The following is a 60,948-nucleotide window of genomic DNA, read 5'->3' on the forward strand; positions in this document are numbered from 1 at the left end:
AAACTGATCAATTTTGAAGTTATGAAATGCCTCTCTAATTTACTACAGTGCAATTTACTGCTAGAGAGCCAACCACTTTTCCAGACAGACACCCTGGGAGTTCATTCTGGTGTGTCATTTCTTTCAAGAAAATTATTTGTTTGGGTTTTATAACAATGCTGCTGGGGAGTAGCTGGGGGAGGTGGTGGAAGTTAGGCAGAAAGATCACAGTGGTTGTAAGGACAGCACTGTTTCTTAACCCCAGCTCTATAACTGAAATAAAAAGAGATTATTCCACTGTGAATGCTGCATACAAGAAATAAATCTGAGAGCAATCTTTTTAAGTCATTTTTGAGATCGTTTCACACAAGCAGTCAGAAACTAGGGGCTAATCCTGACCTCATAGACATGTGTGGGGGAGACATCCAAAATAAGGATGTTTTCTTTCTGCTAAGCACCTGTAACACTCATGAGCTGAATTGGACACACATGTGGAGCACGCTGTGCCACCGAGTCCTGTCCAACTTCTCCAAAATAAAGTAAAAAACCCATAAGTCTCCACCCTATCAGCCACCTGAGCTTCTCCTGCTGTCAAGGGGATGAAGAGCTAGACTCCCATCCAAGACACCATCGGATGAACTATGTATCTATCTCACCAACTAGCCCATAACGCTCGAGGGACAACAGACCCTACCCCCTGTGATACTGATGGACATGAATTATGCATCACCACCATGAGCAGATGGAGACCCAGCTCTTCCCTCCACCACACCCACTTTGGGTAATAGCTTCTTTGCAGCCCCAGAAGAAACTCTGGTTTGAAGAAGCTGCACCCAAAGCTCAGCCAAAGCCGAGCGGTGTCCAACAGCACTGCCTAACCCGGCTCTTCTCAGCCCAAAGCCTGTACACAGGCAGGTAGCTGGTCTGCAGAGAAACAGCCCTTGAAATGTGTGTTTGGGCACCAGCTAAATGAATGATGGCTCTAGGTCAAGATCCACATGGTACGTTTTTGTTTTGATCCATGGAAGACTGGAATTACAGGAAGTCATAAGGCTCCTGACTAAAGCAGCAGCTAGGGTGTTTATTTGATAATGTGCCTTCTTTCAGCTGAAATAATAGCCACATCAATTAAACATGCATCTTCAGAAAATACAAGTTTCCAAAACAAAAGATCTTCTACCTCACTGCTGAGGTTTTCCAGGCTGCCAGGGATTTGATTGCCAAGATCTCAGTAGGAATTGAAAAAAATCAATTATTGACGCTGCGAGCTGGTGCTTACAACAAAGCTGTTCACCTTGCTGGAGATCTGGTGGCAAGAGAAAGTGCTGAACATCTGGATGGGGAACCCGGCTCTGATCACAACACGCCACTTCCAGCAGCTGCTGCCCCAAGAGGCACTACCCAGCCAACGGGGCATGGGGAGGAATTAGGCAGATAGAAGGGAGACTCTCCAAAGCACATGCTTTCGCTTAATAACAGTAAGCTGCTGGCAACGCATTTGGCTCCCAATCATATCTATCCCAGTTGTCTCGTTAAACATTTTGTGTAAGTTTGGAGACTCAGCTTTAGAGTGTGTTACTACTAATTGCCTTAGTCCTCAGCTGTGCAACAAACCTCCCTGAAACACAGTTTTCCACTAGCACCAGACAGGGATTAACTAATTAGTCAAAAAATAAGATTTTCTTGAGACAATATTACATAGATAATTAAAACTGAAAAGCTACATCCAAGAAGGACAACCTTTTTCTTAGCTAAGCTCTGCCTTTTGGCTTGGTTATTCCCCAGTCACGCATTTTCTTTTCCTCTGCCACGCCTGAGGCATAGCAAATCATTAAAACTGGACACGCGTCCAATCAAGTAACAAGATATTATTTACTCTTATCTTCAGGGGTCAGAAAGAAAACTTTCCTACTTCATTTACCTATTAACGAATGACTAATCTGAAACACCAATTACAGAATCCTAGAATTGTTTGGAAAGGAAAAGACCTTTAAGATCATCAAGTCCAACCGTTAGCCCAGCACTGCCAAGGCCACCACTAACCCATGTCCCTCAGCACCACATCTCCATGGTTTTAGTGCTCACGCAGCGGGATACGATGCCTTTTCTGTACCTTTTCATTTAACAAACTCACTCACAGTGTGCAAACTGGCTGTAAAGCAAAAGGAGAAAGGGGACAGAGTCCTCTACCTGGGAGGGCCCCCATATTTTGCCTAACAAGTCCCCAGGTCAATAACCAAGAGAGAGATGTGAGAAGTGAAAAGAAAAGAAGGGGAAAAAAAAGAAAAAAAGGTGTCGAAATTTAGAAAGACACTAAAGGAAGGAAAAGCAGCAGGAGAACTGTTGAAACTGACTCTGAAGCTATCATGCTACCAAGTTTATCCAGGTGTAAGAGCATCAGCTTGCGCAGGAACAGAGCTACAGATGGAGGCATTACAAACACCAGCAACCATCACCACTGCCTGCAGCCACACGACTTTCCCTTTGAACAAGCCTGGAAGTTAAATGCACAATCATCCTTGCTACTCTAGTAAGCAATGAGCTTGGGTTTCAACAGCAACAGAATATGCTTACTTATTTTTACAAAGCACTAAGTAACAGGAAGATCTCTGTAATTGCAAGCAGGAGCAGAACGAAGCGAGGAGATGATGAGACTGGCTGTGGCCATCTCCTCCACACAGGTCAGGGCATGGTCTGGACAGGGTGCTGTGGAGGAGGCAGCAATCCTGTCCTCGGAGAGAGAGGGATGGTTTGGTCAGGCCTGAAGGCATCCCCCCAACGCTGGGAGTAAAAGGAGCAATTAAAAGGTAAGGAGTTATGCTCTGACCTAACAGGGATTACTCAGAAGTGAATGAGAAAATGATTGAGTTGGACCACTAATAAGGATCAGTGAGTCTGTAACCGACCGCAAAGCCTGAAACCCGTGAGCGACCGCTCTCAGCCTCTGAGAGCGTTTGGGATTAGGCACGGCCTCTTCATGCATTCACTCACATTGTTGAGCCGTGAATCCAATTTCACAGAACGCGCTAACTCTTTGAAATGAACTTGCCCGTATTTTCTTTACACCAGCTTCTGCACTGATCCATTTGCAACAGCTTTCATTTTGTTTCCCACATTCATGAGGTTGAGAAATTGGAGCTCGGGAAACATGCTAACCCGATTCAAATGGATCAAGAAATGTCTTCCCAGATAACAGATAAATATCTTTTTCCATCATGGAAATCACGAGCGCACATCCATAAGATAGTGACACATGTCCACAGACAGGTCTGAGCATCAGGCTTCCTTCAAAGGAATACAATCAAAAAGTTCTCCTGGCTCACATCAAACTCACCCTGTCGCTGTATTTGATAATACTTGTTCTTTATGCACAGACAGGAGAAGGGGAAAGAAAGGTATTATCTCATTACTGACACTGATCACAGTTCAGGCACTAAATCCCCATCTAAGGAACATGCATCAAAATATTCATAACTTGATTGCATGAGAAGAACCTATTATCAGTCTGCCGCGTTGAGAGGCATTGTCCTATGACATTCAGAAGACCAGAGCATGCCCTTCAAATTTTACGACCGAGACCAAAATTCACCAGCATTTTATTATGATCTTATTAACGTCATGATATCAGGGGAAGAGTGTGGCAACAAGCAGAATAGAATTGTTATTGTTGTTGTTGTTATTATTATTATTTCAGCTATGTACCCCTAACAAATCAGCTCTATTATGTCCCAGGGCTTTCTCTTTGGCTTTCCTAATCTCATTGCTACTACATAACCTCCAGCTGGCTTTAAATCTGACTGCCATGTGCCAGTTTGCTGTTTAAATCTCCTTGCTTTTTATCGGCTTCATTTTTAAAGTATATAGTTTACATTTGGTTCCCAGTAGCTATAATAAAATGTCCAAGTGAGTTATTCTCATTGTCTCACCACAACATGAGGAAATCCCAAATGATGCAGTTTCTTCCTCACTCACCCTTGAGTTACGGGGGACAGTAAAAGCCAACTTATCCCGGCTACATCAGAAATTTGAGCACTTGAGACTATTTTGTTCTAAATAGATCAGGGACAGCAGGTTGCATGGTTTTGTGTCTATTAAGATCATGGATATTGGACCTTTTTCCACTAGAACAAGGCACAGATTTCTAGCCCGTCCTCTTGGCTGCTACCTCACTGGAGTGACTTCTTGCCCCAAAGCATGGCCAAAACTTCTGACCTGTCCATGCCTGAACGTTGGCACCAACATCTCCTAATCCCTGGCTACAAGCAAGTGAGTAATCCTTCTCCTTCACTTCCTCTCTGGGTAAAAAAAGGAGCAACGACTCTCCTGGTAAGTCACTGTTGGCAAATTATATCTATTTTCCAGCAATTATGGGATAAAACAGATTCATTCAGTAAATCCAACGACTTTCTACATAGATCTTCACATTGAAGCTCTTCAGTTGAGAGCCACCACTTGCTGCCCTTCCAAAGAGGCTCAAATTTGGGAAGCAAACAAGGCCAACCTGCCCCATACTTGACTGACCAGGGCCGAGAGAGGTCAGGTCTGCACAACTTTTGGGGAGCTCCTGGCAGAAGTCCTTCATGGGGGATGTTAAGTAACCTGTGAACTGTGTCACCAAGGAGGAAGATGCTGTAATTTACTCTCTGTCCTCCTTGATGTGAATCCTCTCAGGTGCAGGAAAAGGTGCGCAACCTAAAGCCCCAGAGACCACAGAACAGGTAAAACTGCCTCGACAGCCACGTTCCTTCCCTGTATAATATTTTCAGAGCACTACTCTTAACAGACTCCGTGAAATCTCTGGCACATCTTGAGCGCATACCCCGTGCTTTCACATAGGAAAGGAGTGTTGAGATGTCATTCGTACAGGAGAAAGACATTTGAAGACATCATTTGTGCACCCTCGGTCCCCAGGTGAACCCTGTCACTTTACAGAGTTGTTTGGCAGAAGTTTCAGAGGATGACGTGCTCACGGTTCCCATCACACTGCAAGTCTTGTCTAGCCTGGATTTAGATTAGCACGAGCACACCCTCGAGTCCTGTTCTTCAGGGAAGAGCATCAAACTGCAGCTGTGAACTGGAACCTGCAGACAACGCAGCAGCCTCTGCGGGGCAATGAGTTCCTGAACTTCCTAATCTGAGGAAATCTGATAGTTTGGGGTTTTTTTCTTTTCCCTAGGATTTAATTCTTCATTGCCCCGTGAAGCTGTGCAGCCATTTACACGCATGTCAAACACATGCAGGACAGATGTGAGGACTTGCTGCTGCGGCTGCAAAGCCCCATGACGAATTAAACCACTTAAAAGTTCCCTTGAGTGCTTGCTAATATTCAAGTATCTAACACCTGGGTTTTGTTAAGTTCTCTGGTAGTGTGGCTTTCGAAGCTCTATTACTGCATGCTGGGGTATGATTAAAGTGTTTGGCTTTCCATGGTAACATCACCCATCTATAATCTTGTTTCTTAGCGAGATCTGAGTCAACTGTACGCTACTAATTTCCTTTAATAATAAGTCTTCAGGAATAACTCTGCCCTTTAAACCCCAAATCTGAGGCAACACGTGACTGACAGATATCACGGCTTTCAGCTCATTAAATATTCTGAATGCTCAGCCCTGGGAGAGTTTGTAAAGGAAATAATTATAGGTGTCAGCCTCCTTAGGGCTGTTCTGCCATCACCAAAGGTCTGGCGCAGCTCCGGGGTGACTCTGCCGAGCTGCTCTCCCTCTGTACGGGGGGGCTCACCAAGCTCCCCCCATCTAACTCGAGGTAAATGGAACTCCACCCTCAATTGCACAAAGCAATTAGGCATGCTGTGTTAATTAGTCACAGCAAGGATGATCTTCTAGACAAGGAATGTGCTACTCCTTGTAAATGATGCTGCCACAGAAGTGTTAATTTCCTTTTAAGATTAAGCTATCTGGGTATATATCAGATGCTGCAACGACCCCAAAATACAAATTGCCATGCAAAGATCACCCTCAAAGGCAGGCTGGAATATTTTGCACAGACTCGAGAGCCTTGCAATGCTAGTGAGAAAGTCACAGAGATGCACCGTGTTGTATCAGCTTAGCATTTTTTTTTTTATGGTGTGAAGGCATGTTCAGTACATCACAGCTCTGAGCTGGGTGTAGCCCTTTGGACAGCACTGCAATAAAATTATTTGCAGGAAATTATAGAACTGCAAAGGAAAGGCACATCGCCACTTTGCACGTGCCATAGAGGATGAACTCTCCTGCAGCTTGTCACAAGTTCAGCCCCACTGCTGTGACTGCTGCTCTTCAAGAGACAGCCTGGGCAACAGCAAAGGTATTTGAAAGCCCACCGCCAGCAGAGATGATTTGTGATGATAAATCCCAACCAAACCAAGCGTTTTGCCAACAGCAGTTGGAAGGTATCCGTGGTTTTATTGCACGCACATTCTACATATCCCATTGCTACCCTATGAGCAATAAATATACTCATAGCTCATACCAGTTCCTTACCTCAGATTCAGATAGTGTTACAGCCAGAGAAGACACCTGTGTGGACTGGAAAACACATACTTAATTTTACAGTCTCTCTCCCCTTCTTTAACACAGAATAAGTCAGGTGTTAATGCACAGTTTTGCTGCAAAGCATCTCGTCTGCTCTAGGGTCTCGGGGTCAGCCGTAACTCAGGGTCTCCCAGGGCTCTGCAAATCCTTGAGCTGCTGAGCTCTGAACAACAGGCTCCCTGGAAAGGGAAGCAAGCCAAAGGTAAAAAAAAAAAGTGGGGGGGGGGTGAGAAAGCTGCATTCTTGGGAAAAAAAGACCCTTTAGCACGTTTGCAAAACTAAATCTGTTCACTTGGCAATTGAGCCTTGGGAAAGTTTTAGCTGCTCTGCGCAGAAGGAAGTATTTACATCTTTTAGTGGCAGGATGCAGGTGGTGATATTGTGGAGAAGATTCCAACAGATTGTAGGCATCTCGCAGTTTTATTGCTGCGTTATTGTAAGTAGATCTAGGTACACGACAGCACACCCAAGCCCAGATGGCCGTCGTTAGGCAGTCGGAAATAACCCCTGAAGGCAGCAGCACTCTATTCAGTTCTGGGCCCCGCACTTCAAGAAAGAGGTTGAGGTGTTGGAGCAAGTCCAGAGGAGGGCGACCAAGCTGGGGAAGGGTCTGGAGGGTCTGACCTACGAGGAACGGCTGAGGGAGCTGGGGGTGTTTAGCCTGGAGAAGAGGAGGCTCAGAGGTGACCTTAGTGCAGTCTACAACTACCTGAAGGGAGGTTGTAGCGCAGTGGGAGTCGGCCTCTTCTCCCAGGCAACCAGCGCTAGGACAAGAGGACACAGCCTCAAGCTTCGCCAGGGGAGGTTCAGGTTGGACATTAGGAAGCATTTCTTCTCAGCAAGGGTCATTAGCCATTGGAAGGGGCTGCCCAGGGAGGTGATGGAGTCACCATCTCTGGAGGGGTTTAAGAAAAGCCTGGACATGGCACTTAGTGCCATGGTCTAGTTGCCATGGTGGTGTCAGGGCAATGGTTGGACTCGATGAGCCCAGAGGGCTCTTCCAACCTGACTGATTCTGTGATTCTGTGATCAGGCTGCAGTCCCAGCCCTCGGACCCACGTGGGACCACGCCAGGCTACATCACGTGCAGGGTTAAGATCCCGCTGCTTAGCGAGGGTGCGTGGATCGGTTGCACGGACAAGGAAAGCCTTGTCTTTCGGTCTGGCATCAAATAAAATACATGTCACATCTTGCTGTTAATGAGCACACACATCACTGGCAGGGCTACTGCATAATTTATCACCACAAATACTGTCTTTCTACAGAGTTTTCATAATTCTTTTATCTTTATTTACAAAGTGTTAATCTGCTTGAAAAAATGGAAAGACAAAAGTTCACGTGTAAGCCCTAAAATGTGGTAAAATAATGGAAACTGTATCGGGAGAGGAAAGGATTCAACTACATATTTTCACAATTTTCAAATGCCACATGTTCCTGAAACTCTGAGTTTTGTGGCAGTTGTACTCAGCATGTGGGCTCTGAATCATGCCCTGAGCTGCAGAAGAGGAGGAAGAGGCTTTGCTGTTAGACTGCGATTGAGACACACTTTAGCTGTGATCGCCTAAAGCCAAGTGTTATGTTCCCCACTCTTTGGGTCACTTTGCAGCATTAAAGGCTCAAAAATCTCTTTGGGATTATAAATTCAGTGAGGTAAGGGTTCTCATTTTTCTGTATGACACCTGCATACTTCCACATGCAACTGTAGTATCTGAATATCTATAGCAACTACAATAACTTTGAAAACTTGGCTCTTGGGACAAAAATCTGCTAGAAGCAGGAGGCTTTTGTGCGTATTCAATAGAGCAAAATATTCAAGGGTTTGGCTTTTTTTTCTTTTCTTTTTTTTTTTCTTTCTTTCTTTAAGAGGTTCGATGGTAATAGGTGATACATTACATACATCATTTTTGTAGTGAAGACCTCTACCTGACCAGTGATTTCCACAACAAATGGTAAATGCTTGTATAAAAATCTGTAAATATCCCGCTCACCAAACGGAAAAAATTGTGACGTTCAAATATTCTCACCCAAAAGACATTCTGTAGCAGACAAGAAATGAAACAAGCAGATTATACCCCCAGAGACAGGAGAATATGTTTGGAAAAGCTTTTAAGTATCTCAAGAGCAAAGGGTTATTTGAAAACCAACATGTCAGTCAGACATTTTGACACGAACATGCTGGTTCCATCAACACCTCTATAGTAAATATTTCAAGATAATCTTGTCCTGAAATAGCAAAACTAGCTACTTTGTTTGAATGCCTTCATCACTGTTGGGCTCCTAGCAGCAAACTAAGGCTCAGCACGATCAGGCTGGTGTAATCCTGAGCCTTGGGGAGAACATGGACGGGCTCAGGAGGGTGATGTCGGTCTGGGGGGGTTGCTGGTAGAGCATACACACTCTCAACCCCAGATGGGTGCTTACCCAAGAGCTACCTGCCCATCCCCTGCCGTGAACACCGATGTGGTTCCACCTTCCCAAGAAGGCTTCCCAAATTTGGAGGGGAACGGGGCCAACCCCTTCCCTGAGCCAACAGGGAGTTTTGAGCCATGTTTTGCAGCACCGCGAATTGAAGAGAAAGGATGTTTACTGCCAGAGAAGTGGCGCCTTGTTCCTCCCTTCAGAGTCACCCCACGGCAGCTCCCACCCGTACCCCAACACAGCGAGCTGTCGGCAAAGCTGCAGCCACGAGCCCTGGAGAGAGGGGAGGAAACCACATTTCCCCACTCTCAAACCAGGGCCAAGCAGCCAAACCACTCCCTCATCTTCTGCATTTTCTTCTATTTTCTCACACAGACAGAATGTTTCCCCTGTGCTCCTGGCCCTCAGCGGAGCCTCCTGCAGAAACCGCTGACATTAATCCCAGAAGCAATTCAGAGAGAGGGGGAAAGAGCTCTGTAAACCCAGACAAGAATGAGACCATCTGGCAGAAAGCAGCAAAGCCTGTTAAAAGCCCACTTTGTCCTTCCTGCACCTCTAGCACAAGCTGTCAGCAGCATTTCAATAGGAACAAGTTTCATTTACAGTGCTGCACGCAGTGCTCCGTTTAATTCAGGCTCTTTTTTCCTCCCTTTTAATATTATTTGGTTTATTGTACGGAAGCTGGTGGGATTGCTTACACAGTAAGGTATAATCCAGCTTGAGTAACAGCATCAGAGCCTGGACCTTCATCTGTAAAGCCTCAGCCCTCAATTGCCCAAGCATCTGTTTGCAATTCAATGTAGAGAGGGAATTAAACAACACTCAATGCAACAAGAAACTGGAGAGAAATATGTAGACTCCTTCAATCGTGCTGCGTTCACGGCACCAAACCCTTCCTGCAATAGTCACTCACACTCTTGTCTTGCCTTTTAAATACACCCTGTCTTGGAGAAGTTGTTAGCACCACAGCTTGATCAGCAGGGAGCTCTGGTAGGGCCTTTGCTCGTTACCACTATTAATATCAGGACCTGAGAAGCTTTACATGACCTTAGAATCACAGAATATCTCAAGTTGGAAGGGACCCATAAGGATCCTCGACTCCAACTCCCTGCTCCTCACAGGACTGCCTAAAACATCACCAACCTCACCACGAGGAAGAAGCACAACGTCACTCCTGCATCCAACACCCGATGGAAACCAGAGAGGCCTAAAGCAGCCACAGCACTTTTATGAAATGAATAATATAAATGAATTAAATTAGTTCAGTTCAGTCCAAAACTTCTAAGGATATTCAGCTTATGCAAAGCAGATTCAAATATTTAAGACAAGCACTAGAATAATCATGAATCACCATCCAATATCACTCTAGTGCTGCTGCGGATTCACTACTTCTTAAACATTGTGTCATCTCCAAACTACCCCCAAGTCTCACTGGCATATATTTAATCAGTTAATTGATTAATTAATAATAATTAAACCATCTCTGCTGCTGCTATTTCCACCTCTGGATCCTGTTCTGTGTTCTAAGCCTGGCATTTACAGAGAAATGAAGCGGGAAGTGAACCAGGAGGCATGGTGGGTGCCATGAAGGTCCTTTTCCTTTTCAATAGTTCTGATTAACCTTTGTTAGGAAATCAATCACTGTAATCTTGGGAAAAGAGGTGTGTTAATGACTGCATCAATTTAGTGGGTTTGTTCAGTTTTATATTCTATTGTATTTTTTGCATGAAGCATAAAGAGGAATAGTATTGAGGACTGCCATGCTTCAGAGGTACACCAGAGTCCTTCAAACATCAACAGAGCTCTGCTCTGAGCACTCCCTGTTGGGAGTTACAATCGATTGTAAGAGAAGTTAATTGCTGCTGTAAACATGAAAAGGAATGGCCAGTACAGGGCTGGCTTTGGTCACTCTGGGACTGGGATTCTAAGGACAGGGGATGGGAGGCCCTCTCCTGCTCTCAGCTCTTGCACACTGAATACAGCATCTGTGCATCTCCTACAGCCCTCAGAAGGGTTCACGTGGCCTTTGACGGCTCAATAGCCATTGGAAGACTCACATGGAGCATGTCGAGACTTGAAGAAGAAAGGGTGACACGTGGATACTGCAGAAGATGTACAATTCCCATGGTGATGCTCATTGGTCTGGGGTCACTTTCGGCACTGGGCATGGCCTTTCCTTCAGCCCTGGGGAAGGAAGGAGGACTTCACTGGAGACCCCCTGAGACCAGGGAGCTGTTAGCTGGGGAATTTTTCTGTCTCTCTCAAATGGAGAAATGTTTCTTCCCTGTTCTGAGTCTCTCCCACCTCTTCTCAGAGATGTTCTTGCCCAACATTGCAGTTCTGCAGTTGTCAGCAATTCCCACAAGATGACTGCACATGTGTGTAATTGGAAGGAGAAATGGCTAAGCAAGTAATTAGGCAAGCAAACTATTTACAGATATAAAATAACCACTTTTCAGACACCAAGTTCAACAAAGAAATGAGTATTAGCAGCATGCACGTAATTAATCTATTAACTAGTGTTTTGGTGACGTATTTCTAAATCTGTATGTACTCAAGCACGTAACAATCATTTGTATATTGCTCTGGAAAAGGTTAGATGCTGTCAGGTAGAATTCATCATACTATAATGCCATAATTAGCAACATTTTTTTTTTATATATATTTCTGTTACCACACAGTAACATTTAGGGAGATTAGTGTCTTTTCCAACGTTTTCCTCTTACACAATAATAGAAATGGATGTTGGGTTGAGGAAACAGATTTCTCCTCCCCAGGGTTAGAGAAGATCTCTGTGATTTTGAAGTTGGAGGTTATTTTGCTGAGCCCCACAAGAGCAGAGATTATTTTTATTCATATAAACATATTATTATAGTTCAGGTGGATTAATATATAAGAGCTCATGATGTTAGAGACCTACATTTTTCAGGAGGAAAAAAAATTCAGGCTGGGTATGCGCTGTAAGAAGAACATAAAGGAAAAAACTCCATTTCTTGAGGGTTTTTTAATTAAATTTAGAAGAGTAGGTAAACACTCCTCAGCATCTCTGTCACCTCAGTGCAGGAACTGTGGAGGACCCGCTAACGGGTCAGCAGCCCAGTTCACCTCGTCCTTAATACCAGCGCTTGCCTCGCTGAGCAGAGGGGCTCCCGGAGCCCCTCCAGCCTCATCCCACCCCAGCATCAGAAGCGACCCAGCACCCATGGGTGCAACCAGAGCCCGCTGGCCCAGACACTCAGCTGCATGATGCGGTACAGCCCTATCCCTCCTGTTCCCCGACATGCAAAGCGCAGGCGTGTGCTTTATGGGATCACGCTGTCTCGCCGCGTCAGTTTTTGGCTGAAGGGATCCCAAGGCTCATTTCTGAACTTCTTCTGCACTTGCCCAGCTTTGTGCTGGCTGGGAGGCTGCGTCGCATGGCGCAGTCACACTCCCCCCTGCTGGCTGCTTCTCCAGGAGCAGGGCAGCAGCAGGAAAAACAGGGAAAATTAAATTATTTTAATACCTAAAGTGATGATTACTTTTCTTCTGGGGATTACTTAGAGAAAAGTTGTCCTCAGCAATGACAGTTTCACAGGACCAGCAAGGTAAGCTCGATTGCCACTTAAAATACCTTCCTTTGCCTCACCACTGAATTCTTTCTATAATACAACTTTCATTTAATGTTTTATCTGCTCACCCACCAGCAGAGTCCCAGGCAGGGAGCAAGCAGTGCCCCAGGCAAGCGCCATGGAAGACAGCAGGATCCTCTTGTTCTCACAGCCACCACCCGCCCAGCAGCAGAACGCATCTCGTGTGTGCTGTGATACCCACCATATACACACTGAAATGAGAAGGGATGCATGGAGGGCTTTTCTGGGGTGGGGAAATAAAGAAACTGCCTGGTCCTTTGTCCTGGGTTTCTTTTAAAAATAAACTCCTTCTGCAAATCAGTCCCATGCAAATCACCACCATGTCAACTAGACCATGGCACTAAGTGCCATGTCCAGGCTTTTCTTAAACCCCTCCAGAGATGGTGACTCCACCACCTCCCTGGGCAGCCCCTTCCAATGGCTAATGACCCTTTCTGCCTGTCCCACCAGCTTCAGCCATGAACAGCTGGAGCGTGCAGTATCTAAAGTGTAAACAGCTGCTCCAGGACTTTCCACCACTTACTCAGAGCCAGGATGATACTGGGACTCTCAAATATTTACATTTTACTACTCTCCGGAAGGACCATCTTCATTTGGTTCCAGGTAGGAGAGGAGATCCCAGATGGGCACATTAGCTGACAGTTGTTCCTGCTGCTGAACCTGCAGCGAGCTTTTTGATCAAAGCTAACCACCATCTAAACACCTCATCACAAACCACACAGCCACAGGAAAGTACGTAAGATACTACCACCTCCCGCAGAGTCACCGAACTGTGACGTGTGAGCGCCCCGCAGCCACCTCTATGTAAAGTTACACAAATTAAGCTAAACATAATAACAAAGAGCCCGAAGAAGGTTGCCCCTCAAACTGCCCCAATACTGCTAAGATAACGTGTCACAGAACCTCTTTGTCACTTTGTGGTACAATCCAGCCCAAACCCTCCGTACTCAGACAGGATCAGGAACACTTTCCCTTCTTTATTTATTCAAATGCACAGAATCTTTCCCATAAATGACACTGAAAATGTGACATCACTGCTTGGGAGATTGTGGCTGAATTTCTCCATGAGGCCATTACGCCCTTTACTTCCACCTTCTTTCCCTCCCCAAACAATGCAGACTATAATTCTCCTCTTCTGAACATCTGGCATTCCAGCTGCTGGGATTCACAGTCAGCGTGCATTAAAATTAAAACCTACTCTAGATTAACTGGTAGAATTCATCAGCTGATACTGAAAGGACGATTTTTTTAGGTGTTGAAAACACTTTGCACCTTTATAAAGGATAATCAGCTGTTCCTTGCCCCAGTGACTGCAGCTCCAGAACAGTCACCCTGATACAACTTCATCTGGAAACTTAACAGAACTATTAAGGATAAGCATGAGTTAACCTTGGAAGGTCCATCCTAAAGTGAGCCATCACAGCTTGTTGTAATGCAGGAAACTATGCCATGGAGATACTTCTGAAAGTTTTATTCACTGTCCTCCAGTTGCAGAGGAGCAACAGTTAGTTATGTGGCCAGCATAACCATTTTCCCCCCTGACAAACAGGCAGGGACACAAAGGACCACCACCAGCCATCACAAGTCACCGTGTGACACTGGAAGATGAAAGGCAACAAGGTGCTAACAAAAACATACAACATAATTCCACCACCTTGCAGAGATCGATGTAATGAGTATCAGCTTTGTGATTAACAAATGCAAGAGTCCCCTAATTCATGTAAGCTGAATATTTCAGCATCCTTGGCGCATCTGTGAACCAGAACTTCAATTCTTAACCCCACCACCTTCCTTAAACAGCTTAGTCACACCCATTTCAACACTGTTTACAGAACAGTACAAAGTGATTAAATCTGTTTTCACTTAATCTTTAACAAAACCTCAATGAGTGCACCTCCAAAAGGATAACATGACCTTCGTATTTTCATTTTAATAAAGACAGGAAATTGCCAAGATTAGTGATTTTCAGTGTTAATAACTTAACAAGGCAATAGACCTTGTAATTAAAAATAAGTTTAAGGAGGCTGCTAAATGATTTTGGTAATGATTTAAGGACCAATTACAGAAAAGATGTCATTCTTCCCTTTCTAATTAGCTCTACTGGAAACAGTGAAGCTGAGAAGTTCTGATATTAACCATTTTTTATTACAGTGAGGACATTTATATGGTCTGTAGCAGAAAAGTTTACCAAAAACCAGTATAGGGACTCCTCTTTAAGGGACGCTTGATTGTAAAAGAAAAGGTGCAAGAATGATGTTATTAGTTCTGCTGCTTTGTGGTGGCTGCAATATATGGTCTTGAAGATTACTGCTCTATCAGCCTTACAGGAGGATTTAGCACTCCCACAAAGCGACTCAGCCTTGTAGGAGCACAAAATGCAGCTTCGGTTTGGATTTGGGACAGGAGAGAGAAGCTGTGCAACCACGCAGGTGCTGTGGTGTTAGGGGACCGTGCACACATCACCCCTGAGCCTCCCTGGTGAGTCTGCTCAGGGATTTCCCTCCAAGAAAACAACCTCAAAAAACAACCCAAACCAAAAGAAACCTCAAGTCCTCAGGCCAGCCTGGCCTCTCAGCAAAAAAAACCATTATGCTGAGACTGCCACAACTAGTCGCTCACCTGGACTCTGCAAGGTAAAATACTCTTGTTTGGGCTTAGTTTACAAGACAGCTTAGTAACGGCTTTACAAGAAACCAAATTAAGAGTTTGCTGCTACTGACTGGGGAACGTCCCCATCTTTATCCTAAATATTCCCCTCGCTTGCCTTGAGCCAGCTCTACTCTGGCTGCATGGGAAACCAGCTCAATGCCTCAAAACGACTGAAGATTAACCCAGGAAGAAGACAAACTAAAAAGAGCGAGCAATTGTTTTGCTAGGTCAGGAACTTACCTTCCAGAGCAGGGAAGCGTGGTGTGGTGAGGGGGAGCACGAGCCTCCTCTGGGGGTGCCAGGTGCTCTCAGGAACCCACCCCTATCACCGGTGATACCTGCAGGAGCATCCCACCACCCACCTGCAGCCTTCACCCTCCTGATGACCGCTCAGGCAGGAGAGCTCCGCCTGGGAGGACCCACTCCTTCCCTTTCAGAGCAACACGAGCTGCTGGATCACACCACCCTCCTCCTCCCCAGCCCCCAGCAGCATCGTTACCTCGAGATTTAGGCAGAAAATTGGGGCCCAAGCGAGTACCAGCTGCCAGCCAGGTTTCTTTGCTCAGCATGCCACCTTTTCACGGACAACAAAAGCCAATGAATTCTCACCCTCTGTGGCTCATCCCAGGTTTCCTGAACTGACCGTGACCTGGAAAACCCTTGACCAATGTTTTCTCCACCTTGGCCTGCAGCTCTGCTGCTCCCTATTTAGAAACTAAGCAAAGATTTCCCAAGGCCGAGTTACAGCTGTAAAAGCATCCCCCCTCTCCTTCTAATATTAATAGTAGTCCGTGTTAGAGCCACAGGAATATCCCTTTTCCCTTTCTATTATTTTTGTAGCTTTTAAATTTATTTAAGAGCTATCACATTGTTTATCTCCACGTTGCCAATTAATTTCCCGTAACTGAAACCACCCTGCTCAGATAAACCCTTCTCTATTCACTCTGTATACAACTGAGCAGCAGCCAAGGACAGTTGGCTTAGCTAAATAATACGCACTGCTGCTAAATGAAAATTAAACTATAAATATTTTAAAATACCTGATTTCCTGGATAGTAAAAGTGATATATCGTTTGTTTAAACTATCCCATTCATTATTTCTTTCCTCCTTTCATAAAACCCAACCACTAACAAGAACCAACATAAATAGAGCTTCAACTTTCATCTTGAGAAGTTTAATCAGAAAGCTCTTCAGGAATATTTTATTCCTTTTATCAGAATATTGATGGAAGTCATAATTCACCTTATCATGAGAAAGTTTCCTTTCTTCAGAAAACAAATTCATCAAGACATTTCTTGTTGGTAAGATCTGACATAAATCTGCTTGCTTTTTCCTCTGTTTGATCTCAGCACTTTATGAATTTTTGATTGCCTGCTCTTAATTTTCCACAAGCAAATTCAATTAAAGAAATTAAAAACCAGTAGTTCAATCCTGACTACCTCATCAGCAAATGGTTCTTTTACTGCACAATGGGTGACACATGCCCCACTCCCCTGGTGCTGGTGGAGCCCTTATAAAACCGGATCACAAGGAACATTTCCCTCTTTATTGGTACTGTTAGGACACAACCTATCAACTACCCCAGCCAATTCAGCAAGGCACTGCCCCTCTTCAGGCAACAATCCAAGGGCTATTGCGAATGAAAAGATTTCCTTGAAAAAAAAAAAGTGTCGAAGTCATTGTGTGCATTTCAAATCTTCCATTTGTACAAGGGTGAGGTCCCTTTTTTACAGTACCAAGATGAAAGAATGACACCCAAGGGCGCTGGAGAAGCAATTCAGCACAGTCATTAGCCAGGGCAGGGGTGATAGTTCACTATTTTCTAACTTTGTTTCCGGTACTATCTCGCTACAAGTGAACGTGAGCAAGCACGTGCCACGCTGCAAGGACTGGATGGCAAGATGCCTTTGGCAAGCTGATTATTTTGTGTCCAGTTCTGGGCCCCGCGCTTCAAGAAAGATGTTGAGGTGTTGGAGTGAGTCCAGAGGAGGGCGACCAAGCTGGTGAAGGGTCTGGAGGGTCTGACCTACAAGGAACGGCTGAGGGAGCTGGGGGTGTTTAGCCTGGAGAAGAGGAAGCTCAGAGGTGACCTTAGTGCAGTCTACAACTACCTGAAGGGAGGTTGTAGCGCAGTGGGAGTCGGCCTCTTCTCCCGGGCAACTAGCGATAGGACAAGAGGACACAGCCTCAAGCTTCGCCAGGGGAGGGTCAGGTTGGACATTAGGAAGAGTTTCTTCTCAGAAAGGATCATTAGCCATTGGAAGGGGCTGCCCAGGGAGGTGGTGGAGTCACCATCTCTGGAGGGGTTTAAAAAAAGACTGGACATGGCACTTAGTGCCCTGGTCTAGTTGCCATGGTGGTGTCAGGGCAATGGTTGGACTCGATGAGCCCAGAGGGCTCTTCCAACCTGGTTGATTCTGTGATTTAGCATTCACCTTTTCAGGACACAAATAACAGTGTTAATTGGTACTGCAGCCTCGGTGTTCTGCTGGCACTATGAGCTGAATGCTGGAGCAGCTGGAGCAGATCAGCAGTGGACAGGTTTTAAGAACAGTGATATTCCACAAGCATCACTATCGAAATTAATTTGCTTAGATGCACCCACAAACTTTCTGCTTTGATATGACCAAACCCATCTCTTGGGGCAGCTTGCTACAATCACTGTCAACCTTATGGAGTAAGATTCCCCCAAGTACTTAAAATACATTAGCATCCTAGAAGAGAATCCGTTTAGACAATTTCCCAAATGAAACCCACTGTTTAAAGAACTTCAAGGATTTCACATTCATGTTAACTCCCTGTGAATTCAAAAACATTTGAATAAGCTGCTCTTAGCACCACTACTAAAGAGCCTTAGTAAAAAAAAATAAGTGTATAAATATTTAAAAGAAATTTTTCTTACTTGTGAGATAAAAAGAATGTGCCCACAGCTAAAGCAAGCAAAGAATAACCACTCATCTGAAGTGCTTGGAGTGAAGTACTTGGAGTGAGACAAGGCTGCACCCTGCTAGAGAAAAGACGTGTCTGAGCCATGATTTCATCACCTCAAATATCAGTTACCTAACTCAAAGGATTTCAGTACTGGTACTACTATCAAGAGCAAAAGGCTCAAGATATGATTTTCTCCTCTAAGGTAAGCTCATGCAATAGTATCTTCATAGAAGACATTAAACAGACAATTCACAAGGGAATTTATTAACATTTGCAGTACGGCCAAAGTGAATTGCAGCCCATTAGGCCTAAATACCGGTAGGTGCACCTCTTGAATACTAAATCTGTGGGACGAGTTTCATCACAGCACAGCTAAACATAAGAGCACTTTAAAATGTGATGACTGCAAACCAAACTGCAAAGCAGCAGGTTTAGTAACTGAGTTGACATTAGGCCTTTGACAGTTTTCCCTAAAAATCTCACAAGAAGCAACCTCGTTATTAGCTGTGTGCATTCCTCCTCCAGCAACAGTTATGGGGTTTTAAGAGAGTGGGTTTGTTGGAAAGAACTTTGCTGTTAACGAACTTATTAATTCCTACAGCTTAAAAGATTTAATTTAAGCCTTGCTATCTACCCTACGTACCATTTAACAGATGCACAAAACAAAACTCCATACACTCCCTACACAGAGCGAATTTAATCAGGAGCAGAAAAGATGGGTTTGAACTGGTTGTGCAATTCCAAGCACAAGCAAGCTCTTCATCATAAGGCACTGTCTAAAAGCAGTGAAACAGTTAAGATAAAAACCACAAGCTTATTATTGTCATTTATTTTAAAAACCTTATTCAAAATATTATGTGATACAAGTCCTAATACAATAAAAATTACTGCAAGAAGAGAGTTTGGGGATATTTTGTTTGTGCTTTACTTCTTGTGGTTATTAAAAGAATGCATTTAGCAGTAGGGTTTAGAACTTTTAGCACTTCATTCGTAAGGTAGGGTATCATGCCTTCAGACTCCTCATGCCAACAGCTGTGAAGTTGATTTTTTCAAAAGGTTATGTAACTACTTGAATACCAAGTCATTAATTATGGGGTTCTGATCCACCATTATTTACATATTTATCAGTTTGAAAACTAAATCACAAACAGAATGTACAGAAAACTAAGATTTTATATTTTACAACTCATGAAAACATAAATAATGAAGTACAAAAGACAAGGTAAAAAAAAAACCCACTACTGTACCAGTAACATGATTTACACTAATGCGTAAATGTTTGTCAAAAAATCAGCGTGCGCTGTCCCCAGACTGGCAGCCCCACACACCATTACTGTCACCTGCCTGTTACCTAGGTCAGAATAACAACAAAATAAATTATTCTTACATTCTCAGGCCTCTCCCATTTATAATACAGCAAACCACATCATTTCCCAACTGTCTTAAAATTCAACAGAAAGCTCCAATGTATTGAAAGCCTGTCAACTATCTGTATTTTAGTAAGATTATTCAACAAGGCTTATTTTCCATTCATTAATTAAACAGGTAATGAAATAGTCATAAATACCATTAGAGAAAAAAACTGGACAGTCAAGAAGCTGCACACCTTCACAAAGATCTTGAACATTTTAAAGAAATATACGGTATATGACTTCTGAAATAAAATGGTTTCTACATAATTATTAAAATTATTTACTGCATGAGCACATACAGAAATGATGACATTGCCATGCTGGTTATTCTGCCTAAAACCGGATCAAGTTATGCAACAAGAAAGCAGAACCAAAAAAACACAAGATGAAAGATTTGCAGCATCAGGATTTAAGCACAGAAAAAAAGTAATTATATTTTAAGTTTGCAATATAGTGGGATTTATGAGCCATATAAGTGATTAGCAAAGAGATCATTAATTTGATTTAGTGATGCCAAAGTCATTAATTTATTAGACCTAAAATATTTTATGCTTATTTTTTGTATTACCACTATTAAGACTGCTCCAGACAGAAAGGATGATGCTTAATGAATGGAAAGAGCACTAATTATTCAACTCTGTATCTTTATAGTTGATATAAAACCTGACCAAAGTAGCAAACGGATGTATCATGCCCTTGATCTTGCATGAGATTTAATCTCAAAAACATCCAGGTCAAAGAGAGTACATCTCATTTCGGTACAAGCAGCATATTTAGAATACCTGAATATCATTACATGACTAGGCAGGCAGAGAGTGATAAGTTGAGCAAACTCAAATCACAGTGCTTTCAAAATATATAGTCATTAGTTATTTTCAGGGAAGGCATTGCTTCATTTACATTTTGATCTAAACGATGATATTCCACTGTCCTAGAGCACAGGCCATCCCTCCATCTTCGGCTCTGCACCAATAAGAAGATCTGAAAGAAAAAGCAGCCAACTTACACAATGGAGAAGCATTTTGGTTTTGCCAAGACAGCTTCACAGTCCCACCCCTTGATCCTGGCAATGGCATTACTGTTGCTATATAACATGGCACTCGTAGTCAGCCATTTCCACACTGTCCTGGCCATCAAGTCACTTACTGGCAACCTCAGTTCCAGTTTAGCAAAAACACAGCTTCAACCTGTAACTCTTTCAGTAAAGACATGTGTGTAGCTCCACAAGTACTGCATCTACAGGCTATTAAACTATCCCCAGATGGTGACATTTGTTACTTTATTCATCTTGCCTATTCTGGCATTTCACCCTTGTTAAAAATAATTGTATTACTGGTGCTGTAACAAACACAACAGGAGCAGAAAGGCATCATTTGATAAACTGTTCCTGCATTACAGCTCAGTGCCCCCTTCAGCAGTACCAGCAGAGCAGTTAAAGAGGGTATATGATAAATCAAAGCACTCAAGTGGTCAGATTTTTAAATGTGTATTATCTTCACCCTATTTGGCCTTGTTTCTTACTGACATCATATAAGAATCCACTTTACTAGACAGGGCAATGATACTGGCAAAAGGGGAAATGGTACAGTGTTAAGTGGGCACAGGGAAAGGAAAAGGAGAACCTAAAGCAGAAGTTTTCGGGGTTTTTTTAGCTGTGTTCTTTTCAGAGCCAAATCCTTGACCAAATCAGTGTTCTCTACAAGGATAAACACTAAATTTTCTGCATATCTGAAAACTAACCTATGATTTAATTGCAAATTTGTGCATGCTTCTGTACTGGGTCTGGCTGGGCTGCAGTTAATTTTCTATGCTAGCAATATGTTTTGAAAGAACACTAATCAGGCTACTTTTGAGACACTGAGAATTAGTTTGCACTAAAGAAGCAGTTACATGGAGAAGCCTGAAGTTATTGTTTTCAGGTAAAACTGGACAGATTGTTAAACATTTCCTAAAAGTCTGTGGTTAAGCCCTCAGAATATTTATGATATAAAGGCCACCTTAAAGTGAATACTTATTACAAAACAGCATTCCCATGCCATTTGGGATTGAACCTTCCTTAATCTGCTGCTTATAATCCTGTGCAGAAACATAATTAATTAATCACCTTCACTCCACTTGGCTCAGGTCTCATTTATAGAACTCATGTTGTAAACTGCCACTGTCCATTACTGAACTGATTGATTACTGACGTTATCAATTACCTGATTTTCTAATCTGTTTGATACAAATTCATTTTCATCATGCAGATGAAAATGACAGTAATGATCTGCATATTAGTATCACAACAAGACTAAGTGGTCAAAGATTTCATTCTCCACAAAGCTAAGTTCCTCTCATAAAAAGAGTGTACAAGCAATGCACCTTCACTTTAAATACTAAAGCTGTTTCTCTCGACCTTTCACAGCATACCTACCTTCCTCTTGTTGTGATAGGTGACATAAACAACAGCTACTAAGAAGGCAACTACAACCAGATGAAAAAAGAAATGGCTGTCTTCTTCTTCTTCCAACCCTGTGACAGAAACATCTTTTATCTTCTCATCAAGGGTCTTGATCTCCTCATTGTAATTACTAATGGTGTCAGAGTCATCATCTTCTGGCATCTCTAGAAGGTCTGGGTTGTATCTGGAATTTGACGTCATTTCATAAGGACCATAGTCATCTCCTCCATCTGACTCCATAGTTTCTTTTATGAGGGGTGGTGAACTATTCAGTGTGTCTTTCAAATCTGTTAGAAGATCTTCTTCCTCAATTTTAGTGTCTTCAGAAGCATCAACATCCATTTGAGAGACAGGACTAGCAGTCACCACACCAGAGAGGACGTATGGTGGAGTATCACCTTTTGCTGCAGATGGTTTCACTGTGCTCACCGAGTTGACTTTAGCTGCTGTTGGGAATACCTCTTTTTTTGCTGGGGTTACACTCTGCAAGCTGCCTGTCAAATCTGGGGATTTGTTTAGTGTTTCATTCTCACTTTTAGAAGAAATATTTTTTTGAAGCATCTCCATTTTCACAGTATCTGAGAAAAGGATGAAAACCAGTCACTATTAAGCACAAGGCACTAACTTCTCTTGTGATACTTGGGCTATAAATGAAAACTATTGCAAGGCATTTACTTTATTATAGACAAGAAATCATGGGATGAACAGAGCATATTTCACACTTTTCAGAAGCCATATGCAGAAATATACACTCCTGTACTTTGGCAACTTCAAAAGGAAAGATAAACTCCCTCATAAATGCCACTTTTTTTTAATCCTAAAAAACAGCAAAGAGCAAATTATTCATGTTTACAGCATGTCACTTCCAGATTCAAATCAGAAAGCAGCTTAAAATGAAGAACACGTCTTAGACTTTCATTACACATCATAATTTAAATAGTGGAACTGTACTTGCCTTGTATTTTGGCATTCCAAACTATTTTTTAATTTTTTATTTTAAAAAAAGTAACAATACTTTCATTAAGCTCTTCCAAGGAGTTCCCTGGTTCACTGGAAAGTTACAGATTCTAGAAATGAAGCATTCAACCAACTGCTTGTGTCAAATTACTCATAAGTAAAATATTACACAGGGGATACTGAATCACGTTATTCATGAAACGTGTGTATTTACAGAGGATCAGTTGCAACAGACTTCGCCTTGTTTACACGGTACACTTTCCCAGCATGAATTGCTCTTTAACCAACTAAAACAGAGAAGACTCAACTAATTCCACATGAACTAGACATTACAGTGCCTCTCTGCTAAAGTTTCAGGTCGAGTACTTTACGTTTAACACACCACTGTTGAAGAAATTACTACTCTGAGTTACCATATCGACATTAACTTGTTCAGTTCTTGCACAGGAAAACTTTAGGGAATTCTCATCTTCCCTCAGCAGTCAAGCCAGCTAATTGCACATATGAAGATAAACGAGGAAAGGCAGCTGCAAGAGTTTCGTATTTATAGCTAGCTGGCATGTTATGAGTGAGGTAGGTAGACCTTACTGCTACTCTCACCAAACACACAAAAAGTATTAGAAAGTAATAACTAAATTGTTTAAAATACAAACAAGCATTTTTTCCTGTAGAACTACACTGCATGTATCCTTACACTGCAAATTATTCTTAACTCATTTTAACATGAAAGGTTTAGAAGGGTATATGCTTAAACGCAAGGGACTCCCACCAGCTAATGCTGTGGCTTCAGAGTGCGAAAGAATAATTTCCTATTATTCCTACAAGAAGTTATTTTTTGTTCTAATAGTAGTAGCAAGTTTAGCAACTACACCACAATTGATTTATGGTATCTACCCAAAACTATTTGGCATTGCAAATGGTGGTTGAACTGTTTACAGTTACACAACACCGTCAGATGATGTTAGACATAGTGCCTGGACTCCAGAGATGCCTCAGCTTCCGAAATAGATATTAATGTTCAATCATGGCAACAGAACCAGCAAGACAGTCCTCTTAGTAAACACTGCACATAAAAACATCTGAGAGTCAAAATTCACTTACAGGAAAACTTGCTTTTTAGAAAGCAAGTTCTCCATGATTTTTAAAGTTAAAAACTCTTGGTTTCCTACAGGTTTCTGTCCCACATCCTGAACCTCTTCCTTCTTTACTGCCCACCCATTAGCCCCGGTGAGGGGCAACACAAACAGAGCTGGTTTGGAGATACTGACGAGCAAGAAAGGAACTGCCAGCTCAAAACAGCTCCTTCACTTCCTTCAGTAATTCCTTTCTCTTCACTGCCCAACCAGTACTTCCTCTAAAACAAACAGAAACTCACCGCACTTGAAATACGTATTTCTTATTAGCATTTGGTTATAGTTTGTCTGTAGGTTGAAGGAAAGCGGGAGAAAGAAAACGGACTTAACTAGGAGACAACCTGCGGAGTAACATCAGCTTATTCTCTGGGGGGGGAGGCCTAAAAACAGGCGCCCAACTAGAATAAACAGGACAAACACTCGGCGGCCGCGGAGACCTTTAGGCCCAGAAGCGCTGAGGACGCGACCGGTGAAATACCGGCGGGGCGGCCGCGCAGCGCCCACAGCCCGCCCCCCCCCCAGCCAACCCCCCAGCCAGCCGCCAGGGCCCGGCGCGCCCCCCGCCGTGCTCACCGGAGGCCTCCTGGCCGCGGGCCGCCAAGGCCCAGGCGCAGAGCAGCAGCAGGCAGAGAGCGCGGCCCGCCGGTACGCCCGTCTCGCCGGCGGCCGCCATCTTCCCGGACACCCCCCCCGCCACCGACGTGGCGATGGCACCGCCCCCTGGCGACGGCGGGCACGGCGCCTGCGCGGGAGGGCCGAAACCCCGCGCGCCGCCGGTGAAGCGGCCGCGCATGCGCCTGGGCGGGAGGGCGCCGCGCGGGGGCTGAGGGGAGCGCGGCGGCGCACGGGGCTGCCGGGGCCTGCGGGCAGGGGGTGGCGGCGGGTCGGGCCAGGCCCGAGGGAGCGGCCCGGTCAGGCGGGGCCCGGCCCCTGACAGAAAATAAGGGTTTTCCTTCTGCTTCCGTCAGCCGGCGGTTGGCGATCGGGGCTGGGCCCTCCGCACAAAGCCACAGCCCTGGGGTGCTGTTCATTGGCATCCCCATGCGTGACGGGGCTTTGCACCGCACCGCTCGCGAACGCTGTTTGCATAATTTTATAGATTTATGGAAAAACGCTGTCCTGTTCGCACCCCAGAATAAGGCATTCCAAGCCCTTAGAGAAACGTCGAAGCTTATGATGGGAGACCAAATTCCAAAACACTGACACAACCAAGAAGGAGCCCAAAGGCTTACGGGGACAAAGAACACAAGACACACAGAGTGTACAGGAACATACATAATTTTGAGCATCTGCCAAGTAATTGTGAGCTGGTCACATGTGACTTCTTCGGAATGGTGAAATTTAGGACTACTTCGCCCAGGACTGTTAAATATTTCAGATAAGACATACTATGAAATACTCAGGGATAGCCTGTGGTAAGAGAGAAACAGCCGGTGTTGCACCATTTTCAGGCTGTTGCTGAGGCGGATCTACCCGTCCGGCAATGTCATAACGCCATTGCCTCATCAGGCACATCCTCCTGGTCCACAGCCTGTTGCCATCTGCACACCAGCCCTGTCGATTGCTTACAAACGAAAAAAGAGAAAGTTTTAATGAAAAGCCACTGAACTGTTCATTGCTCGCACCTATTCATTTCTAGAAAGGTAATTCAATGAAAGAAAGATAAACAAGTCACATTATCTTGTTTTCTCCATGAGCTAAACATATGCATACGTGCAGTTGCCAGAGCTTACCAAGCACTAAGAACATGGCCAGGTCTGGAATGCAAATCTACTAAATATTTTTTGTTCGTGTGGTACAAAATATGCAATAAGATGTTGCAAGTCTGCTGCTGGAGCCAAGAATTAATATGAAATTGTTTTCACAATTAATATAAAGTAAAAGGTGACATTTCAATATTTTATTCAAGTTGGGTTTGGGTTTTTTATCCATTTTTAGTAGTGTCAAGTACAGCATGTTGGGGTCTAGTTCCACACAAAATGGAAGACTCTCTAAAAATGTACCCATTTAGTTGCTAAAAAAAAGTGGTAATAAAACAAAAGTCCATTTTAAATTTAGTGACACAACTATGTGATTGCAGTTACAAAGACTCTTCCCTGATTATGGCCCTGCCTTAGAAGCTTTCCAGTCAGTGCAAGGGAAAGGAACCACAGCACAGGACAGGTAGTATTGGCTGAGTCACATCAAACCTCCTCCGCAACGGACTTACACAAGGTGGACAACCTAAAGCATTCTGGAGACAGCTGTAGGTGTACAATAACCAAATAAGACAAACCATTCATGAAATACCTATCTAAAAAAAAAAAAAATTTAAAAAAATCCCTTTTTCAAACAAGTTTGCACATTCCATCGTGAATTGAAGCCTTAAGTGTCAGGACATTTTGCTTACGGAATTAACAGTACAATATAGTGGTCTGCAAATCTTAACATCACAGTTTTTATACATTAACATATTCCTTGTGCAATTAATACGTTAGTAGAGGTAATCAATACCTTCCTACTTCCTATCATGTGGCAGCTGACAGATGTGATGGGGAATAACATTCAAAAATAAAAGCCTGGAATTAGAAATTTTTTTTATACTTTTGTCTCCATTTCTTTAACATCATCATTTTTAAAGCTTAGCTGTCTTTAACCAGGACTAGCAGGACTGATACTGAGCAATACTTGCATCCCAGACAAAAAACATTGAAAGGTACGCTATATTCTGAAGGTAGCTATGCTGTATTTCCAGATTAGTGATTGTAGAATCACTCCTTATGCTTCAAATTCCAATCCTAGACCAAGTTTGTGACCACCTGCGTTGACGTTCTTGCCATCCAACAAAGCTGACAATGTCAGTTTGATACCTGCGAAACAGAACAGTGAGAGAAAAGACAACAGTTCAAACCTGGACTGAGCTTTACATTCAGTCAGTGCAGTGTCTGTGTTGCTGCTTTAATTTATTGGGTCTGTAGGTTAATGTAATTTGGTGGCTAGCCTTGCAAGGACTGGGCATTTTAAAACAATTTGCAGACGTGAAATCTCTGAATTATGAAAGTTATGATAAACCATGGTTGTAGATTCTGCTTTTTATCACTTCAAGTAATTAAAGCTCTGAGTCAGTTAACTGCTGCTGGTTCACTGATTAATCTAATTTTAGAGTCCAGTATTATGAAAAATTGAGACCTTGATACATACCCACCTTTCCAAATCACTTTAAAATCCAGGTGTGAAAAGGCCCCAGCCCTGTCTACTGTAATATCTCATGTCAATCTGCTTACTATTCTGGCAGCAGATTTATTAGACTACATTAAAACCAATTTTACAGCAGGAAGATTGTCCTCTTCCTGGGCCAGGGGACCTTGAGAAAGTCAAATTTTCAAGCAAAATAAACTCAGTAACAGGAAGCCTCTGAAAGCACTAAAACTGCATTTACTTATCTGTGAAACACCTAATTGTAAGATATACTTTGCATCAACATAAAAGAGCATCTGACTGGTCAGTGGATGGTGGTCTCTAATGATCCTGCTTCCATTAGACATCCAAAATGCATAAAGCATTCCCTGGAAAAGTTTGTCATTGAGTTGCCAAGCAGAAAAGCAACGTCACAAAACCATTCACATTTTGTCACAAAAAACCTCTTTGGTATTTCCAGACTAAAATATCACTTACTGATGTCTGAATTCCTTCTGCATGGACTTACCTGGCTTTAAAGTCTGAGTGTATCCTAACCCGATCAGACTGGAGTTGTTCACTTTAGCCTTAAAGGGAAAAAATAATGTATGTAAATAATTTGGTATCTTTCTTCAAAGTCCTTCCCACTTGAAAATTAAATAACACCTTTTAAGCAGATAAAGAATTTAATCTTTTAAATCACCAAAAAAAAATAGAGTTAATTTTGCCCCAAAATTAAAATCTCAAAATAGCACCCAATAATACGATAGAACAATCTGTGTCACTTTTAAGGAAAATCCAATAGTTGTGCTCTCATGCTGCCAAAACCAAGACAAATAGATCTATGGGCCAACTATACAGAACTGCATCAAACCATACTTCACTGATGGAAAGGCTGCTTCACATTTCCCTTACAAGAGCCTATTTTCAAATGCTTATAAATGTACATGCATAGCACTCACAGAAAAAGAGGCATCTGGGTCAACCTGATACTTGGCTGCTATTCCAAAGCGAGTGTTGCTGTTACCAGCTGTCCAAGCAAGATTCACGGCAGTTTCCAGTTTATCATTCAACTTCTGGTAAATGGAGCCTCCAAATTCTGTTCCATCGTTCCTGGAAGGAATGCATTAGTCTAGTTATAAACTGCACCCCAAAACAATCATCTTTTTTTTTCCAGTAAGATCTATATTTGCAGAACATTCACTTATGCCTCATTTAATATCCTATAACAACTAACATAGAGACACTAGGCCAGACTGGTTATGAAGTAATTTCTAAATGCTTAAATTCATTGATGGTTACTATATTTCAACAAACACTTACGAAACTGAAAAAAAGCCAGGGCAAGCCATCAAAAATAGACTAATGATGACAGCTTCCAATTTCCCCTTCTCTCTAGATGGGAGTCTTTGTAGTAAATAGATTTATTCTCCTCTGCAGATCTCTGAAATAATTTTTTCACAGGCATAGGGCTCCCTAGTGCCTCGAAGGGCTGTACCCCAATCACCCAGCCTGAGCAGCCATCCTAAGGCTGCCTCATCAGCACGCCTTTCCCAGACACACATGAACTGTACCAGAAGTGAAGATGCCAATTTCATGTCCAAGTCTATCAGCTTTTGCAAATGAATACCATTTGCAACAGTCCTTACAGGACATCTGTACTATAGATATCTCTCTGCTGGAAACTGAAATGAAACTCATTTTGCTTTGCAGAGATCACTGGCCAACAGCTGAGTGATGACAGCCTTCTACCCCTGCTACTGAGCAGCACAACTCCCAATCACTACTGACACCAATGTCACACGGGGAATAAAGTGTGGTAAATAAAATGCAAACCGTTAGAGCATGCAGGTCATAAAAACAAGAGCAAAAGACTAATAAAAGCATTGCACTCCTTGTAAACCAGTGAGCATCTGAATTTCCATTTTCACTCATTTTCTTAAAAAACTGCACAAAAACATTGCACAAAACGGGCCTTAAACCACAGGAGGACCTCTGCAAATAAAATACTTACGATTATTTCTAACCTCTGAAATAATCTGGTTCCAATTATTAGAGTATACAAAACCTTTAGTGATTAAAGAAGGGACAGAGGTAGAATCTTTCCACTTTTACCCCTTTGGCCTGATGTTCCTTAGTTCATAACAGTTGCACAAACAGCAGTAATAGGCCTGTTTAAAAGTTCAAGCAATAGCAGCAGCCTTTTAAATTGTTAGAGCAATTCTTCCAGAAAAACACTACAATACTTACTTCAGATAAGACTGAAGCTCACATATAATTGCATGTGCTTGGCTCTCAAGAAAAGGAGGGATTAAAAAGGACTGAGGAGAGCTGGTTATACAGGCAGATTTTGTGCAAGGTTCCCACACAGCTCTGTCTTGACCTGCAACATTAGGGGGGGGGCGGTCTGAGCTATGCTTAAAAAAACGAGGAAAATCATATTTAAAACTAGAAATCATCCAGCCCTACCTCCCTTTAGTTATTATTTATTATCAAAAATAATAATAATAAAAAGTCAAACCTCCTTTTAATTCTAACAGTAATAATAGTGCTTTTCAGATGCAGCTAAAAAAAACATTATCCCCCTATGAAAATGAATATAGTAAGACAACATTAAGGAAAGTAACTTGTCAAAGTCCACAGCTGGTCTGTGTAAGGCCAGGAACAAAAGACGATGCTTCAGGCCCCACCTAGTTAAATTATCAGCTCTGCCACAGCACCCTGTGAAACACTGAACTGCCTAGATATAACAACCCAGCAGGTTAGTGATGGGAGTACCACACACTGCTGGGATTATATAAAAACTCTGACACATTTTGAAGCTGAAATACGTCAAATACCTAACTAATCTATTAATAGCAATAAATCATATTTCTGTTCATATCACACATTTATGGGTTTGCCTGTCAATTAGCAGAGTATGAATATTAAATGCACACACACTAGCGTCCTCCTGAAGATGATTTATCATCCACGTACAGTAACAGCAACCTAAGAAACAGGCCCTCAGGAATTCAAGGAACAATACAGTAAGATCTGAGCCCCTGCTGCTGTTATAAAGTTATTTTCTGCTGTTGCTTTAATTAAGAGTAATAATAATTATAGCACTTCATAGCAAAAGCCAATAATACAATGTTTTGAACTGCCACAGTATAACAAAGTTGAAAGTCATTGTGCTTGAAGGAGTAACTCCTAACTGCTGAGTGGAGGGGGACCCCACATATTGTTTTGATGAAAGTTTTCTGCCCACGTTTTTGTGCTTTGGCATTCCTTCAAACATAATGTCTGGGCTGTGCAGGTTCAATTGGTCTGTAAGGCACTGGGAGCTTCCTAAACCAGATCTCTGCAAAACAGCAGGAAGCAGAACAGAAAGCCTTTGAAGAAGCAGCTCCAGGAAAGCAAAACAGTTGCTCAGCCCCCAAATGGGAACAGCCTGGAATAGCTCTGCTACATGCCAGATATCCCATTAGCCAAGGGAATGGAAAGGGGGGGCTGGGGGAATGGATTAGGGATTGCCTAATCTTAAAAAAGTGTCTTCCCCAATGGCATAAATTGCTTTTTTAAGAGGAACAGGAGACAGAGAAATCAAGGTTTTCATGGAGTTTGGTCCTGGTTTCCCACTGCTCGTGCATTCAGAAAGGACAAATGCTTCTGTAAATAGATTAGTAGGAGTTACAATACTAAAACTTTTACACCATATCCCTTCCAGTACTAAAACAAACCCAGTCCACATCTCTTCCATTCATTCCCGTCTGCCTGTTCTTGTTCATCCTCTGATTAACGCTTTCATCTACAGATCAAGCCACCATTTGTTTGATTTTGACATGTGCAAAAGGAAGGCATTGCTTTTATTTCACCTTTCATGAAGAATATTTTTACAATCCACTTGTTTTATTATTCTGCTGATAGATTCTAATAATGTTTATCTGTTAGAAAGATAGACACTGGATGCTTGGGTGCTCAGTGAGCTCCAGTGCCTTCCATTGTGCACTCCCTCACCCACATAATTCAAAGAAAACTTAATGCAGCTAAAAAAAACACAACTTGCCATCTTAAATGAAGCAGTAATTTCAAATCCACCATTCCCTCCTTCACCACTGCTGACACTCCATCCCTTTCATTGCTCTAGTAAGCAGCAAAATCCTTTCAAATTCCCTTTTAATGCCCATCTGCCAATACTTACACATTAGTGTGAAGCTGGAATTCATCGGTGTTATAGCCAACAGCAAAGTTGCTTTGGGTTACTCTAGACTTCATTGTCTCAAAAGTCATTTGGTAACCTGCCAGCCACCCCTCGTAGCCAACCACCAGGGCTCCACGTATTGAAGGACCAGCAATATCAAAATCCATGTCGCAGCCCATGTTGATGTGTTCCCTTTCGTACCCTGACTTCACCTTAGCGCTCTTTTTCCTAAAGAGAAAAGAAAGAATCTCATATCTTTGAACAGGTACGCTCGTAGGTAGCAATTCAATCAAATTAGTTCCTTTAACTCAGTGTAATAGTCCTTGAAGACAAAGTATACATACCTGGAGAGCCACATGATACGTCACCTTCTTACCTTTCACATTTGCAAACCCCTAATTAAGCTACAGTGAATTATTTGCAATCAAGCAATAAAATGCGGTGTGGCACCCCAGTAAGCACTTCTGGGCTGTGCTCTGAAAAGCAGCCACACAATGAGCCAGACTGGAGGTGACAAAAGCAAATCCTCATCTCCAACTAACGTGACGTTTTTGGAAGTTTGGTAGAGACAGGGAAGGAATGGCAACTGTAGCAGTTTAGAGATCTACCACAGAAAGTCAATAGTAGTTGGCCTGTCCCAAACAAATAATTTTTAGAAAAACCTAGTGAACTGAGTAATTTCATTTACTGTGACAGATGTAAAGAAATCACTACTTTGCCTCCAGCATCCTGAGGGAAAGTCTCTGCTTCTAAGGAAGGTGGCTGCTCCAGTGGCTCTGACACCCTGTTTTCTCCTCAGGATGCTTTATTACTGTTAGAGCCATTAGAAAGGCCGACAGGTTAATGCAGAAATAAACTTTCCTGAGTCACTTGTTTCTTTTCTTACTATTGGCCAGGACAGCGTTTTCTCATGTGTGCTTAGGTCAGGTTACATCAAGGGTGCAGAGCCTCAGAAGGCAGAAAAGTTACATCTAATATATCCAGCTACTCTTATTTAAGACTTTTTTTCTCTTCTTCTTACCTTACAAATGCCTTCTGTCTTTGACCAAAACTCTTCCTGAAATCCTTCTGGAAAAGTCAGGCTAATTTGAATTTCAAATCAACCTTCCACTTCAGCTAGCAAAAAGTCTCCAAGAACTGTTTCAATGCTGCATCAGACCCACACACAGAGATTGCTCTCTTTATTATCATCATCATCATCATCATTATTATTTCGGACTCAGGAATTTTTTGTGTTTTACAAAACGAGAAATAAAGAGCAGGAGTGCCAAAAGCACTCAGCATTAGCTTGTCTGCAACTTCTGTAAAAGTCAGCAGTACCTCTCCCACCAACGTCAACAGGGACAGGGACAAGCTAACACGGGGTGCTCCTAAAAATTACTTTCCCTGTTGAAAGACTCATCACAGCCAGTAAGTAGTAAGGAAGGAGGAGAAGGTGTCTCATATCCAGACATGATGCATCCCTGTCAACCTAAACCAGGTCACACCAGTATTGCATCTCACTCCATTTATTCCAGTTATAATAGTCCTCCCACAAGGCAATCGTTATAACTTAGATACTACGAAGTGCCTAAGAAATAGCTACAGAGCTGCAACTTGTCATTCTCATACAAGGTTTTTTCTTTTTTATTTCTTTAAGAATCGTACCAGTTAAGAAATAATTATCAACAAACACTAGAGATCATTGTGGTTAACAAATACAAAAATATCTAGTTAATCTAGAATTGGGAATAGCCTGGAAGCAGCTGACAATGCAGGACACTAAATCTAAAAGACAAGGTGAAACCTCCACAGAGACTATAACCCTGGCAGCCTGCAGTGCAGCGTGCTGCTCTGGAAAGCTGATGTGCAGAGTATTTTGACTCACTGGCAGCACTGCTGGCAAAAAGATAATCGGGGAAAAAAATAAACCAACATCTAGCCCTACAGCTGCTGCCTAATCCCTCTGGCCCACATAAAACGTGGCATCCAATCGCCATGTCAGAAGTACTCATCCCCTACCGAAGCACGCTGTGGCCAGCAAGAATTCAGATGATAAATTCAGCTCGGGAGAAGAGCCCAATTACTGTGTCGACCTATTAGAGCCGTGGCCAACTGGCTCCCGGAGCTTGTTAAGCTTTGCATTACAGCTGACTTGTTTAGCATTTTTATTTAGACAGTAGCTCATCCTCTGACGTGGCCAGAAATAAGCAACAGGAGTGCAAACTAAACCTTTTCTTCCCACCCTAATTCTGACTATAATTTTCAAGTTCCTGTATTTAAAAGTTTGCTTGCTATGGCTTAGGAATAAAAGGGGACTGTTAACACTAAGATTTAAATTAAATGTACATGATTTCATCATACACAGGCTGATTATTAACTGTCTCAGTATCTCAGGACAGAAGGAGTAAAGAAGCAAAGCATTCTGGAAAACTTAACATTAAAAAAAAATGCCTTTTTTTGTCACTTAAGCTTACTCACTTCTTACCCAGTGTTAGGCGAGAAGGTGGAGTCAAAGGTCAGCTTCAGGCCACGTGCAAGCTGAACAGAAAAGAAATTCACTGGTTGGATTCGTAATTAGAGATTGTCATAAGTTAATTTGCAAATTGCATCTTTTTGAGCCAAAAATTACCCGATCTTCAAGAGTAATCTCAGTGCCTAGTGTGTTGTCGGTGTTCCACTTCTCTGTGAACATCAATCCATATTCCACCCATTTGTATTTTGTTTCCAAACTACCACTGACTTTGCTCGTTTCTGAGTTTGCTGAACCTGAGCTTGTAAGTTCCTAAAAGGAAAAAAAAAATTACATATATACATTATATATATATATATTTGCAAATATATATATTTCCACGTAGGCAAATACTTGTAGAACATATTAGTCATTATAATTTGGGATATTATTCAATACTGCAGAGTTCTCAGGAGATTTAAGAACATGTTTGCTGGTCATCAATACCAACACATTCTTGCCCCATAAAAAAATTTCAGTGTCAGGGAGAAAAAGCATTGCACGCTGCGGGAACGGACACAGAACGGGAACGTGGATAACCCTCACCAGCAGCACAGCACAGAACAGGGTGCTGGGCTGTACAAGGTGTGTATGAGAATCAGCGTGCAGGTTCTATTATATATAACAGAATCAACCAGGTTGGAAGAGCCCTCTGGGATCATGGAGTCCAACCATTGCCCTGACACCACCATGGCAACTAGACCATGGCACTAAGTGCCATGTCCAGGCTTTTCTTAAACACCTCCAGAGATGGTGACTCCACCACCTCCCTGGGCAGCCCCTTCCAATGCCTAATGACCCTTGCTGAGAAGAAATGCTTCCTCATGTCCAACCTGAACCTCCCCTGGCGAAGCTTGAGGCTGTGTCCTCTTGTCCTAGCGCTGGTTGCCTGGGAGAAGAGGCAGACTCCCACTGCGCTACAACCTCCCTTCAGGTAGTTGTAGACTGCAATAAAGTCACCTCTGAGCCTCCTCTTCTCCAGGCTAAACACCCCCAGCTCCCTCAGCCGTTCCTCGTAGGTCAGACCCTCCAGACCCTTCACCAGCTTGGTCGCCCTCCTCTGGACTCGCTCCAACACCTCAACATCTTTCTTGAAGTGCAGGGCCCAGAACTGGACAGGTCTGCAAATGCTCCACAGAGACCTTCTAAATATTAGCTCTAACACCCAGTTACGTTGCAACTAGACTTGTTTAGTGGCTGCTAAGAAAAAGAGCGTGCAGCACATTGAGAAACCAGTGTATTTCTGCTCGGTCAATCCAGTGATGCAGGAGGGAGGCACTGATGCTCCTCCGAGCGCAGGCCGTGGCTATGGCCTCAAATAGCAACGATTTTTGCAGTAAGCAATTACCATGGTTGCAAAGGAGCCCTTCGCTGTGTCTTCTACTCAATTTGTACACAGTCTCGTATATTATACAAAAATTATAAATGCAAAGTAACTTGCACGGTTATAATATATCTGAAAAACGATAAGGGGAGAATAAGGGATATGTATTTACTTTTAAAAAGAAATACACAATAAACACAAGAACATTGCAACGTTTTGGATTTCAATGTGTTTCCAAACTTACCAGTCCGTTTTCAGATTTTGTTTTCAAATCAAGTTTTATTAACCCGAAACCTAGAAAATGAGTAAAAAAACATGAATTACATACATTGATTTGAAAAGTATTTCTGATTTATTTCTTAAAACTTCCTTCTAAATCTCCTGTGAACTATTAAAAAAAATAAACCAAGGGTACAGTTATCAAACTGCACGCTTTTATGAAGCAGATTACGCAGCTTGTACTCACTTCAGATAGCACTTGACTGATTAATCCTACTGACCTCAGCGATACAACTGGGACCAAATTAGGTAATAATATCTTTATTCATACTGAGCAGCATTTTGTTCATAGGCAAACTACTGACATCAATGATCCTATTCATGATACAAGGAAACAGTCAAAACACAACACACAATTTTCTTTCAAAACAGACAACAGTCCTATGGGGAACAGGAAGAATTTAGTCGAAAGAAAAGTAAGGTACCCTCCCTTTCCAGACAGCAAGGGCAATGTGAAGCTACGATAGAAAATTCTCTGGATTCTAATGGAAATTATTGGAATATTTATCAGAGAAGAGCAATAAAATCCTAATAGTTTCAGGAATCAGGTAGACAGTGAAAGACCAAACTTGTTTTGGCTTTATTTACCATATCCCTTGGTGAAAACATCTCTGGCAGATTTGCCCAGATCAGCATAAGCTGGTGGAACAGCCATTTTCTGGGGGGGAAAGGAAAAAAAAGGAAATTACAGTGTTCAGAAACTTATTTAATTCATTTAAGCAACAAGCAACTTAAGCCAAATTCCTAAGTTTCAGGCAGTTTTATTTTCTATGCATCACCTATCAATTAAATACAGCCTGAAGCAAGTAGCTATATCAAATAGTGTGATTTGATTTTGTTCATTAGCCAGCACAAGCAATTACCCCACATTTGCCACTGAGGATGAGAAACAGGTTGCAGAACAAATGTATATATTGAAAAAAAAGAAACGGCCTTTGCCTTTCCAAAGAGTGAACTGTTGTTCTCTGATCAGTGTAACTGCATGAGTGAAGGACTTATTTTTTTAAAACCATTTCTCAGAAATATTTCTTCTGTTTCCTGCAATGGATCTACGCACTGTGATGCAAAGAATTAGGGCCCCAAGCCGTCCACTCGGGAAATGCAACCGGGACAGGCATCTAGCATCAAGAGCATCTCTGTCCCCCAAATTCAGAGCAGCGAGTGGCTATCGTTTATCTTAGCAAAAACGATAAATGGTCATTCTCCACCTTCAGTTTTCTTTGACCTTGGTATTGCTGCTAATGGGGCAAGCTGTCTCCTTAGACATTGACCTTGAAGTGTTTTTCTATTCATCAACTGCGAAAATACTGAGCTTGCTGAGAAAACCTAGGACTGAAGGGACGCTACAGTGTGAGTGTGCAGAAGCTGCAGGTCCTCACTTTCCCACCTGCAGCAGGCCCTGACCACTCTTAGCTTAGTGGCCTCCTGCAAGAAACACCAATGCATCCCATTTTCTCAGCCACTGAGAAAACTGTTTCATCATGTACAGAGGAGAAAAAAGGATCCTGAGAGGAACAAACCAACCAACTCTACTTTCCTATTCAAGTACAGTAATTTGTTCTAGGGAAGCAAAGTCAATCAATCTGAAATCACAGAATCAATCAGGTTGGAAGAGCCCTCTGGGATCATCGAATCCAACCATTGCCCTGACACCACCATGTCAACTAGACCATGGCACTAAGTGCCATGTCCAGGCTTTTCTTAAACCCCTCCAGAGATGGTGACTCCACCACCTCCCTGGGCAGCCCCTTCCAATGGCTAATGACCCTTGCTGAGAAGAAATGCTTCCTAATGTCCAACCTGAACCTCCCCTGGTGAAGCTTGAGGCTGTGTCGTCTTGTCCTATCGCTAGTTGCCTGGGTACACCTTCTCTCTTTATATACAAGACTTCATAATTTTTAAAAAGCAAAGGAGATAAATCATTTATAAAGCCTGTCCGTTCGATACCAGATGTTGCACTAAAAGTCCATATTCTCAAACTTTTTGAGAATGCAAAAGTTTTAGTTATGCAAAAGTAATAAGCCGCTTATTACACAAGCGTGCAAATGCTTAAAAAATTGCCTGCCAATCCTTACTCCAGACTATTCAACACTAGCAGAAAACTATTCCTTTAAACCACAAACAAACCAGCTCGCTCTGAACACGAGGGGTGCGCTTAATAGTCCTTCTGGCAGCAGACTTGGATGCAGTTCTCTGGGCAAACACACCACCCCACGAACATCAGATAGGGAGCTCCTGTAGTCACCCAACGCCTCAAGCACTCCATCCAACAAGTTGCTGCCTGTTAAAGCAGGTTATTGCTGTTGCACAAATGAAGAATGCCTATCCTAGAGGGAACAAAACGGATCTGGTGGCTAAATAAAAACAAACACTCTTCTTAGAACATAAATAAAAGTAGGATACAAGGGCGCATAGTGTGATGTAGCTTCATTTGTGGAGACTACCTGGACGCATCAAGAAGTCCTGTCATCTCTTTCCAGGTGTAGTTCAGTAATAAGCTGCAGCCCCAAATATGTAAGCAGGTAAAAAGTTAAATTAAAAAAAATAGTATTCCATATTCCAAAGCAGTTTCAGCTGCTTATATTAGACCTAAATGTCTCTGTTTGTTGTACAAACATGACAGCTGGGATTTAATGTTTATAAGCACCACTCTCTACAGCAGAAACCATTTTAACAGTTAATCAGATGTTGTTCTGGAAACACAGAACCAGCCTTTAAAAAGGAAAAAAACCCCACCAAAAAAACAAACACAAAAACCCACACACATACAAAAAAAAAAACCAAAACCACCAAACAAAAGTATTAACAGATTTCTTTAAGTAATTCCTCTGCTCCTTATTGAAGTCACCAGAAGCAGAGTACAATGACCTGCCTGGAGATCATACTTTAAAGTCAGAGCAAAGGCAGCACTCAGGAGAGGGACAGGAGGATTCACTAAGGGCTGTACGTGTTCAGGAAATGCTTCATCCCTGCCAGTCTCATGAGAACCCTCTGATGGGTATTTCCATTTGGCATCATCAAAAATTAAAAATGTTAAAAATCCCTACATCTGAAAATCAAGTAAGCCTTGCTTTGAAAGATAATGCTCTGCTCTGCCAGCTGCACTTTGGAATCTACCAAATGTATTTATCAACAGTTCCTTTGAGTCACTTCATAAAATCAAAATATTTTCTTGAAAACGGAATGCTGTATACTTTGGGGTTGGATTTTGTAGGTTACGTTTTTCCCTTATCCAAGCCCATGAAGCCAAGTTTTGCTCCCACTGACATTTGTGTATCTCCACTGACGGGCTGGGATGAGCTGCGAGAGGCTGCTCCACTGCTCTAGGACAGTGGGAGATGTCGAGATCTCCACTTAGGCAACTACCGTAATTCAGGGACAATATTAAAAGCCAAATCCCTGCCGGTTGTAAGGCAAATCATGTAATGCACACAGAGCAAGGTGTTTAAAATCGCTGAGTGTGGAGAACACTACGAGCCAGGTACGTGGTGGTGAACCCTGCAGCTGTCAGCAAGAACAAAACTAATTATTTCTGTTTGCAGTGGCTAATCAGAAGCCTCTCGTTAAACAGATGGAAAACAAAACTGATTACATCCTGCACGAGTGCGGGTTGTAAGACAAGCATGCTTAACGGGGATTCAAACTCTTAAAGGATCAAGGAATGGCCGTGGCCAAGTGCCCTTGCTTTTCACCAGTGGGATCCCAGCACATTAACTCAGATTACGTTAGGACTGAAACGAAATCATTGCTTTTATCCTTGTCCAACTGCGTGTATAGCTCAGAGTGACTGGGCACCTCAACTCCTGTGCAAAGCAGGCCAAGTAGAATAGATACATAACGTGTTCCAAGTAGGAAAATATTCTCATTTTCTTGAGTAGGAAATACTGTGGTGCAAGCTGTGACTGAAGGAAACCTGAAGTGAGGAGGTAGCGCCAAGTGCTGCTGGGAGCATCGCCTCCACGAACGCCCGATTTGTAACCGCCATGGGGAGAAAATGGGAAGCTTCCTTTGGAGCTGCAGGACCTGAGAGCCAGCCCTTGTGAAGATTTCATAAGGATGAAGCACTTTCAGGAGGCTGAATTTGAATATTTACCAGTGTAACAGATGGCAAAGTTTTCACCCTACGATGCAGTTCTGGGCAATTAAATCAAAATCAGCCCAACAGGCAGCAAACCCCCAGGGTGCCCTTGGCAAATGGAAGGACTGGCTGCAACCAAAGGAAACCCCATCTCTGCTTGATAATCTTACGTGCCTAAGTTCAAGTCTCCCTACACAGACTTATCAACATCATGATATTTACACGAGGGGAAGGAGCAATGTAAAAAATTAAGATAAAAATAAAATCCATGATAAGAATAAAATTCCCACGAAGACAATAGGAGTCTATCAGATTCAAGGCTAAGAAAATTTAAAGGTTGGATTTAACCTTACTCTAGCCACATTTTTTCCTAATAAGTCTGAACTCATGTACCATTTCTTGATGGTAACGCTAGTTCTGAACATTGCAGCTCCCGTCTCCACAAGCGGTACCCCTGGAAAGATGATAACTGCAGAGCTGGCAGATAACAGCTGTCGGGGACACGTCCCACCAGCGTGTGAGCCGGGAGGGACAGACAGCATCAGGTTATGAGACCAGGTACAGTCTGTCTGTATGGGGAAAAAAGCACACGAGGGTCTCTTGCCTCAAGATAAAAAAAAAAAAAAAAGATTAATTTATTTCCCATTTATCTCCTTCATTAAAGAAAAAAATATTCCTTGGTATGAAGCAACTTTTAGGCACCCTTCTGGACCCCCAGTCTGTGCAGCGTCATCTCCCAGCCAACGTATGTTCTACCAATAAATACCCCAGGAAGGGCAGTGCTTTCGCTCTTAGGCAGATCAGGGCCCAGCTCTCTCCGCATGCCAGGGTAGGCTGGCCGGAGTCACCAGCTCCACACAGCACCGGTGTCCCTGTCCCACCCTCTGACACCCCAGGTTGCCGGGTGAGCATGGTGCTGGCTCCATAGTTTGGGTTTTATGATCCAGACCCCAAAACCACTCAAGCCATGACTACAGCCTGCTTTGAATCAGGTTCAGAAGCTTAATTGTGCAGAGATTTAAAAACACGCTTAACCATAAATACATGAGTAGTCCCACAGAGGTCAAACATCAAGCTCGGCACACTCACAAGCCTTTTGAGGAGCCAGGATAAGCACGTGATTTGTAAATACTCCGCGTTATGGGACACAATACTTAACACCACTTTTTGCCCCAACTTGCTACTGTGCCGACATCATATAATCCATGCACCATTATGACTCAAAATCTGAGAGTGTGGAGTCCACGGTTTCTTTCAGGCAGGTATTAGTAACCCACGCAGCGTCCCTCTGACCCCCGCAGGATCACAGCCCTCCTGCCGCGGCTTGGCTTTTGAGCCACGTACGTGATGGAGCAGATTTAGCTTTTAAAGATCAGTTTATGCAGTATCTCTGTAGCCCAATAAATGCTGGAGCATAGAGAAGATAAACACCTTAAAAGCAAATATAAATGTGATGATTTAGTCTACACTAATATTTACGGAATTACCCTCTTAATTGCATGGATATCCATTAAGAAGGACAACACTGGACGGAAACCTGTTATTAAATTATCACATATAAGTATCAATTAAACAAAGTTGGGGGATATTGCAGCCTGCTGTAGCTACTGTACATACTAAAACTGCAAGGGAAGAACAAAGACCCGCATACCCTGTATGTTAAATTAACCATTCAGGTTAATTATCTGTTTCTTTCTCTGCAGAGAAAGCGATGAGCAGCGCTGCTCTCCCACCCCGTGCCACCAGCACGGCGCAGGGGCAAGACCGGCCCATGCCCCGGCACAACGCTCAAGAAGGGACATGTCCCTCGCTCCCAGCCCCGCTGTGGGAACACCCAGCACCAGATCAATGGGGATGACTAATTAAAACGGCATTTTATCTTCCAGCACAATTAGACAGCTCGCTCCCCTCACACGGAAGAGGAGCACCCACCGCACAGGAGCTCAGGCTACAGAGCCGGTGGGTGGGTTTTTCTCTACCTGCAGCAGATGCCAAAGCCAGGAGGGCCTGCGCTGTGCTTCCTCACTGTGTCCGGGAGAGCCAGGCCTGGGGACATTGCTCCTGTGGCCATGGCAACCGACTGCGACATCCCACACGCCATCACACCCCCACCAGCACCCGAAACGTGGGCAGGTATAGAATGTGGATCAGCGTAAACCTTCAATGGAGAGAGCTGGGGGAGGGATTATTCTGGGATGACTTTTCTATAGTGCAAAAGCCCTTTTTCAAAGGAATTCTGACAAAATTTCATAGCTTAAATTCCACGAGACAGATGATTATTCAACCATCCACTGCACCAAACAGAACAAGCTGCCAAGCGCTTCTGATCCTCACTAGACTGTCCAAGAAACGAGATGGGATCTGTTTCAGCCAGCATCACTATAAATATTCCCCAGAGACACAACCCTGCGTCGGTCAGTGAGGATGAGTCAGCTCTGCTTCGCTTTCAGAAAAATTTGTTACTATTTTTTCTACAAATGCCCAAAGACTGAATGAGTCCTTCACCCTCCAGCAAGAGTTGTTCCCAGTGAGGGCTGTGACGAGGCAGAATGGAGGCGATTGCACTGCTGCAGCTGCAGCTGCTCCCTGCTTGGTTCCGGAGGAGAAAACCAAGTCCTCGAGATTTTGAAACTGACATTATGTAAAGAGCCACATTTTGAGGATAAGCAGAATAAAACGAAACAAAAATCAGTGTGGCTGCTTGGGGTGGGGTTTGGGTTTCTGGTGCCATCTCAGGATAAATTTGCCAACCTGCAATAAAGCTCCCAGGGGTGCGGAGGAGCGAGGTGGGAGGGATGTCAGCGCTCACACGGTGCTAAACCCGGGCAGGTGCGGCCGCCGACGCCGTTTGCTCCCGGGGAACGGGACAAACGATCCCCGCGTGCGGAAGCGTTTGTCGAGAAACCCCCACGCACCTCCGCGGCCGAATGACCTTTAAATCCCCATCACGGGGCCGCCGCCCGGCTGGACCCACGCCCGGCCTCCTCCGGCACCCGGGGTGGGCACACGGCAGCGCCCCGGCCCGCCCGCGTCAGCCCGGGCCACCGCCGTCACGGCCCGCCTCGGGCACAGCCCCGCGTTTCACAATGCCCCGCGTTACGTAAGGGAACGGCTATGCCCGCTCCGACCCACCGGGGAGGGCAAAACCCCTCCCGGGCCGCTGCGGGTTCCCCCGCTCCCACCCGGGACCCAGGACCGGGTCTCGCCGCCCGGTTGCCGCGGACCCCCCAGCCTAGCGCCGCGGCTCGGAGGGGACGCCCCGGGGACGATGCCCAGGCCCACCCAGCGCCCATCCCCGCCCTACCTGGCCCCGCCGCGGCGGCAGCAGCCTGCGCCGCGCTCCACGCTCCCGCCTCGGCCTCCTCCGCCGGCGGCTGCCCCTGCCCGGCGCCTCCCGGGCTCTGCGGCGGCGGCTGCGTGACGACGGGCGGGGACGGGGCGGGCAGGAGGGGCGGGCGGCGGGGCGGGCCTTGCCGCCGCACCGGGCCGCGGGAGCCGCTCCCCGGGAGGCGCCGGGGCTCCACCCGGGCACCCCTCACACGAGCGGCACCGGGACCGCGAACCGCTCCGGGTCCGGGTCCAGCACCGGGAGATGCTCCCCGAGGCGCACCGGGACCGCACCGGCACCGGGCAGCGCTCCCGGGGGCACTCAGCGTCCCCGAGGTGCCCCAGTTCCAGCCCCACAGCGGCCCAGGGCACCTGCAGCCCCCAGGTCTGAGCACCTGGGTACCGGCATCTCCAGCTCTGGTGGAAGCTCCCTGTTTAGTTAGAATTAGTTAAACTAGAATTACCGAGAATTAGTGAAATTTTAACTGCCCATCTAGTTGAAATTCCCATTCCCAGTATTCTTGTTGAGCCAAGAGAGAGGAGGAAGGGAGAGTCTGGCAGAGTTTTTGAGCGGGTGAAGCCGGTGTGACAGTGAGTGTCCGAGGGAGCTGCTGAGGGACACAGGCCACATCCTCCCCAGCCGGGGACCAGCCGCGGGGCCCAGAGATGCTCCAGCGAATTCGGGAGCTTCACATCTTTCATAACTCCCACTCAGACACATGAATCAGCCCTCACGGCTTACGGGGAAGCTGGGGCTGAGTCCAGAATGAAATTGTCCCGGTGACAGAAGGTCAGGAGGGGAGCGCTCTGCTATCAGAGACGAACAAGAGGCTGAAGCTGGGCTGCTTTCAGGGTGAGATATAAAACCAGTCTTTCACTGTTGGAGGTGCCGGCAGAGCTCAGAGCATCACCCCCAAGATAAACAGGGGAATCGTCCCGCACAGGAAACTCCTGGGGGTCTTGATAGTCACCCTTCTGGCCCCGCATCCACAGGAGCTTTTTGTTAGAAAAAGAAATCGTTGATAAGAGTTCACATCCCACCCACATGAACCCTTATTTATTTTTTTTTAACAATGAATTCTTTCCTACTCTTGGAAATGCAGCTGTGGCAGCAAAGGCCGAAGTAATTGTGCCTGATACCAACTCCACACTAAAATAAAGTGCCCAGTCTGCCACCAGGATGGGAAGCCCCGGAAACAAGCGGTCTCTCTCAAATCTGAAGAGCTACTTCTAACCACAGCCGTTCTGTTGATCCAGCTTCCAAGGCAACCCTGCGAGTGCGGGTGTCGTAACCAGAGCATGGGGTTGAAATCAGGGTGAAGTGTCGGCCTCAGACAGCCTCCCGGCTCCCCGCTCGCAGCAGCCCGTGCCCTCCCTTTCCCCTGTGCTCTGGGGCTTGTCAGAGCCTGCGCTGGGCTGCAATTGCAGCCTGGTCCCTACGGCCTTTCTCTGGCTCAGGATTTTTATCGTGCAGAGGACTCGAGGCATGGGCAGGGGCAGGACGCAGGCAAGGATCCGTCGCAGCCGGCGTGTGACATGACCGCAGGGCTGCTGGGCTGCCTGCCCGTTCCTGGCACGGGTGCTGGTGGAGGTGGGGGCCCGGACGGTTCTGGGGCTGTCCCTTCTGCTGGGGGCACAGGGAAATGTCTGGCCAGCACCCGCAGCAGCAGTAGCAAGGCAGCAGTCAAGCCCTCACCACGTTATCTTGGAAATCCATCTTGCACACATGCTATTTACCTTGATTCTGGTTTTCCCCAGGGTTCAGATTCCTCCTTCTGGGCTTTCACCCCCGCAGCCTCTGCCTGAGCCTTCTCCCTTCACCAGCAAGACCAAGAAGCCAGCCAGGCCCCCTGCCCCACACTCAGCCCTCCCGGCCCCAGAGGCACACTCGGGGGGCTCAGGGTCTCCTTGGGGGTGTCCTTGGCCGAGATCCCTTTTCACGGGCTGCCTCTGCAGGAGGACGCCGCAGGTGGGCTGAGAACGAGCAGAGGGAGATGATGTTTGGTATCTGTGGTGAGATCATTCTTCATTACCTTCTGGAACATGCATCTGCCAAGAGATGGCAGCAAATCTCCTCGTACGGAGCTGGGCATCGCTGTCCTCTGCTCGCCTGGGCTCTGCTTTTCGTACAGGCTGTGAGCTGTAGATTATCCTGGTGAGTCCAGATGAACTACAGGATTACACTAGATGTTCTCAAGAGAGGAAATCTGCGCTTGTGACTTCGGTTTAAATTTTAGAACCTCCTTCAACAGTATAAGAAATCACCAAAAGGCTCTAAATGTCAGTTCCTTTTATTTTGGGTAATGCTACATCTTAATTTTACCAGGTGAAAATGGAATAAAAGGGAACCCATAATAATGGATTTGACAAATAATGCCACAATTCAGATACAAGGCCCATCTAAATGTTCCTTCTCATCACAAGCTTTAGGTCTCGAGCACTCAGAGAGGCTCATTTAACACCAGTTCGCTGGAAAATCTGGAACTGACCCACCCTTTGTTATATAAATCTGCATGTCAGCCAAAGGATTATTTTTAATCTCTGTCCTGTATCACTGATGGATATAGCCGTGACCCTTGTTCTGATACTATTTCATACCAAATGAACTGGGAATAAATCAAAGTCAGGAGAGTTTCACTGCGGGTACCGGCATCACCAGGTTGCAGCCCTGGGGCTGGGCTCCCCACCGCGCTCTGCCCCGTGATCCTTCTGACAGGGCACAGCTTTACTTGTTTTGTGCAGTAAAGAGTGGAGAAAAGGTGGGAGGTGTGGGAGGATCAGCATTTCAAAGCGTGCTTCTGATTCAATTCCTTCATAAAATGGGATCAGCAAATACTATTTTCATTAATCACTTTTATATAGCTCAACTATGCAAAACTGTCATTTCCTCCCAAAAGAATTTAGCTGCCTAAAATGAAGCTGCGAGAAAAAAAATTGCCCTGCTGCTCATTTGCAGCCTGTGAATTTTACCTGAACAGCTAGGTCTAGTTCAACTGCAGCTTCATTCATATCACATATGTTTGAACAGCTGAAAAACTCATTAGCCAGAGATCCAAGATGTGTTTGTTCGGTAGAGTTTGATTTGACCCTCTTTAATAACAAAAATGTTTTCAGCTTGTTAACTTGCAAGGAATTCCTTCATAATCAGTGAAGAACACGGTGATGGAATGATAAAACAAGCAAGGGCGCCTTGCTGTGCGGTATCACACTATCTAAACACATCTTTATGCCTCTTACACTTAGAAACTCAAACCAAATTCTGTTGCTCAGAGGCAAGCCCTTACCGCCTGCTGCTCCCATGGCAGAGGGCACGTTGTTTCCACCGCAGAAAACCCTCCAGCGAGGTTGCTTACACAGCTCCGGTGCTCCATGGGGCATCTGTGTATCATAATAAACAATTTCTACCTTGACCAGTGTAAATCAGCTGCTTCTGATCACCAAGAGTGAGCATAAGCAGCTATTTGCTGGGACGTGCCGTGCATCCTCACCACCCCCCTGCTCCCCCAGGGGTGCTGAGCCCTCTGGTACCCACGTGCATCACTGCTCCCTCCTTCCCCCTTCTCTCAAGATGATCTGAATCTCTTTAAAACTCTTGACAGTAGCTGAGTGGTTTTAACCAGTTATTTTCACAGAACTGAGTATGGACCAACTGATCGTGCAAGTTATCCTGGAGGATCCACCACCTCTGGGACAAGCAGCCAGGACAGCGACCACGTAAACCAGCCCAGCTGCAGGCAGGACAGCCAGGCTGAAGGTGCCCTGGGGTCAGCACGGGGAGAGGGACGAGCAGGTTTAAAATGTGGCCGTGTGGTGACAGGGAGTCTGGATGACCCCAGAGATGCTCAGGCAGAAAGGTCGCTCGTTGTTCCCATTCCCATTTGTCCAGTCCATCACCTGCCTGCAGTTTCCAGGCACTGCTCAGCTACTTCACCCAGATATGGTCCCACGGCAGTTCAGATTCTGCCCCAGCGAGATAAACCAGCCCAGAGCCTGGTTTTCCCCAGCACACCAGGCTCAATACTTTGCAATGCTGACAGAACTGGTAATGAAGGAACAAGCTGTTATTAATTGAATTCTGTGATGGCTGCTGTGAGGATCAGCACATCTCTGGAGCAATGGAGCCCTACTCCGCCTCTGTCCTGGCTGCACCCCCATCCCCTCCATCAACACGCAGGGTGAGCTCCACCAAGAGAACAAAGCCCCGTTCGAAGCACAGAAGAAAAGCTTATTTTAGTATTTCTACTGAAGTAGCACCCAGCAGGCTGTCCAGCGATGGGCATCCCAACGCCATGCCACACAGTCTGCGGTGGGCTTGGGGCTAGCAGGGGCGGGGGCACCGGGCTGTAACAAGCCCTGAGAGGGCTGTATTGATTTTTAAGGAAGAAAGCCAAAAAAAAAAAGAAAACAAAAGGGGAAGGCAATAAAAGCTGAACTCCCCCAGCTTCTTTTGATCTCAGAGAATAACAAAGAGATTGACCTGGCGTTATTAAGCCCCTCACTCAGTCCCTTTGGGTTATGTTTTTATTTCCCATCACCAGCGATGATCAAAGCCAAGAGCCTCTCTGTCACTGTATATTTTCCTTTTCACTCCAAACAAAAGCTGCAAAGGCTGCGACACTTTCTCTCGCGCCTGTCCTGGACCAGTAGCCTGCTTCAAACAGAGCTCGAGCTCCCGTGGTCTCGGCAACCTCATCTTCACACTGCGGAGACAAACGGGCACCTCCCCGGGCAGGGGTGAGGGGAAGGCAATACGCACCCTCAGCCAGGGGCACGGGCTGTCAAAACAGATGTCATGGCTTTTACAGCTTGAATTGTTTGGGGAGAGTTGGAAATTTAATACGTCAGGCGAGGCTGGCTGGAGTGGTTGTCTCTTTGAGGACAGACCATGGATGATACTCAGCACTGGTGAGGCCGCACCTTAAATCCTGTGTCCAGTTCTGGGCCCCGCACTTCAAGAAAGGTGTTGAGGTGTTGGAGCGAGTCCAGAGGAGGGCGACCAAGCTGGTGAAGGGTCTGGAGGGTCTGACCTACGAGGAACGGCTGAGGGAGCTGGGGGTGTTTAGCCTGGAGAAGAGGAGGCTCAGAGGTGACCTTAGTGCAGTCTACAACTACCTGAAGGGAGGTTGTAGTGAGGTGGGAGTCGGCCTCTTCTCCCAGGCAACTAGCGATAGGACAAGAGGACACAGCCTCAAGCTTCACCAGGGGAGGTTCAGGTTGGACATTAGGAAGCATTTCTTCTCAGCAAGGGTCATTAGCCATTGGAAGGGGCTGCCCAGGGAGGTGGTGGAGTCCCCATCTCTGGAGGGGTTTAAGAAAAGACTGGACATGGCACTTAGTGCCCTGGTCTAGTTGCCATGGTGGTGTGAGGGCAATGGTTGGACTCGATGATCCCAGAGGTCTCTTCCAACCTGATTGAGTCCGTGATATCAGTAAGCACAAGGAAGTGGTGAGTGACACAGAGGCATCAAGTGTGGTGTCATCACAAGGAGATGTGACTGCAGGTACCAGAGAGCTTTAGAGAGGAAAAGAGGAAAGAAGCTGAAGTCATGCCCTCCTAGCACACATTTTTTCTGCAGGTGTTGAAGGACGTGGCAGCCCTCTTCACCACTCAGGAAAAAAATTTTCACAGGCCACAGTATTTTCTAAATATACATGATTATCTTGTCTTGAAAGCAATGTTAGAGAAGCAGCGAAGATATGGTATGTAAGATAAATAGGTGATAAATACATGCCAAGCTAAACAGTGTTTGTAGGCCATTTAAATTCAGGAAGCATTGGTAGTAATTTGGCAGGTAAGTCTTCCACATTGTGGTTACAGAGCAGCAAACATGATTATTAGCAATACACTATAACACTTCTTCTACTTGTCCAGGGCCAGACTGCTGAGTAGAATTGGAAAAACCCTATTCATCAAACAAGGAACAAGCAGTGGGGATGGCAGAAGCTGGCCTCTGGACGAGAGATTTTTCTGGCCACCGGCTACTGAAAAAAAATGCAAGTGGTTCAGCTCTATTTAAGTGATTATTTAATCAAGTCAGAGTTAGGCTGCCTGACCAAATAATCCTGCAAACACAGACAAAATGTAACACTGTTTTAAAAAAAAAAAGGCAACACAACACTAAGAACATCTGTTCATCAGCTGCAGTGTTTATTCTGTGCAGTTAAACCGAATGCACGAGATCAAATCTAAATGTGGCTGGGTTACGTGTGCGCATCCCCAGGCTTAAATGCAGCTGTAGTTTCAGCACCCGATAAAACAGGACACATAGGTTTAGACTGCAGGTCTTCAAACACCTTCAGATAAAACTGACTGTATAAATGAGACCTTCTCTGATCAATCAATGAGGTTGGAAGAGCCCTCTGGGATCATCAAGTCCAACCATTGCCCTCACACCACCATCTCAACTAGACCAGGGCACTAAGTGCCATGGCCAGGCTTTTCTTAAACCCCTCCAGAGATGGTGACTCCACCACCTCCCTGGGCAGCCCCTTCCAATGTCTAATAACCCTTTCTGTAAAGAAATTCTTCCTAATGTCCAACCTGAACCTCCTCTGGCGAAGCTTGAGGCTGTGTCCTCTTGTCCTATCGCTGGTTGCCTGGGAGAAGAGGCCGACTCCCACTTCACTACAACCTCTCTTCAGGTAGTTGTAGACTGCACTAAGGTCACCTCTGAGCCTCCTCTTCTCCAGGCTAAACAACCCCAGCTCCCTAGTGGAAACTACCATCAGCCTTGGACAGTAGAATAATTTTACCTATTTAGTGTAATAAATAGCATTAAATAAATTATTGGATGTCCTAAATCAGATAGGAGCACCCACTCAGCAGGGTGTACACGTGGCATCTATTGGAATGCGTATGACCGTACATACAGCTTTTCCATTTAAGCTACTTCTTCCCATGGCAGAAAGGGACATCTCTGGTTCAGGGAAGAACAGCCCATGCCAACCAGCTGCATTTTTTAGTTTCCTTCCCACACGGTCCTGCAGAGAAGCGAAGCACCCACGGAGAGGACCAGGGGTGGCCAGTGGGTCCTTCCCACCTCACTGTGGGTTTAGACCCATCCTTGGCATTACACAGGAATAGCCAGAGTTCTCGTTTCAACTCCACAACACACTGGTGCTCAAAAACCTCAAAATATTAGGACTGGCCAACAACTGACTGGCAAGAATGGTAGGGATGTAATATCAGAAACTCAAGAGGAAGGATTACACGGTCAGGAGCCTGCAAGAGACAAGACCTTTCACAGCCCTTTGAGCAAGTCCTGGCATCAGATTAAAGCTGGGTATCAAGTGCACTTGTAATCCCATCCCTCGCAGGAACGGGAGGACTGCATTAGCACAAGACAAATTGCTGTTTGCAATTGAAGCTGGGGGGCTGCTCTGGGAAAGAGGTGGCGTTTTTTTTCTGGAAGATGAAAGAAGATGGCTCAGCTGCGAAGGGGTATTCCTCAGAGGGCACCGGTCCTGCTGCTGGGGGAGCAGGCTCGGCCACGCTGCTGAGAGAGCCTGTCACCACATCTGCTCCAGGCTCCGCACAACGGGGCTCTTTACGGTCCTTACAACCCACGCTTCCCAGGCAAGGATCTCAGGCAGAGCCCTGGCTGCGAGCTCTCCTCTCCAGCCTGCTTTACCTTTATAGAAACACCTAAAAAAAGATTTATTCCTAAAGAAATATTTCCTAGCGCTGGTGACGAGTGTTGCTGGTTGCCTTGGGGTCACCCCACTGAGCCTTGCAGGGAGGATCAGTGGGTGACTCGAGCCAAGAATCCTTAAAATTCCTGATTTGGTGTTTATACAAAAATAAAGGCAGGTGCAGGGCACAAATGCTGCAAAACGACGGCGCAAAAGATTTTGCAAATTAATTCCACGTGGGAGAGGTGAGGAGGGCTTCCCTTCTACTTTGGAGGGAAGATCAGAGCAAAACCTCCACCTACTTGCTCAGACACACGTGAGAAAATAGTTCAGGTGCTTCACTGCACTAAGCTGAGCTCAGGGCAGCCTTGCCATGGATCCCAGCAGGGTTTGGAGCAGACGCTATTTCCCGAGCACACGCCAAAGCATTACCCAACGTCTGGCACGTCTGCTGAGGCTGGGAGCAGCCCATCTCCCAGGGACGCCGGCCTCAAGAGCTCGGCAGAGATCGGTTTTCCTTTCCACATCCAGCTTGGATTATGTCCAGCAAGCAGGACAGTCACAGCAGCTCCGGAGCATCCTGTAAGAATGCGGGTTTCCTCTTTTGGAATAAATTCTTCTCTGTGGTCTGCTCCACCTTCGAGGAGGAAAAGGTGATTTTCCTCTCAGCCCTGAGAAACATCACTCACAGCGTGGAAATACAGTTAAATAATTAGGAAAGAATAAGGCAGAAGCTGATAATAAACACTGACTCCATATGTATGCACACACACATCAGCCTCTTTAGTTCATTGATTATAATTAGCGCTACCAATTTCTACTCTCTTTTGATCAAAGTGGTTTATTTCTGTCTGTCCAAAAGCCTCTTTTTGATCTTTGGTCTTAAACTTTGATTGAAAGCTTTAGTGAAGGAAATTCCTCCACAAGTTCGACACTTGGCGCGCCAAGCCCTGACCAAGGCACCCAATAAACTGAATAATTCCTCTTAGTGGATGTGACAAAGGTCCCATTAAGAGCAGATGTTAACGCCAGCCCTGGGGCAGCTTAGGAGCACGTTTGACACTTGGTTTCAGCCACTTCAGGCCCTGCCTTAGGTGCATGTCACCCCAGTGAGGGGACAGACACCCCACAGGAAGGGCACCAGCCACCACCCTGTCCCCTGCCAGCACAGACCATCAGACCGCTGTTACGCTGCATTTTTAGACTTCGATTGCCAATATTTTTGCAGGCAGTTATTATACAAAGACAGAATTCATAAAATAGGATAAACCCCAATTATTTATGCAAAGACAGAACTTGTAAAATGTGCTAAAAGACAGTTGTTATAGAGTTAAAGCATTTGTTTTGTTTATTATATGGTGTTTCTTGGGCTTGTATTTAGTGCTTGCGAAGGATGGCAGAGTGACAGCTTTGTCCTGGTCCATCCCTGGGATGGAGAGTGGAGGAACAGGGAGGTGGCAGAGCCACGCTGGAGAGCAGGACGGTGTTTAATGGGCTGTAGGGCAGGTCTGGATGTGTTACAGGCATCCCGCTGGCAGAAGCGGCCACAGAAGTATAAAAAAATAACATTGAGGGAAGAAACCACCCTGCCTGGCTTGTCCTGCGCTAGTCAGACAAGAACAGCTCACATGTGCCATCTAGTGATGCTGATCTTTCATATAGCAGGAGTTCTCCAGGCAGCACCAGCAACATTCAGAAAGGTTTGAGGACCCGTAGCCATGAGGATGGCCACCAGCGAGGCTGCGCAGTCAGCCCTGTCTGACAGCCCCAGGCTGCCGGTGCAGCCCCTGCCGCTGTGCACATGCTTAGGAGTGATATGAACCCAAAAATAACCCTAAAAACAAATTTCCTAAACACAGTAGCAAGGCTTGTGTTCAAACCCTCACACTCTTCCATGCACATGTACAAAAATACGCCTGGCAAAAGCAGAAACTAAATAGCACAGAATCACAGAATCAATGAGGTTGGAAGAGACCTCTGGGATCATCAAGTCCAACCATTGCCCTGACACCACCATGGCAACTAGACCAGGGCACTAAGTGCCATGTCCAGTCTTTTCTTAAACCCCTCCAGAGATGGTGACTCCATCACCTCTGATGCTTAAATCTGAAGAAAACCCAAGATTTTTTAAAATACGTTAATCGAAGCTGTTCTGGGACCATCATCCAGGGGCAGGGCATACACACAGCTCAAAGCCTTGGGGTTGCATAGGATTTACATGGGCAAAGTAACAGAGAAAGCAAACAAACGGCAGACACTGGGATTGCCATTTTAATTACAGGCAGTGGGTTTGGAGGGCACAGACTGAAGGAGGATGTGGGAATAACCATTAAAGAAAAAATGGAAATGCCTTGTGCCACGGCGCTCACTGCTGCGTTTGTCACTCACAGAATCAGTCAGGTTGGAAGAGCCCTCTGGCATCATCAAGTCCAACCATTGCCCTGACACCACCATGTCAACTAGACCAGGGCACTAAGTGCCATGTCCAGGCTCTTCTTAAACCCCTCCAGAGATGGTGACTCCACCACCTCCCTGGGCAGCCCCTTCCAATGGCTAATGACCCTTGCTGAGAAGAAATGCTTCCTAATGTCCAACCTGAACCTCCTCTGGTCCAGCTTGAGGCTGTGTCCTCTAGTCGACACAGAACAAGCTGTGCAGTGTTCCCCGTCCGAGCTGGGGAGGAGATGGGCAGGGAGATGCCGCAGAGCCAACGGCCTCTCTCGTGCTGGTGGGCTCAAGACCATTTTATGCAGCAGCGGCGAGGGATGGAGAACCACGGCACTCATTGCTAAGTGCAGGCGAAGCAGCGCTTCCTCAAGAGCTTATCAAAAATCAATGGGGCAAGCAGCATGCTCCAGAGCAGCTAACAGCAGAAAACACATGCCAAGAAGGTCAGGGCGGAGAGCGACTGCCCAGGAGAGACGGCTCTGATGGAGTTTGGGGTGGATGTGAGAGGGGTGTGAGTCCGGCTGCCACCTCAGGAGGTTTGCTCAGACCCAAACCCATGGCTGGGCTGGGCTCTGTCCCTCGGGGCGTGAAGCTGTGCCGGTGGGGCAGGGTGCCAGCCATGCTGCACCAAGGGCATGGGGACCAGGCTGCAGCCCAGGGCTCCTCTAATACCCAAAACTCATTAAAGCTGTGACACAAGCACTTGATCTGTGTCCAATCTGTCCAAACAAGTTCCCATATTTACCTATAACTGCTCTTTCATGCTCCCATTTACCCTCCCTTATTGCAGGATATTTTCAACCTTGGCCAAGGCAATTACGTCTCACGCAGGATTGTTGTAGCCCACCTACTATTCCAAGAAATACCTTCTCAAAGTACAAGACACAGGGGAAGAACAGATCAACGTTTTCCTCCCCAAAGACTTTCACCGCAGGCAGTGCTCAGGTTTTGCCCCCTAAGGAGGAAAGCTGCTCGCTCACACGTGCCTTCAGCCACCTCGAGGGGTTGGCTCTCGGGGATGTGACCTGACTTTTCCCCTGCAGTTTGCTGAGACCTTCCCTGGGACCTGGAAGACACCCCCAGATTCTTCCTAAGCCGTTTAATCCCCTGCTCCTTCAGTAATAAGATGAACAGTTCGACTCAGTTTCAACCCCCAAGTGATTGCCCTTTTCCCTGAAACAACTGAAGATTTTATCTCTCATTTCCCTATACACCTACTCTCATATTTCTTTAAGTTTATCCCTGAAAGCCCTGAATTCTCCTTGCTCACTTTTCATGGCCTGCAGCTTTTCTTTTAACATTTAAGAGCGAGCCTTGTTTCTGGCAAGACATTAAGGTGCTCATCAGCTGCCAACCTGAAAGCCATAAATACCCCATTTGCATTCATATTTTGATAGTCCCTCCATCTCTGCTGCTATGGTGTCTCTCCCCTCTCTGAAAAGCCTGGCTGTCTAGATCCTCTTGGCCCAAGCTGGGTTCCTTCACCCAGGCTGGGATCACACCTTTCCTCTTCCCATCTCAGGTTACTCCAGCTGTGACCATGGCCCACTCAGTGCAGCAACAGATGTCAGCAGACTTTATGAGGTCTTGTCCCCTCTAAAATCAATTTCAGGACTTCAGTAAGAAGATTTGAACTATTAAGTGCAAGAATGTGATCAAGTGTAGCCATAAAAAATGAGCAAAGCCCTCAAAAATAATGACCTGTGCCATAGATCCTGCCAATTAATGCCACCTTATGCACTGGGGAGAAAACATCACTTGGTTTTAGCTTTCCTGCATCCCTTGGGGACATCAGTTGTCATAGCTCTCCTTCAACAAGTTCTCAGTAGATGGGTGCAGGAGTTAAAGAGATTAATTCATTCCCATTTTAGGACCAGTAAGGTTTGCACTGCCAGCTGCCCACATTTGATGGGTATCCCTGTAGCTGCTCTAAGTTTAACCTCATAATTTAGAGATGACAAGTTAGAAATTCCCCAAAGAGTAAAACTCACGTTCATCACTTTCAAAGCCATGGATGGCATTTCCCAGGCTGCACACTCTTCCTCGTTTGACTCTGCAGTGTGCGGGGGAACCAGGGAGAAGACAGACTAAAGTCACTTTTCTTTTTTCGTAATATTACTGTGCAAAAGGCACCTTCTGAGACTGGTTTTGGAGATGGGCACCACCACCAGCCTTCATGCCCTAACCTTCCTGGAAGGTACCCTGCTCCCAGGCTCTCGCAGATCCTCTGCGGCAGTGGCTGGGCTGTGAACATGTGCAGTGCACAGACGTTACCGTTTGAACCCCAAAGTGGAAACGGGTTGTGAACTTTCCCAGCGCAGATCACACACAAGGCATTAACATTTGGTTCTTCTTTGAAGCCAAGTTTGACCTAGTTTAGGTCTTCCTTTCTCTTTCTTTTAGTTCCTTTGGCCTAAACGAGCTCTTCTGGAGCAGCTCAGTGGTTTGGAGGTTGCCCTGTTCCTCCTGTCCCACCATCCTTTCTGTCCAGCTCAAAGCCTCAAGCTATGGACCTGGCTCCATCACATCTCCAGCCCTGACTCTTCACACCTCTGTCCACACTCAGCAGTCTTGGCTGTTCCAAGCAGCTGAAGGGCTGGCAAGACCCACCCAAAAATGCCCCAAAACCTCTCCAAGCCTTACAACCAGCAGAGCATCACAGTGAAGGTGCAGGGCTTTGCTCTGCAGGGAGCTTCTCAGACCCAAGTAGGTCACAGGAGAAATAACGCAAGGTTTTCCCCTTCTCAAAAGAAGAATCGTGTACTCTTTCTGTGGGCAAGGAAGGCACGGTGGAAGCGGCTATTGCAGCGTGCTGTCGTATGACAGGCTTGTGCAAAAGTCGCATTCCCAACAGTCTTCAGAACGGTGTCATATTAAAGCAAAGAGGCTAAAAGCTTTTAGCTTTATCTCAAGGAGTTGGGATTTTTTTGGTTGGTGTTTTGGTTTTGTTTTTGGTTTTTTTGGGTTTTTTTTAAAGTCAGACCAAGCAAAAATAATTCATTTTAATGATGGCTGTTCAGTGGGTCTCTTCATAAAAGGCAGCAGGTCTGTGCAGAGTTCCCTTACAAACATCAGGTCTCTCCAGCCCCCCGAATAAAATTGTTGCGTTGGTGAAGCTTTCCTTAGGCTGAGCCTGCCAGCCCAAACCACGGGAGCTGGGGGCCAGAGGCATGGCCCCAGCATGACTCGACTGGACCCAAACCCATCCTGTGATGAAGCACGCAGCGGGTGCCAGCAGGGCTGGAGGGGGTCAAACAGCAAAGCCAAAGCACTGCTTGCTCCTTCCTTTGCCATTATAGTTGAGATGGTTTTTTCTGGGCCAGTCTGACAGTCCCACAAGATTTAAAGACCCTTTTGTTCAGCCTCTCAGGAAACAGTGACTTAGCGGCAGATTTTGCCCAGCCTCCCAAAGTTCCCCAGTCTCATACAGACTCACAAACATCCTCTAATACCTTTGTGCCCCCATGTTGCACAGCAGAACCACCAGCGAGAGTTACTTATCTGCTTTTTTTTTTTTTTAATTTTCCTCTAACAGGAGCAAGATGAATTCCACACCAACAGCTGAAGTGCACGCAGCTACTTCTGACACTGGTAAAAACCAACCTTGCGGTTCTTTGAACATTTGCCTGGCACCTTCCTGAAGCACTTGACCTACATCTTCCTCCTACTCTTCCTTTTGCTTCTGTATATTCAAATTAACTACTTAAAGGCGTTCTCGCTTTTTCTGTGCTTAACAGTAATACAGCCTCTAATGATATGGAGAAAAGCCTCACAGATCAATGTTTTCAGTCCGTGACATCTACCACATACCTTATTTATGTGGCAAATCCCCTTCTTCCTTTAAACTAGCTCATGAATTGCTGAGGCCCTTTTACACTACCTTAGATCAGATATTTTAACTGAAACTTAAACAGTACATGGTCTTTGCAGGCTTTTAGGAGCTAATGAGCAGTTTCCATTTGATGTGATCAAGAAATACTTAAGCAGAGCTGGACACAACCGCGGTCTTTACAGGAGGGTGGTTGTGTATCAGGCTACAGCTGCTTCACCTGACTCAAAACACATGTCTAACAGGAAGGTGACAAGAGCTCCTTTTTTACCATCCTTCATCCCCCTCATCTCTTGCCAGCCTGCATCTATGCCTTGCATCAGTCAGAGTACTCCCGGCTGTGGGTATGTGGGCTTGAACTGAAACCAGACCTCCCAAATCCATTGCAAATAATCGCTGTTACAATAAAAGCTTCCACCAGGGTTTTATGCTGAGGCTGGCACTGCTGGGGTCTGCTTGTGGTACTCAGCACACGTTCACCAGCCAGGACACAGTCACTGCATCACCTGCTCTCTGCATCGAGAAGACGTAGGTCCCGTTGCCCTTTTCTGATGCGTCATGCGCTTTGTAATAAATGTCAAGAGCTACCAGCTCAAAGCATGACTTCTGGTAAGCCATTTACCTTGTGTCTACAGGCAGCACCTGCCAGCGGGGCACTTACAGGGGCCGAGTGGTTCAATTCCTCAGTGTCTGTGACAGTCTCAGATGGGAAGAGGCACAGAGCGAAAGACCAGCCACCGGGACTTGCTTCGTTTTGATCTTTGCAGAGTTCATCCATTGGAGAAGAACCCTGTTTCATCAAGTCTCTGCCCTGGACAAAGCCAGGGCTCCATGGTTCATGTCTGAGGGTAGCACCAAGTACCAATCCTACCACCACCTCCAACTGCCCCTTCACCCCTCAATCCCAAACATGCACATGAGGAAGAGCCTGGCTTTGCAGCCCCAAGCAATAGACGTAGGTATCCGATACCCCTCTGAGCAGCAGCAGCATGACTCTTCCACTGAAAGAGTCATTAGGCATTGGAACAGGCTGCCCAGGGAGGTGGTGGAGTCACCATCCCTGGAGGTGTTCAAAAAACATCTAGCTGTGGCACTTCAGGACATGGTGGCATTGGGTCGATGGTTGGACTTGATGATCTTTTAGGTTTTTTCCAACCTTAACAATTCTGATTCTATGCTGTCTGTCACTATCACCTACCACTGCTGCTTTTGTCAGCCACTGGACATCAGTAAAATATGCAGTTGCACCATTGCAAAACCTCCTTCCCACATGCATTGGGCACAGCGAGCAACCTTTCAGAGTCTCCCAAGGCAGGAGTCTGCTGGTGTTAGCACTGTGGTCTGCCCAATGCTGTTTACTCCGTTACAAGTAAGCAGTTTGCATTAATGCTGTGCATGGCCTTAAATATCCGTGTGTGTTATAGAAGCACTTGGACTAATTAGTAAAATCCACATCAGAAAGTGCAAGTTCCTGCTACCCCTCCCATTTCATTATGAAGACAAGATCAAGAGGTTAAAGACCAGGCTTTCAAAGGTGACCAACACTTAAACACCTTGGCAGCCTGGCCCTGAGCAGTTAGCACAAGGCTGTGGAGTGCCCGTGGCAGAGCCAGGATCCTCTCGGGAAGACATCTGTTGCAAATACTGGTTTTGTTCTTACAGACACAAATCTCCTGTGCCTTCTGTAGCAGCCCCGTTTGCTGATACAGAGAGAGGTAACCTTAGCAGGGAGCAGAACAAAGTCACAGAGTCTAATAAAATCAGGTTTGATCTTCTGCATACAACCCATTTCCACTACTCAGTCTTACTCAAAGCTCAGCCAGGGCCAGAGAAGGGTATTTGGCACAAGAAGGGTATGATCTTTTTAGATGTTTCTACCAAGATACTTCCACAAGATGGAAACATGTGATACCACAAAAGCCATGAAGTGCCCTTATTTACGACGGAAGAACTATTCCCACGAGAAGACCGTAGGTGTGCACATTGCTCAGCCCAGGCATGTCTCCTAGGTCAAGCAGTGGATGTCGTTCCCTGTCCAGTAAAGGTATCCTGTAGGGTCATCCTTTACCCCAGTACATCGCAATTCTGCCTATCCCACCAACTGACCACCTATGAAGAAAAGTTAAAGCTTTATCAATAGCACAAAGTGACGCTTTTGGACCCTACTCTCATATACAGAAGTGGCAGAGGAGAATTTGCGCAGCTCTGGTTTTGCAGACAGAAGCAGGGGGCTGGATTTAGCCAAGCAAGCACTTCGATACTCCAAGAGCATTCTCACGTGAAGTTGGTCATGTTAGTTTTAACTCAGAGTACAGTGCAAGGGATGAGTTCTGCTGGGGTGGTGGTGATCTCCTTGCCAGGTTACTCAGTATTCAGAATCTTGGAGAGGAAAGCAAAGCTACCCACTATTTCCTAAAGAAAAAATGTAAAGGGTCATTTTATTTTGATGTTTAAATATTTGTTTTCAAGACAGTTGCATTTGGAAATACAGACTCCTACAGAATGGTTTTTAAACTGTGCAGTTTGCCCCGTTTGTGAAAGGGCTTTGGATCTGTTGCCCTGCCAGACTAATTAGCTGTCTTCTGTGCATCTCGATCACCTTGCCAGAGCCTGGGAGCTTCCATAGACACCGGTGCAGAATCGGCATCCCCCAGTGGGCTCTTCCAGAGATCCTGACATTTGTGGTGATTACGTGCTCAGTGCCCACACAGCCAGCTTGATCCTCATCGGTGTGTTCATTAAAGCTTGCAAGTACAGTTGGACGCCAGATAAAGCGCAGGAGTGGACATTACTGTCATTTTAAGTCATCTTCCTTATGAGAGATTCTTTCACGGGTATCCTTAAAAGTTACATTTAGGTAATTCTCAATAAGACCTCTATAAATTCCCTGATTACTTGCTCTTTGCTGACTTTCTCACTGCCAATAATTATCGTGGTTTGCCCGCCTCCCAGCAGAACCTTTCTTACTTTCCTAATTAAAATTCCTCTGTGGCCATCATCTAAGAACTCGTAACCCAAAAAACTCAAGCCATTGCACAAACCAGATCCAACTCATACCTAATGTAAGCCCATTGCAGTGGAGTCAACAGTTACACCCAAAACCAAAGAACCAAAGCCTGTGCAGAGCTCCTGGGCTCCTCCAGCCTGCCTTTCTCCCACTGGGATTGCTCCCTACCAAACCTCCCTGAGCTTTGTAGCAACGTAGTTTTCAAGGGACTAACCTGGGCTTTAGAGATCTCATTTCCAAGGGCACATCCTGATATTTCATCTGCATTTTGCTTCTCCGCACCCTTAACTGCAGCTCCACACACTGCACTAATGAATGGTGGCATCCCCAGCGCTGAACCCCTTCAGCATCACAAGCCATGACCACCTTAATCATCTCTTGGCTAAGCTTGCCATATTTTGCCGGTTTAACCTTTCTTCTCCAACACCCCAAATATTTTTGCCCTTCTCACAACTCTTAATTAGCTAAGGAAAAACCCCAAACCCCAGTGATGCCCAAACCTGAACGCAGCCACTGATGAGGAATATGTAACATCATGTGGTAGTGGGTAATACCATGAAAATGCCCATTTGTCTGGATAACTGCGATTCATTCCAAAATCATGCCTAACATGGAAACTAACACACCACCCTAATGCCAATTATTAGCTTCAAAGGCAGCAGCACAGACTAATGCTGTAGACAGATAATATCAGACATCCCTATATTAAAGCAAACACAAATAATTTAATTTCATTTCAGGTTCACCTGGAAAATTCTGGCTCTCCAGTTTATTGTGCTGGTCCCCACGTGTCATGGGAATGGCATTGGCTGTGTTCACCCATCCTACCCCATCCCAGATGCCGTTGCTGCCTGTTTGCTAACCAGGGCTGGTGGCACCACACCTTGGCTCACAGTCAAGTTCATCACCGCAGCACATTCTAATAGTAGTTACTGGTTATATTAAGGTGAAAATAAGACTCTTGGGGAAGAGTTAATCATTAACTTTGGGTATTTAAAAAAAAAAAACCACACCACAGAGTCTTTCACCCAAGTTTCAACGGGGTTCTCATCTGATTGGTATTAATAAAATGAGTATTGAAGTTTGAAGTGATTTGGGCTGTACAGTAAAGT

At 45.2% G+C, this 60,948-nt stretch overlaps 2 protein-coding genes across 2 annotated transcripts; both read right to left on the reverse strand.

Moving 5' to 3' along the window:
* Positions 1 to 19,295: 19,295 nt before the first annotated feature.
* C10H5orf15 (chromosome 10 C5orf15 homolog) lies at positions 19,296 to 24,783 on the reverse strand. The gene is made up of 3 exons (XM_068409029.1): positions 24,656 to 24,783; positions 21,966 to 22,570; positions 19,296 to 20,533 (listed from the first exon to the last, which is right to left on the reverse strand). The coding sequence occupies exons 1-3, from the start codon at positions 24,753 to 24,755 to the stop codon at positions 20,402 to 20,404; spliced, it is 837 nt and encodes a 278-aa protein (XP_068265130.1). The 5' UTR covers positions 24,756 to 24,783; the 3' UTR covers positions 19,296 to 20,401.
* A 1,184-nt stretch (positions 24,784 to 25,967) lies between these two features.
* VDAC1 (voltage dependent anion channel 1) lies at positions 25,968 to 42,992 on the reverse strand. Its single transcript, XM_068408652.1, has 9 exons — positions 42,898 to 42,992; positions 36,104 to 36,173; positions 35,481 to 35,530; positions 34,033 to 34,185; positions 33,889 to 33,941; positions 31,422 to 31,649; positions 28,201 to 28,351; positions 27,768 to 27,825; positions 25,968 to 26,931 (listed from the first exon to the last, which is right to left on the reverse strand). Exons 2-9 carry the CDS (start codon positions 36,168 to 36,170, stop codon positions 26,840 to 26,842), a joined length of 852 nt encoding a protein of 283 aa, XP_068264753.1. The 5' UTR covers positions 36,171 to 36,173; positions 42,898 to 42,992; the 3' UTR covers positions 25,968 to 26,839.
* Positions 42,993 to 60,948: the final 17,956 nt, after the last annotated feature.

This window comes from Nyctibius grandis, chromosome 10 (genome assembly GCF_013368605.1).
Source record: "Nyctibius grandis isolate bNycGra1 chromosome 10, bNycGra1.pri, whole genome shotgun sequence".
NCBI classification, from domain to species: domain Eukaryota; kingdom Metazoa; phylum Chordata; class Aves; order Nyctibiiformes; family Nyctibiidae; genus Nyctibius; species Nyctibius grandis.

Bases quoted from the DNA above. Each gene is read 5' to 3' on its own strand.
- C10H5orf15 (XM_068409029.1), bottom strand. From the start codon at position 24,755: ATGGCGGCCGCCGGCGAGACGGGCGTACCGGCGGGCCGCGCTCTCTGC. The intron at 22,571-24,655 runs GTGAGCACGGCG...TCCTTTTCTCAG, and splicing joins CCGCGGCCAGGAGGCCTCCG to ATACTGTGAAAATGGAGATG. The intron at 20,534-21,965 runs GTAGGTATGCTG...TTTTTCTTTCAG, and splicing joins CCTATCACAACAAGAGGAAG to ATCTTCTTATTGGTGCAGAG.
- VDAC1 (XM_068408652.1), bottom strand. From the start codon at position 36,170: ATGGCTGTTCCACCAGCTTATGCTGATCTGGGCAAATCTGCCAGAGAT. The intron at 27,826-28,200 runs GTGAGTGCTATG...TTTCCCTTTAAG, and splicing joins ACCCAGATGCCTCTTTTTCT to GCTAAAGTGAACAACTCCAG. The intron at 26,932-27,767 runs GTAAGTCCATGC...TCTGTTTCGCAG, and splicing joins CACTCAGACTTTAAAGCCAG to GTATCAAACTGACATTGTCA.